The following is a 72089-nucleotide window of genomic DNA, read 5'->3' as shown; positions in this document are numbered from 1 at the left end:
GAGCAGCCAGGTCTGTTCTGAGGTGCATGGCCATCTGACTTTGTTCCTGCCCTGAAGCAAAGACCTCTTGGTCATACTTGCTCAAAAACTTCATATCTGGGAGCTGTTTGGGGAGGGAGGTACATCTGAAAGGAGCCTCTACAGAAACTTAAATAAGCTATTTGCAGGGCACTGCCAAAGCAGATGGCCAAGGCACACACAGCAAAGATTGCAGAGATACTGGAAGAGGAAAAAGACAAGTTGCTGGGAGAACAGTTGTGCTCTGGTAAGGAAGAAGAAAGGGGCAGAAGAGCCCAGAAGAAATTCCAATGGACTGCTAAAACTGGGGGAGGTGCTGTCAGGTGGTGAAAACCAAACCAGAGGACTATGATCTGGAAAGAAACAAGTCAGTCTGGAGAGGACTGCATGAAACAGTTTCTGGGTACTGAGGTTCAAACTCTCTGGCCCAATGGCTGAGGGCAGACCAGGTCTGTGGGGGTGACTTTAATCACAAGTCCCCCCAGTTGCCATGGATGAGGGTGAATATGACAGAGATATGACGTGATCTGCTTGGGGAGGAGGGGTGGCCATTTTCCCTGCTGGGAAAAGGCCATGGGCTGGTAGCCAGTTTCTCAGGGGGAAAAGGCCAGCAGTGGCCAGTTTCTCTGAGGAGAAAAAGGCCCTGAGCCCCCGTGTTCCAGGGCTTTTATTGGGTTGTAATACATGGGAATACAGGATGGCATGGATCAAACAGTAGTTAATATTTCAAAGAAATCTGAGGGCTTCGGAGTCTGTCAGGAACAGAGTTTTAGGGTTTCCTGCTCGAACCCTTAACATATGAATGAAAGCACTTAGCAGAGGAAATTTCACAGGTTTATCAGGAAGTCTTTGTGGTGCCAGATTTTTCCCCAGGACACGCTCTAGCAAGGCAAGGAGCTACACCTCTCCCCAACAGGTATTCAGGCTTAAGGGGATTAGAGCCAGGAAGCATTTCTCATAGCTCGAGAACATGGGGACTCGAGCTATGTCAAAGCTGGGGGGGGTCAAGAGTTCATTGCTCTTTCTTTGTTGCAGCCCCCCAAGTCCTTCCATGAAGGCCTCCCAAGTGATCTAGTCTGGCTTAGGTTGCCCCCTGCTGTGAGGGGTCTTACCCGTCATTGACTTCCAACCAAGCTTTGGGGGCAGGGAGAGGAAACTGAGGCAGCATTTGCTACCAGAGACAAGCTTTGTCTCCTGCGGCTGGCATTCCAGAGGTCATCCCTCGCCCTTAGTCACAAGGAGTAAGGATACAATTCCTAAAACTAGGCAGAGCGGTCTACAACACAGGTCTCTGTGTAAGCAGAGCAGACCACACTGTGGGTTCCTGACATAGATACTGACCAAGAAGAAAGTAATGGCTCCCTCAAAGTCAAGGTGAAGGAATCAGACTAAACCTTGTAAAAAGGTTCTCATCTTTTTAGCCCAAATTGGCAGCCTAATTGCTCTGCATAAAAGTCACACTCTTTTTTCAATTAGTTTAGTTCCATTATTATTTTGTATTTGTTTCAGGTATATATATAGCGGTTAGACCATCTCAGACTTTACATAGTGTTCCCCCTGACATTTGTGTATCCACCTGGCACAACACATAGTTACTGCAATACTATTAACTATATTGCCTATTCTGTACTTTCCATCCTTGAAAGTCACAGATTTGTATGTATGAAAATTTGCACTTCTGCCAAGATGGAGATGTAGGTGGAAAAACTGTGCCTTCTCCCACAACCAAGTTTAAAGACAACAAAGTTTTAGCAAACAAAAATTCAGCCAAAACACAGAATATTGAACTATATGGAAGTCCGAAAACAACGAACCATTCAGCCAGACCGGTAAGAGGGGCAGAGCCAGCAATGGACCAGGGTCGGGCAGGAAAGATCCCTCGACCCAGGTGCACAGGCAGCTGTGGCGCGGATCCCAGGTGTGGGGTAGCAACATGTGGACCCAGTGAGGGCGTAAGGCAGCAGGCTGACCACAGTCACACATTTGCCCACAGGTAAACCAGTGAAGGAGTCAGCAGTGAGACAGACCGCGCAGGCCCCAGCAGCGGAAGCAGCAGAGGGGACCACCATTGCCCTTCTTTGACCCTGCCCCCACATACAGCATCACAATCCAGCGACTGAGTTGCCCCACCCTGGTGAACACCTAAGGCTCTGCCCCTCATACATAACAGGCATGAACAGTCCAAAATATGGCTCAAGAACTCAAAGCCCCAGAGCCGATAACTCTAAGTGACCAAGAAATAGCCAACCTCTCAGATGCACAGTTCAAAATACTGGTGATCAGGATGCTCACAGAACTGGTTGATTTTAGTCACAAATTAGATGAAAAAATGAAGGCTAAACTAACTGAAATCAAGAAAAATGCACAGGGAACCAATAGTGATGAAAAGAAAGCTGGGACTCAAATCAATGGAGTGGACCAGAAGGAAGAAAGAAACAACCAAACAGAAAACAATGAAGAAACAAGAATTCAAAACAATGAGGAGAGGCTTAGGAACTGCCAAGACACCTTTAAATGTTCCAACATCCTAATTACAGGGGTACCAAAAGGGGAAGAGGAAGAGCAACAGGTGGAAAACTTATTTGAACAAATAATAAAGGAGAACTTCCACAATCTGGCAAAGGAAATAGACTTCCAGGAAGTCCAGAAAGCTCAGAGTGTCCCAAAGAAGTTGGACTCAAGGAGGAACACACCAAGGCACATCATAATTACATTACCCAAGATTAAAATAAAGGAGAAAATCCTACAAGCAGCAAGAGATAAGGGGACAGTCACCTACAAAGGACTTCCCATCAGACTGTCAGTGGATTTCTCAAAAGAGACCTTACAGGCAAGACAGGGATGGAAAGAAGTATTCCAAGTCATGAAATCCAAAGACCTACAACCAAGATTGCTCTATCCAGCAAAGCTTTCATTTAGAATGGAAGGACAGATAAAGAACTTCTCAGATAAGATCAAATTCAAGGAGTTAATCATCACCAAGCCCTTATTATATGAGATGTTAAAGGGACTTATATAAGAAAAAGAAGATAAAAAATAGGAACAGTGAAAGGACAGCCAAGTCACAGTTATTAACAACCACACCTAAAACAAAAGCAAACTAAGAGGACAGCTAGATCTGGAGTGGAACCATAGAAATGAAGATCACAAGGAAGGTTAGCAACAGGGGAGTGGGAGGAGGAGAAGGGGGAGAAGGTACAGAAAATAAGTAGCATAGATGGTAGGTAGAAAATAGAAAGGGGGAAGGGCAAGAATAATAGGGGAAATGTAGAAGCTAAAGAACTTATGACACATGGTCATTAACTAAAGGGGGGAATGGTGGGAAAGGGGGTGTGCAGGGTGGAGGGGAATGAAGGGGGGAATAGAACAAGTGTAATAGCATAATCAATAAAATATATGTAAAAATAATAATTAAAAAAAGAATCCCCCCCTCCAAAAATAGGTCAATTTGTTTTATTCTTAGAAATCCCCTTTGGTGAGGATATAGTAACAGGCTTCTATAAAATGCCTGTCATAAGGAGTCAGGCCTTGATGTCCTGGAGTTTTCCAAGCACTGAGTATACATTAACATGAGGGTGACATGCAGTTAAGCTTTGAGGATGGATCAAGGACAGACTAGAACAGATATTACAGACTTCCCAAGTCACTAAGTTGTTCACTAAACTTGTATTTCAGAAAGATCTTTAGAGTGTTTGCTTACACCTCTGAAATTTGTACCAATGGTGTGTTCCAACTGTCTACTTTAGCTAAGTGAATTAAAAGATGTCAAGTATAAACTATATCCAGGTGAATTTTATGGTTACATAATTCATGCAAAATCTATAATGTGATAGACTTTATAAAACAAATGTCTCATTTTCTTCTACAAAAAATCACAATGGAAAAAGGGAAGGGGAAACTATAAACTAAAAGAAATTGAAGATACATGTCAACCAACTGCAATATGTGAAACTTGTTAGGATACTGATTTGAAGAAATCTACTGTTTTCTTTTTTAATGAGACAATAGGAAAAACTATAACATTTATAGGATATTTGCTGAAAATGAGGAATTGTTTTAGGTGCTATCACAGCTAAAAGTGTTTAGGGTATTATGGCAAGGAAGGAAGAGGAAGGAGGGAGGGAAGGATAGAGGAAGGAAGGGCAAGAGGGAGGAAGTTAGGGAGGGAGAAAGGATTTGGTTGGCCTTTCTTCCAGTTCCTGGGAGGTTATCTCTAAACCCCTGAAATTCCCCAAGTGATGGGTGTCTTTATTATTCATTGTGGGCTTTTAAGACCACATTCTATAGCTTCTACTAACAAGATGACTCAGGATAAATGCTGGCCAAGCCAGAAAAACCAACCACTTAATTAGGGGGGTGGGGCTATGAGCCACATGGTATCAGCTTGACTTCAGGGAGCAAAGAGGGGGTTGGAGATTGAGTTCAACCCCATGGGTAATGATTCAATCAACTGATCCTTCTTAATAAAACCCTGGTAAAAATTCTGGGCACTAAAGCTCAGGTGAGTTTCCTGGGTTGGTAATACTCTGTGCATATGTTACCAGAGTATTAATGCTGGAATGGTAACACATTCCTGTGGATATGGAATTGCCCAAGAATATGGAAGGACACATCCTAGTCTTCAAAAATACATATGAAGAATTTACAGATGAACTACTATGTGTTGGATTTGCTGAAAAATAATCTAGACAGTGGGGAGAAAAAAGTTGAGACATAGGTGAAACAAAATTGGCCACATGGAATTACAAAAGCTGGGTGCTGGGAATGTAAAGATTCATGAAACTATTTTCTCTGTTTCTGTATATGTTTTAAATTTTCCAAAGTGAAAATAAAATGGTGCTCCATGTGGAAAAAATATGAATCCTTACTTTATACCATGTAGTAGGCAAAATTCTAAGATGGTTCCCAAGAGTATAAGCCCATGGTAAATATACACTTTCTCCTAGTCATTCAAATTAAGGACTAATGTAGATGTGTCATAAAGTTTTACAGATTTAATTAAGAACCCAAATCATCTGACCTTAAAATAGCCAGATTATCCTGGGTGGGCCTGACAAAATCAGGGAGTCCTTAAAAGGATGGGACTCTTCCCGATTTACTATCAGATAACTTTGAAGAATGAGAGAAATTCCACACAAGAGTCTTTCTTGCTTGCTTTGAAGACGGGGTGGAGGGACCATGTGGCAATGAATGTGGATGGCCTGTAGGAACTGAGAGAAGTCTCTGGCTAACAGCCATCAAGGAAATGGAGACTTCAGTCCTACAGCTACAAGGAACTAAATTCGGCCACAATCATGTTAGCTTGGAAGAGGGCTCCGAGTTCCAGATGAGCACCCAGTTAACAACTAGATTTCAACTTTGTGAGAGCTTCAGCAGAGAACTCACCTATGTTGTGACAGATTTCTGATCTACAGAACTGTGAGCTGATGAATTTGTGCTGTTATAAGCCTCGACACTTGTGGTAATTTGTTATACAGCAATATAGGAGTATATATACAATAAACAAAAACAAATTACAGTTGTGTAAAATAAAGCTTTGTACACTTTTGAACAAATTTAGAAAAATATGTTCATGGCCATGGTACAGGGAAGGATTTGTTAACATACTAAAGATCAATAAATTCAACTATACTAAAATTATATTCTTCTGAATGCACCAAAAGGTAAAATAAAATTACTGGACTAGAAGATGCTATTTACAAGACATAAAATTACCAAAAAATATTTTTAAGAAGCTCCTACTACAATGCAATCAGGGAAAAAAACAAGCCAACAAAATATGAATTGGTAATTGACAGAAGAGGAAGTTTGAAGGCCAACAGATATATATATAAAGATCTCCAATATGACTATTTATCAGAGAAATACAAAATGAAACAGTAATGAAATGCAATTTTACCTCCACTGGAGCAGCAAAAATTAAAAATTCAGATAAGGGCATTTTCTTGCTTATGTGAATTTCTTATGTGCATGTATTAAAAATTTGGAAAAAAATAAAAAGTTAAGTTGAAATCCAGTTGATATTGAGTTTTCGCAAGGACATAGGGTGACCGAAATTCTTGTGTCCTATTGATAGGAGTATAAATTGATACAGGAACTTAAGAGAGCAATTTGATAATATTTACTGAAGTTGAAGATGTATATATCCCTTGACCCAGCAATTCTATGTATGGTATGGGAATATATTATACAGAAAATCCCATATATAGGTTCAGGGAAACACCCACAAGTATCATTGCAACATAATTTGTAACACTAAAAAAAATGCAGACTACCTAAATGCCCATTCACAGGAGTGAAGTTTTTGCTTTTTCAATCCTCAATTTGCTTCTTTAATCTTTTTTTAACTTATTGATTATGCTATTACAGTTGTCCCATTTCCCCCTCCTCATTCCCCTCCACCCTGCACACCTCCTCTCACCCACATTCCCCCTCTTAAGTTCATGTCCAAATGTCATAAGTTCTTTGACTTCATTTCCCATATATTCTTACTCTCCCCCTGTGTATTTTCTACCTACTATCTATGCTACTTATTCTCTGTACCCTTTCCTCCTCTCTCCTCATCCCACTCCCCTGTTGCTAACCATCCATGTGATCTCCACTTCTGTGGTTCTGTTTCTGTTCTAATTGTTTGCTTAGATTGCTTTTGTTTTAGGTGTGGTTGTTAGTGAGTTTGCTGCCTTTTTACTATTCATGTTTTTTATCTTCTGTTTCTTAGATAAGTCCCTTTAACGTTTCATATAAGGGCTTGATGATGGTGAACTCCTTCAACTTGACCTTATCTGAGAGGCACTTTATCTGCCTTTCCATTCTAAGTGAAAGCTTTGCTGAATAGAGAAATCTTGGATGTAGGTAAGAACCTACATGACTTTCATGACTTGGAATACTTCTTTCCATCCCCTTCTTGCCTGTAGGCTCTTTTGAGAAATCAGCTGACAGTCTGCCGGGAACTCCTTTGTAGGTAACTCTCTCATTTTGTCTCGCTCCTTTTAAGATTCTCTCCTTATCTTTAATCTTGGGTAATGTAATTATGATGTGCCTGGGTGTGTTCCTCCTTGGGTCCACCTTCTTTGGGACTCTCTGAGCTTCCTGGACTTCCTGAAAGTCTATTTCCTTTGCCAGATTGGGGAAGTTCTCCTTTATTTGCTCAAATAACTTTTCCACTTCTTGCCCTTCCTCTTCCCCTTCTAGTACCCCCATAATTTGGATGTTGGAATGTTTAGAGATGTCCTGGAGGTTCCTAAGCCTCTCCTCATTTTTTTTGAATTCTTGTTTCTTCATTCTTTTCTGATGGGATGTTTCTTTCTTCCTTCTGGTGCACTCCATTGATTTGAGTCCCTTTCCTTCCCATCACTATTGGTTCCTTGTGCATTTTTCTTCATTTCACTTAATGTAGCCTTCATTTTTTCATCTAATTTGTGGCTACAATCAGCCAGTTCTGTGAGCATCCTGATCACCAGTGCTTTGAACTGTGCATCTGATGGGTTGGCTATCTCTTTGTCACTTAAAAGTATTGGCTCTGGGGCTTTGATGTGTTCTCCTATTTGAGCCATTTTTTTGTGGGTGGTCTGGTCGCACATGTTATGTAGTGAGGGATGGAGGCTTAGCTGTTCACCAGGGCGAGGCAATCCAGTAGCTGGCTTGTGACACTGTATCTGGGGTCAGGGTCAGACGGAGAACAATGGCGCTTGCTCAGCTCATATCAGCCACTTCTCCCCCCTTGCCACAAGCACATTGGGCCCTTCTGGTGCTGATTCCCATGTGGGTGGGCTTGTGTACATTTTAGGACACTGTGGGTCTCTCCAGTGAACTCTCCTGTGAGGCCAGGAGTCTCTCACAGCACCTCAGCCCCCAGAAGTGTTTTCAATCAGTGCTTTTAGGCTTTATTTCCTGGCACTGGGTTGTGTGGTCTGTCTCACTCCCCATTTTTGCCTGGCTTATCTGCGTGCTCAAATGTGTGACTGCAGTCAGCCAGCTACCTTGCACACCTCACTGGGTTGGCTCATTGCCTCTTGGCACCCAGGGTCTGCCAACCACCACCTGCATACTCGGAACCACCAGCCACTGCTTTTTCCTGCCTGACCCCTCTCCACCAGCCATCAACTCCACCCCTCTTACTGGTTTGGATGAATGGTTGTTGGACTTCCATACAGTTCAATTTTCTGTCAGTTCTGATTGTTTTTTTTTTTTTGTTTCTAAATTTTCGTTGTCCTTAATTTTGGTTGTGCAAGGAGGCACAGTGTGTCTACCTATGCCTCCATCTTGGCTGGAAGTCTGCTTCTTTAATCTTGACTGCCAATTCATCTGCTAATCTGCAAGAGAACCACCCCAACTGAAAATTAATTGCTTAGTTCACTGGCTCTAACAGTTACCCATAACTCTTTCAATTGTTGTCATCCATAGAAAAATGTTTTCACTGACTATGATCTTCAAAAAAGACTTCTGAGCCACCAAGGATCGAAAGTGTCCAATATATCTGGAAATGCACTTCTTACTCAAGGAGGAAATGGCTTTCTAAACTGAGCTGGAAATTGCTGAGCTGAAAGAGAATATGGATAATCCAAGAGAGGGAAATGAAAGCTTCTAAGCTACTGAAAAGGGAATATGCTTTTGAAAAGTACCTACTCCCCAATCCACGTGAGAGTTAATTGTATTTAATTATGCTGAGCATAAGCAAAGCTTAGTGTCTAAAAGTCAATCTGTGGATTCCTCCACATACAATAGGAACCACGTTCTGCTATTTAGAGCACATCCAGCTTGTTAAATCACCTGCAAACTTTCCATCTTCATTTTAGTTTTATTTCTACCTTCTTATCTCAGACAGCAAATGTCAGAATAAGATACAGGCTAGTAACAGCATTAGATACCCTTGAGAAATACCTATATATAGATTTAACAAAAGAAACAAAATGGAGAAAGGTTTTTTACTCTTTTATCTGTCTGTGACAAGTGTTGACTTTTTTTACATTCCATAAAATGTTTACATTTAAAGCATTTTTATATCCATTCTAGCCCCAATTTCTATTTCTTTAATTACATTGGATATTTATCAGGGAGTCCACAAGAAGCAGGTACACAGTGTATTATTTATGATTGTATTTCTTGGATACTATCTAACACCTTCCATTGCAATAACTGACTAAACAGAACTAGCCAAGATACATTTTTCCATTTTTGCTGATAAATAGTTACAATGGAGTGACATTTTAAAATTCAAATGATATATGTTCCTAAAATATTCCAATCATAGCGTATGTATGAGATGCTACAAAATACATGTGAGTTTGATTAAGTTTTATGAATAATCATATCACATAATTACCCAGATTTATCACTTTAAATTAAATGAAAATACTTTGTGGCAGAAGGTTTGTATGAATATGAAAGTGTTGATTTTTATTCTTATTTGCTCACTTTGAACCATGTCACACTGTAACTTGCAAAGCCACTTATCCTTTGTGCTAATTATTCAAAAGTGAATTCAAAGTACTTTTCCATTTACCTACATGTACAAAATAAAAAACTTAATATTTTAAGTCAAAGTGCTAAGCAGAGGCTCTAGATTTCTTCAATTCTAATCCTAATGATTCTTAACCTGATGACTATTTTATCAGGCCAACGAAGGCTCTACTGTTTAAAGCAATCACTGAGCTTGAGGCAGTAGAGTGTCTCATTATAAAACTGATGAAAGATTAAAATAATAAATAGGGCCTTATATTTGTTTGTTTGGGCTGCTATCATAGAATACCATAGAGTAGATGGCTTATAAACAACAAACATTTATTTATCACAATTCTGGAGACTGGGAAGTCCATGATTGAGACACCAGTAGATGTGATGTCTGGTGAGAGCTCGATTCCTGATTCATAGGTGTCCATCTTCTCTCTGCATCTTCACATAGTGGAAAGGCCTAGGGAGTTCTATGGGGTCTCTTTTATAAGGGCACTAATCCCACTTATGAGGGCTGTGCCCTGGTGACTGAATCACCTCCCAAAGGCCCACATCCTACTACCATCACATTATGGGATTAAGTTTCAATGTATAAATTTTAGGGGGACATAAACGTTCAGTTTAGAGCAACCCTTTCCATGTTACTCAGAGAGAAATGGGCAATACCATACCCTAAGAACTCAGTACAAGAATAGGTAAGGCTGCCCATGGTGGCCACCCTTTCTGGGCCATAGTCCTGCTCAAATGAGTATGAGCTCTCCTTTCCCTATCATGTGGCCAAGATGTTGGCTGTCCCCTCCCTTCTGGTAGCCTCTACATGGGGTTCATATTAATTTCTGTTCTCCTAAGATAATTCTGTTGGGCCAAGGCCTTCAGAAGCAATGTGGATTTTCTGAGGTAGATGTAGAAAGGAACTATAACATGCCTGGCAGAGCAAGTTCAATACCTCTTGCTAGTTTTCTCTTCCATGCCCCACTTGCTCATCTTACCACAAGAATGCCTCTTCTTGACCTCCCTCAGTAGGGCTCTTCCCCCTCCCTTCTTCTGCTTCTCCCACCTTCTGCTCTAGTTTTTTGACGGGTCCTTAGTATCTCAGCTAATTCTTATATAAAGCACTCTAGCTCTCTCACAAGTCCATACTTGTCTCCCATCACCTTCTCAGCAATCTAAGGGCCCTCCATTTCTGGGACCCACCCTCCTTAGAGTCTAGTGAAGAATTACAATTAACAACCACAAAAAAGGTTTTCTGTTCTCTCACATCTATTTATCTCTTTTGACTGCTTCCGAGGATTCATAGGTAATACATGTAAAAAAATGTTTAACCATAGAGTAGTATATATTATTTCCCAGTGATTATTTATTCTAACACCTCCCTTCATTTTTCAGGTAATACAACTGAAGACAGAAAAAGGTTAAATACTTGCCAAAATGGATAGTGGTAAAGACTGACTTTAAACCTAGTATCTAGCCCACTATCCTATTATTCCTTCCATTAATCTGAACAACCTCACATAATCTGTGTATTTCTGGAGGTTATTTTCCCATGCTCCATTAATTTGGGATTAAATGTGACCTTTCTCTTGGAACTTTCTACCACATTCACACACATACATGCAATCATTCACACAAATCCCATGCTTGAGAAAATGGAAGGGAAGGCACTATTCACTATTTTACTATTTCACTTAATCCACAGATATTTATGAGCATCTACTAGCTTCCAGGTGCTATTCTAAACTCTGAGGATACAACCCTGGCTGGTGTGGCTCAGTGCCAGCCTATGGACCAAAAGGTCACTGGTTTGACTCCTTGTTGGGGCACATGCCTCGGTTGCAGGTTTGGTCCCTGGTCAGGTAAAATAATTTTTGTAGAGAGTTTAGTTAGCACTATACTTACCTGCCATAACTAGAAAAGGACAACTGTTGCTAGAGGAATATTTATTTAGCCTTTGCATTAATGTGAACATTTAATATTCAACCTATAAATGTACATCAATTAAATTCTTCATGGACTGTGCAATTGAGTAAAACCAAACTGTATCTCACATGAAACACTATGTGTATGATTGAATTTTTATAAATCTAATTGTAATACAAACCAAGAGTTAGCAAGATTTATAAAGGGCCAATATAGCAAATGTCAGGCTTTCCAGGCCATATGGTCTCTCTGGCAAGTCTTGAGCTCTGCTATTGCTGCACAGGGGCAGCCATAGAAAACATGTAAAGACATGGGTGGTATGGCTGTGTTCCATATTTTACAAAACCAGACAGCAGAACAGAGGACAAACCATGTGAAGACGCAGGTGGCAGACAGCCAACTACAAGCCAAGAAAGGTCTCAGAGGGAACCAAACCTGCTGACACTTGATCTTGGTCTTCTAGCCTCTAGAACTAAGAGAAAATGCATATTTGTTGTTTGTTCCCCTGTCCCCCACTTTTATTAATCGATTAAATTTAGGATATTGGATTTGCTTTAAACAAGGTAAAATCATACCAAATGTCATCTCAACTGGAAGGAATCTTGAAGCAGTGACTTTGCTTAGTTTCCTAATATGAGATAAACCTGTGTGAATTGCCTCAGATGAGAATTTGATGATCCACTAAGAGCTACAAGAAAGATAAATCCATAATTGCCTTAATAGTCCATGCTCTCTTCAAAATAGTTTTCCTTTATACAAAACCCCAATCTCTTTCTGCTACTTAATCCCATTTCTTCTTAACTGATCTTGTATAGAGAAAATGAACATTCAGCTTATCACTTTCTTCAATGTCACCCATCTCCACATGGTAATTCATAGTGTGCCAGAGATAATCAAACATCACTTGGCTGTGAGTAGCATGGGCAGTTCCTTAAAGCCAGAAGCATTTTCCTAAAGGCAGTGAAATCCTAGCATAGCATTTGTAATCTCTTATGCTCCTTTTATAGAGCCTTTATTTTCATACTCCACCCTCCCTGCAACACTCGAACCAGGTGCAGTATTAGAGGGGAGAAGATTAAATAGCCATTGGACTGGTTAAAATATGGTTTTCAAATGTCCATTGTTTATTCATTTAACATATTTGGTTTCTTCGACAATACTCATGTGGGGAGCGCTGAGAATACAGTTGACCTCTAAGAACAAGGAAAATCCACATGGAAAATCCTCTTCCATGAAGAGGCCACCTGCAGGAGAAATCTGACAGGTTTGTTATAGATGGGACTGTAACTTGGCAGACATGGTTTTACTGTGAAGTTTCAGGGCCCCTCACTGCATGAGCACCTTCTAAAGCCCCAGGGAAGAGTCTTAGCTATGTGCTCAGACAGGCATTTCTGTTAACACTTGAAAACATTAGTGTCTTAGTTTGGGCTGGGTGGACTGGGTAGCTTAAACAACAAACATCTATTTCTTACAGTTCCTAGAGGCTGGGAGGTCCAAGATCAAGGTACAGGCATATCCAGTGTCTGGTGAGGACCCACTTCCTGGTTGCAGATGGCTTTCTTCTTGTATCCTCAGACGGTGGAAAGCAAAGAGAGAGAGCTCTCAAGTCTTTTCATAAAGGCACAAATCCCATAATGATGGTTCCATCTTGATGACCTAATCACCTCCCAAAGTCTCCATGTCCTAATACCATCACATTGAGGGCTAGGATTTCAATACATGAAGCAGTGGGGGGAGACACAAGCACTCAATGCCTGGTAGTCATATAGTATAATTTCAATCAGCAAAGACCACTATCTCTTCCCAATCCAACATACTCTTCATCATACTTTCCCTCCTGTAGGGTGGTGGTGGAGTGACTGTAGACATTCTTAATAAATATTTACTTCAAATTGGATTTGCTTCTAAATAAATATTCACATTTAAATGTAATTTTTTCATAGATTGTATTTATTTATTTTTAGAGAGAGGGGAAAGGAGAGAGAAAGAGAGAGAGAGAAACATCAATGTTCGAGAGAAACATCAATTGGTTACCTCTCACGTGCCCCCAAACGGGAACCTGGTCCACAACCAAGGCATGTGCCTTGACTGGGAATCAAACCAGTGACCGCTTGGTCTGCAGGAGATGCTTAACCAACTGATCCACACTGGTTGGAGGTAAATCTAATTTTAGATATTTTTCTTAATGAGAGCCCTCACCTATTCCCATATGCATGCACGTGCGCACACACACACACAGATCTTTCTTTATGTCCTGGTTATGATTTCAGAAAAGAATGTGGTTGTAATACATTAGATGAAAACTAAATCAGTTGAATAGCACCCTTTTGAAGGAATGTGACCCCCAAAAGGGAATAGTTCAGTGCCAGACTAGAAAAGGAAACCCAGAAGTGAGCCATGCTTATCCAACACTGGCTGAGTACCACATACAGCCAAGATGAACAGCCATTGAACTTATTCACCACATCTCTTCTTATGCCATCCTTACCACTTACTTTCATCTCCTCAAATTCCCTTAATGAGAAGACAGTTATTCTGGCTAAAAGACATGAGTCTTCTGGCAGTTGAAACAGAATACTCCCTAGGCTGAAAAAATTAATAAATTGTCATTCTGACTCTTTTAAGCATAGGCCAGCCACTCACAATATAATTGATGCTGCAGCCACAGACAAAGCTCAGGTTCTGTGTCTGCAAGGCTGAAACCAACCTGGGTGACCTGGTTGGGACAGCCAGCTAAGAACTTCCAAGGGCCAATCCTTTATCTTGATGTTGCCAACTAAACTACAGTACTTTAGAGAAAAGGTGACTTTAGACAAAAGGTGATCTCCAGGGAACTAGATGTATCCTAAACTACTTGTGAATTAGAGTATCACAACCATGCTACCTCCAGGCAGATTTTCCAAAACAAAAAGAGATTAATTAGTTCCCAAGACATATTCATACTTATTTGAGAAAAGAGAATCTCAAACTTTGTACAGTAAAATAAATTTTCTACTCAGTTATCATTGAAGCAAAATCTTCTCTGCTGTGGTTCTAAAGACTTTTCCTTTCCAATGATCTACCCCTTACACCTACAACCCTCTCTTCTTATCATAGCTACTAAGTACCAGGCACTGAATATTTACCTTTGTAGTTCTCCCAACTGCCTTGCTAAGTTAGCATTACTGCTTACACTGATGAGAAAGCTGTCTCATAGAGGTTTAGTAACTTGTCCATAATTATAAAGCCATTAGGTGATAGAGCCAAAATTAGAATGATGCTTTACAAAGCACTCTGCCTCTCTCGAAAGTGCCAGCATTTTCCAGAATAGCTAGAATCCAGAGAAAATAGTGGGGTTTAAGTCCTACCATTAATATCTTTAAAAAAATTAAGAGTGGGGACTTCCACCAAGATGGAGGCGTAGGTAGAAACACTGTGCCTTCTCCCACAACCAAGTTTGAATACAACAAAGGTTTGGAGAACAAAGACACAGCCAAAGAACAAAAAATTGAACTATACGGAAGTCCAACAACAACGAACCGTTCTACCGGACGGGTAAGAGGGGTGGAGCCAGCAGCGGAGAAGGGCTGGGGAGGAAAGAACCCCCGACCCCAGATGCCCAGGCATCCAGGGTAGTGCCGGCGGACCCAGTGAGGGCTTGGGACTGCGGGAGTGAGAAGTGAGACGGACCAAGCAGCCCCCAGCAATGAACCCAGCAGCAGCTGACCACGGTCGCACATTCATGAGCAGGGGGACGAATCGCTCAGCCCACTGCCGGCAAGTGGGCTGAATTGAGCGGCGCATTCACACACAGTGGGAGAATCGTGCGGCCCGAGGTGGCAGCGGGAGGAAGCAAAGGGTGCTTGCCATTGCCTTCCTTTGGGCCCGCCCCCACATACAGCATCACAACCCAGCAACTGGGTTGCCCAGCCCCGGTGAACACCTAGGGCTCTGCTCCTCATACTTAACAGGCACAAACAATACAAAATATGCCTCAGGAAGAACTCAAAGCCCCAGAGCCGATAACTCTAAGTGACCAGGAAATAGTGAAACTCTCAGATGCACAATTCAAGACACTGTTTATCAGGATGCTCACAGAACTGGTTGATTATAGTCACAAATTAGAGGAACATATGAAGGCTAAACTAATTGAAACGAAGGGAAATGCACAGGAAACCAATAGTGATGGAAAGGAAACTGGGACTCAAATCAAGGGGGTGGACCAGAAGTAAGAAAGAAACAACCAAACAGAAAAAAGTAGTTATGAGAATTCAAAAAAATGAAGAGAAGCTTAGGAACCTCCAAAACATCTTTAAGTGTTCCAACATCCTAATTATAGGGGTACCAGAAGGGGAAGGGGAAGAGCGACAAGTAGAAAACTTATTTGCACAAATAATATAGGAGAACTTCCCCAATCTGGCAAAGGAAATAGACTTCCAGGAAGTCCAGGAAGCTCAGAGAGTCCCAAAGTAGGTGGACCCAAGGAGGAACACACCAAGGCACATCATAATTACATTAGCCAAGACCAAAATGAAGGAGAGAATCCTAGAAGCAGCAAGAGATAAGGGGACAGTCACCTACAAAGGAGTTCCCATCAGACTGTCAGCGGATTTCTCAAAAGAGACCTTACAGGCAAGAAGGAGCTGGAAGGAAGTATTCCAAGTCATGAAATCCAAAGACCTACATCCAAGACTGCTCTATCCAGCAAAGCTTTCATTTAGAATGGAAGGGCAGATGAAGTGCTTCTCAGATAAGATCAAATTCAAGGAGTTCATCATCACCAAGCCCTTATTATATGAAATGTTAAAGGGACTTATCTCAGAAAAAGAAGATAAAAATATGAACAGTGAAAGGACAGCAAACTCACAGTTACTAACAACCACACCTAAAACAAAAGCAAACCAAGAGGACAGCTAGATCGGGAGTGGAACCACAGAAAGGAAGAACACTTGGAGGGTTAGCAACAGGGGAGTGGGAGGAGCAGAAGGGGAGAGAAGAAACAAAAAATAAGTAGCATAGACAGTAGGTAAAAAATAGATAGGGGGAAGGGCAAGAATAGTAGGGGAAATATAGAATCTAACGAACTTGAGACACGTGGGCATAAACTAAAGGGGGGGAGGGGAGGGGGTGTGCAGGGTGGAGGGGAATGAAGGGAGGAATAGAACAACTGTAATGGTATAATCAATAAAATATATATTTAAAAAATTAAGAGTGAGGGACTTCCGCCAAGATGGAGGCATAGGTGGAAACACTGTGCCTTCTCCCACAACCAAGTTTGAATACAACAAAGGTTTGGAGAAACAAAGACACAACCAAAGGACAGAAAATTGAATTATACGGAAGTCCGACTACATCTAACCGTTCAACAGAGACGGTAAGAGGAGCAGAGCCAGCAGCGAGCAGGGTCGGGCAGGACAGGGCCCCCGACCCAGGCGCGCAGGCAGACGGGAACCAGTTGGGGTGCGGGGCAGACCTCGGGCGCATATTCGCGCACAGTGAGACAGACCACGCAGGCCCCAGGGGGTGAGGGCTGATGGCGGTGGCACACTCGAGTGCAGTGGGACGAAACGCGTGGGCCCGGTGACGGCAGCAACTGCGGCACTGGTGTGGGCCGTGGCGGCAGGCGGCGGACAAGACGCCATAGTCCCTCTTTGACCCCGCCCCCACATACAGCGTCACAACCCAGCGACTTAGTTGCCCTGCAAGACCAGTGAGAGCCATTGTCCCTCTTTGACCCCGCCCCCACCTACAACGTCACAACCCAGCGACTGAGTTGCCCTGTTCTAGTGAACACTTTAGGGCTCTGATCCTGCTATGGAACAGGCACGAACAACCCAAAAGATGGCACAAGAAAAACTCAAAGTCCCAGAGCCAATAACTCTAAGCGACCGAGAAATTGCCAGCCTCTCAGAAGCACAATTCAGGACACTATTTATCAGGATGCTCACAGAACTGGTTGATTATAGTCACAAATTAGAGGAACAAAGTTACAAATTAGAGGAACGTGTGAGGGCTGGACTGATTGAAATGAAGGGAGATGCACAGGAAACCAATAGTGATGGAAAGGAAACGGGGACACAAATCAATGGAATGGACCAGAAGGAAGAACAAAACATCCCACCAGAAAGGAATGAAGAAATGAGAATTCAAAAAAATGAGGAGAGGCTTAGGAACCTCCAGGACATCTTTAAACGTTCCAACATCCGAATTATAGGGGTACCAGAAGGGGGAAAGAAACAGCCACGAGTGGAAAACGTATTTGAACAAATAATAAAGGAGAACTTCCCCAGTCTGGCAAAGGAAATAGACTTCCAGGAAATCCAGGAAGCTCAGAGAGTCCCAAAGAAGTTGGACCCAAGAAGGAACACACCAAGGCACATCATAATTACATTAGCCAAGACTAAAATGAAGGAGAGAATCCTAGAAGCAGCAAGGGATAAGGGGACAGTCACCTACAAAGGAGTACCCATCAGACTGTCAGCGGATTTCTCAAAAGAGACCTTACAGGCAAGAAGGGGCTGGAAAGAAATATTCCAAGTCATGAAATCCAAAGACCTACAGCCAAGATTGCTTTATCCAGCAAAACTTTCATTTAGAATGGAAGGACAGATATTGTGCTTCTCAGATAAGGTCAAATTTGAGGAGTTCATCATCACTAAGCCCTTATTATATGAAATGCTAAAGGGACTTATATAAGAAAAAGAAGATGAAAAAGATGAACAGTGAAAGGACAGCAAACACACAGTTATTAACAACCAACCACACCTAAAACAAAAGCAAACCAAGAAGACAGCTAGATCAGGAGTGGAACCATAGAAATGAAGAACACATGGAGGGTTAGAAACAGGGGGGTGGGAGGGGGAAAAGGGGGGAGAAGGCACAGAAAATAGCATAGATGGTAGGCAGAAAATAGATAGGGGGGAGGGCGAGAATAGTGGGGGAAATATAGAATCCAAAGAACTTGAGACACGTGGTTATAAACTAAGGGGGGGAGAATGGTGGGGGAGGGAGGGTGTGGGTGGAGGGGATTGAAGGGGGGGAATAGAACAACTGTAATGGTATAATCAATAAAATATATTAAAAAAAAATTAAGAGTGAATTTATAATAGGTGTTAGACACCCAGGAATTCACCTGTGACTTGCTTGGCAAAGGAACAAAGGCATTTGTAGAAATTTTTACTTTAAAAATATATATACTTGCTCTGACTGGTGTAGCTTGGTGGGTTGGGCATCATCCTGCAAACTGAAAGGTCACCAGTTTCATTCCCAGTCAGGGCAAACGCCTGGGTTGCAGGCCAGGATCCGATCAGGGGTGTGAGAAAGGAAACCCATTGATGTTTCTCTCAAACATCAATGTTTCTCTTCCTCTCTTTCTCTTCCTTTCCCCCTCTCTAAAAATAAATCTGGCAACAAACACACAACTATCAACTATTTTTTATAAATAAAAACAAAAAGAAACACAAACTAAGCAAACAACCAGAACAGGGACAGAATCATAGGTATGGGGGTCATTTGGAGAGTTATGAGCTGGGAGGGGGAAGGGGAAGAATGGGGTTAGGGATCAAGAAGCATAACTGGTAGGAACAAAATAGACAAAAGGATGTTAAGAATAGTATAGGAAAGGTAGAAGCCAAAGAACTTACACTCACGACCCATGGACATGAACTAAGGTGGGGGATTGCTTGAGGGAAGGGGAGTACTGGGTGGAGGAGGGTAAGGGCAAAGGGAAAAAACTGGGGCAAATGTAACAGCATAATCAATAAAATATACTGAAAAAATAAAATTAAAAATAAATGTCATTCTTACTTAAAATTTTACTACTTAAAATTTTACTTACCTTAACTTCAAAGCTTCATAGGAGGTAGTTTTTTAGATAGAACATTCTTGGCTTCTCTGGATTACCATGGAACTTCTGAGATGCTGACAATAACCTCTACCTTGATTGGTTTCACAGGTGTATAACTTATATAAAAATTCATTGAGTTATATACTTAGGACTTGTGCCCTTTACAGTTTGTATATTATATCTTGGGAAGGGAGGGTACGGAGAGGTAGAAGGAAGTAAAGGGGGATAAATGGTGATGGAAGGAGATTTGACTTGGGGTGGTAAACACACAATACAGCATACAGATGATGTATTATAGAATTTGGCACCTGAAACCTATATAAATTAGCCAATGCCACCCCAATAAATTCAATTAAAAATAAAGTTTTTAAATATAAAAAATATAAAGTAAAATAAACATGGTCCAGGACTGTGTATACAGAAAGTTTCAATTTGCATGAGAAGGAACAGGGAGACTCTCTAAGTACATGTCTGAATAGGCATATAATGTGTTTGGAATAATGCACAAAAATCTGGGAACAGTGGTTTTGGGGGTACTGAAGGAGGACCTAGAATGGATGGAGACTAATTTGCATTGTATATCATCCTGCATCTGGTGAGTTTTTACCATATGAATAGTTTATCTATCTTAACAATAAGTACATAAATAATGTCAAAGGGGAAGAAACCCACAAAGTTCCCAGTGTACCAAAATCAGTCTGGTAAGTCAGTCTGCATTTGTGGTGCTTGGATGGAGTGCAATCATAAGGTAGGCATTTTTAAACACAAATGAGGACTCCTCTTCAGGGTAGTTGTTATGACACTCAGCTAATGATGAGGGACGAGGGTAAGACTGGTGGGTACGTGGAAAAGGAACTTCTAACTTGTTCAGAGGCAAACATGCATTGATAATTACCATGAATGAGTAATTATTGCTGAGTATGATTTTTCATTTTCATTTTTGTCTTTCAACACTTTTCTTTCCTTCTATTTTTATTCTCCTTGAGTATGTGCAAGTCATACAAAGTAAAGATGAGAAATTCAGAGCAAATTCTGTTCAGATGACCAACATTGAAATGCCATTGGGGTTAAGGAAACAACGACATACATAAAACTAGAAAAAAAAGATCAATTTGTATGACTCACTTAGATTCCCATTCCTGTATGACTTGTCCCTTTCATATCTAACTCCTGAGATGTCTTATTCATTTCTTAGAAGGTATTTCTGTGTGGCAGTTGTCATCTTGAAAATGTTGAGTTCTTTGTCCCTTATTTGCACATTTGAGACCACTTTACAAGAAAATGCATAATTATGTTAGATCTAAATGTGAAAACTTATGAACAGAAGAAATTAAATGGTAAGTGCATGATACCTTAGTAAAATAATTTCACAAGCCGAACAAGGATAGTTAGAAAAAGAAAAACCTCTCAGCCTGGAGATAAATCCTTCCTATTGACGTGCCAACAGCAACCAAGGCTCAACTAGAACAGAAGGGTGTACACAGCTCACACAGGGAAGAAACCGTGGCCCCACAGTACTTCTACTACATAAGGCCATTCTATCAAGACCAGGAGTCATAGCAGCTCTACCTAATTCACAGAAGCAAACCCTAGTCAGCAGTCAAAAGGAGATGAACATATATCAAATGAAAGAAAAGAACAAAACTCTAGAAGAACTAAACAAAATGGAGACAAGTAATCTACCAAATTCAGAGTTCAAAGCACTGGTCATAAGGATGCTCAATGAACTCAGGGGAAAAGTAGCTGAACCTAGTGAGAACTTCAACAACCTAAGAAAAGGCACGGAAACCATAAAGAAGAACCAATCAGAAATGAAGGATACATAATTAACTGAAATGAAGAATAATTTACAGGGAATCAACAACAGAGTAGATGAAACAGAGGATCAAATCAGTAATTTGGAAGATAAGGAAGCAAAAAACACCCAATCACAGCAGCAAAAAGAAAAAAGAATCCCTCCCAAATGAAGATTAGTTTCAAGGCGCATCACCAGTCTTTGTTAAAAATAAAGGCCTTCATTTAAAAAGATGAATACTTTAAATTCCCAATGTTGGCTGTAATAAGTTACTGTACTTCCAATAAAGAATTATGTTCCTTTCCTCAATTTGATTGCAAATGTGAGGCTGTATTTCAGCTCCACAGCATTCATGAGTTTAACGTTTTAAAAACAGGTTACATCAAAATTCAGTTATGTGTGAATTTAAGAATACTTTCTTTTGGAATATTGATGCTTACATGTTTAAAATTAAATTTTATGTGGACTTACAAAAAACAGGTTATACATTCACTTTTGATTTTTGATGTTCAAAAATCAAAAAAAGTGTGAATATTGAGAAAGCTCACTTTCAGTATAAGTCCTTTAACTCCATTTCCTCCTCCACCACATATAACCACATTTATCTATTTCGAATCTTTTCCTTTTCCTAAATATATCCAAACCAATATGAATGTATTTCATATATCCCCACTCCTTTCTTTCAGAAAAGATAGCATTCACTGCTGTTTACTTTGTTTTTCTTATTTAATAATAAAGCCTATTGATTTGTTATTTCAGTACATAAAGCATTTTTGCAGCTAAACAGTATTCCACTGTGTGAATATATCATAATTTATTTAATTAATCACTGGTTAATGGACACTTGGGTTGTTTGCAAATTTCTGGTATTATAAATAATGCTATAACAACCTTAAAGATATGTCAAGAAAACTCAGTAGTGATTATCTTATCTCTGGGAAATAATATTATGGATTTGTTTTCATTGTACTTTTCTCCATTTTAAAATTTACAATTAGTTCTCCCTTATCCGTGCTTTTGCTTTCCACAGCTTCAGTTACCCACAGTCAACAACAGTCTGAAAATATTAAATAAAAATTCCAGAAATAAACAATTCATAATTTTTAAATGACACACTGTTCTAAGTAGTGTGATGTAATCTGGCATGGTCCTTCTCTGTCCTGCCTCCAATGTGACTCATTCCTTTGTCCAGAATTTCCAAGCTATAGACTATCCCTGCCTGGTACTTACTTTGTAGCCATCTCTAACTGACTGTTACCAGATTAACTGCTAGTTATCACAGTGCTTAATGTTCAAAAGTAGTGATGCTGGCAATTCAGATATGCCAAAAAGTGTTAAAGTGCCTCCTTAAGTGAAAAAGTATGTATGTACATGAAAAAAACATAGTATATGTATAGATTGATACTATCTGCAGTTTCAGGCATCCACTTGTATCTGCAGTTTCAGGCATCCATTTGGGGTCTTGTAACATATACCCTATGGATAAGAGGAGATATGTATGACTTTTATAAGGAAAAAAAACAAATTTTATTATTTTTATAGGACATACTTTAAAGTATTTAACTCATTTTGCAAATAATCATTTATAGTTAGAATTCTTACAGATGCTGAAAGCTGGCAATCTATTGAAAAACTTGATGTGTAGAGTAAATTTAAAGCAGTAGATCCAAGCTAAAAAGATATTCAAGATGGCAATAGAGGCAAACACAGCTCACCTCCTCACACAACCACATCAAAATTACAATTCAACTATAGAACAACCATCAGTCAGAACCATCAGAAATTTAGCTGAATGGAAGTCCTACAACTACAGAATTAAAGAACAAACTATATCTAGAAAAGACAGGAGCAGAAACATGGAATAGGCTGGTCCCACATCCATGTGTGGTAGATGAAAACTAGGAGGGATATCTCAGAAGCGAGGGGTCCCAGCCCCTCATCAGATCCCCCAGTGCAGGGTTCTGATAAGCCCCCATAACTTCTGGATGTAAAAACCACTGGGGATTGAAGCTGTGGAAAACAGAAACAGCTAGTCTCAGAAAGTTCCTATTAAAGGGCCCACACACAAACTTGCACAGACTCACTGCCTCTAAGCTTCGATGTGGGGGCAGCAGATTGAAAGGTATCACAGACACATATGGAGGAAATGAACTGTCAAGCACCAAGGTGAGAGCTGGAGGACAGCTTTCTCCCAGACAGAAGTGTCAGCAGAGGCCACTGTTGCTTTTCTTGCCTATCTCCCCACACAGTCACAGAGCCAGGAGGCAAGTGTCATATCTGAGACTCCATCAACCTGGCTCACACTACTTGCACACCCTGGTGATTGCCTGAGGCCCTGCCCCACCCAATTTATGGGCCCACCCCAGCTGTTTCCAGTGGCTTTTCCATATGAATGGCTTGTCTTGGCCTATGCCTCAAATTCTCCTAAATTCTCTCAAACGAGCAACATCTGGCTTCAGCAAGCCTCAAAAGTCTGTTTCCCCTAGCCTGGCAGCAAGCCTTGGTTTACAGCTTAGCCTCACCTGGGTACCTCCAAACCCAGCAAAAGTAGCGGCCATTTGCAGATCACTTTGTAGCTTATGCTGTGTGACCCCAGACAGAACATAGGCAGTGGCTGACCTTGGACATGCCAACAGCAATTAAGGTTCAACTATAACAGGAGAGTATACACAGCCCACACAGTGGATGCAGCTCAAGTACCTAGCTTGGGTAATAAAGAAGGCTGTGCCACTGGATCCTACAGGACACCTACTACATTACACCACTCTGCCAAGCCTGGGAGATGTAGCAGCTCAGCCCAATACATAGAAACAAACACAGGGAGGCTGACAAAATGAGGAGACAGAGAAACATGGCCCAAATGTAAGAACAAAACTCCAGAAAAGGAACTAAACAACATGGCCCAATAAGCAACTAGATGCAGAGTTCAAAACAGTGATCATAAGGATGCTCAAGGAACTTAGTGAGGACCTTGGCAGCATAAAAAAGATCCACTCAGAAATGAAGGATACACTAATTGGAATAAAGAACAATTTACAAGGAAATAAGAGTAGAGTGGATGAAGTTGAGAATCAAATCAGCAATTTGGAAGATAAGGAAGCAAAAAACCACTGATTAGAACAGCAGAAAGAAAAAAACAATTTAAAAAATGAGGATAGTGTACAGAACCTGTGGGACAATTTCAAGTGTACCAACATTCACATTGTAGGGGTGCCAGAAGAAGAGAATGAGCAAAAATTGGAAATCTATCTGAAAAAATAATGAAAGAAAACTTCCCTAATTTGATGAAGGAAATAAACATGCAAGTCCAAAAAATACAGAAAGTCCGAAGCAAGATGGACACAAATAGGTCCATGCCAAGACACATCATAATTAAATGCCAAAAATGAAAGACAAAGAGAGATCTTAAAAGCAGCAACAGAAAAGCAGTTAGTTACCTACAAGGGAGCTCCCATAAGACCGTCAGCTGATTTCTCGAAAGAAACTTTGCAGGCTAGAAGGGATCAGTGAGAAATACTCAAAGTGATGAAAAGCAAGGACCTACAATCAAGATTATTGTACCCAGCAAAGCTATAATTTACAATAAAAGGACAGATGAAAAGATTCCCATTCAAGAAAAAGCTAAAGGAGTTCATCACCACCAAACCAATATTATATGAAATGGTAAAGGGTTTTCTTTAAGAAGGAGATCAAAATTATGAATGATAAAATGGCATTACCTACCTATCAAAAATTGATTCTAACAAACAAAATAGCCCCGGCTGGTGTGGCTCGCTGGATTGAGTCTTTCCTGCAAAGCAAGGGGTCACTGGTTCGATTCCCAGTAAGGGTGCATGCCTGGGTTGTAGGCCAGGTCCCCAGTTAGTGGCGCACAAAAGGCAGCCACACATTGATGCTTCTCTCCCTCTCTTTTCCTCTCCCTTCCCCTCTAAAAAATAATAAATAAGATCTTTTCAAAATAAAAATAAACATATAAACAGAAGAGAAACAGAATCATAGATATAGAGAACATCTTTATGCTTGCCAAATGGGAAAGGGGCCAGGGAAATGGGTGAAAAAGGTAAAGAGGTTAAGAAATATAAACTGGTAGTTACAGAATAGTCAAGAAAATATAAAATACAGTACAGGGAATACAGTAGCCAATGAACATATATGCATGACACATGGACATGGACAATAGTCTGGGGGGGCCTGGGTGGAAGGGAACAAAGGGGGTAAAATTGGAACAACTGTAACAGCATAATCAAAAGACATGACTAAACAAAATAAAATAGCCCTGGCTGGTGTAGCTCAGTGGATTGAGCGCCAGCCTATGAACCAGAGGATTGAGGTTCGATTCCCAGTCACAGCACATGCCTGGATTGCGGGCCAGTTCCCAGCAAGGGACCCACGAGAGGCAACCATAGATTGATATTTCTCTCCCTCTCTCCTTCACTTCCCCTCTAAAGATAAATAAATAAAATCTTAAAATAAAATAAAACAGTGGATCCAGTCACTTAAAACTAACTTTATGAGAATTCATTCAGTCTCAAACAGCACACTCCCACCCCTATAATTTTCCATCCAAAAACAAAAAAATAAATATCACCAGTAAGCACAATGAGCAGTCACTATCTACAATGAAGCACAAAGGAAAAACTTCAAAATGATTTGCAAGTTATCTCATGCTACTTGATATTTTGTGGTGCTTATTAATTCCCCTAATTTTAGTGTACTTGTTCCTTGCCCATGACACAAAACCATCCTTAAACTAGTTAATACTCCCCATCCCCTGCCCCAAACCAGTATATTTAAGAAGAGGTGGCTCATTTCTCTTTTTAAAAATTATTAATATTTAGATATTTACTAAACAAAGCAAAAGCATTCCTGAGGACAAATTAAACCAAGGCACACATGTTACTCCATAACAGGCCTTGACATTGCTAAGCCATTTTCTTTCTTCTGTTTTTAACTATTACTTTATAACTAGCTTTTTAAAAAAGATTTTATTTATTTATCTTTAGGGAGGAAGGGAAGGAGAGAGGGAGAGAAATATCAGTGTATGGTTGCCTCTCATGAGCCCCCTGCTGGGAACTGGCCTGCAACCCAGGCATGTGCCCTGACTGGGAATCGAACCGCAATCGTCTGTTCCCAGGTCCACGCTCAATCCACTGAGCTGTGCCAGCCAACGCTATAACCAGCTTTTTAAGTTATAGTTTATAGTTTATGCTATTACAGTTTATATTGGGGTGATAAAAAGATTTTGGGAATAGACAGTGGTGATAGGTACACAATATTGTGAATGTTTTTAATGCCTGTGAATCATACAATTACAAATAGGTAAAATGATAAATATTATGTTATATATATCTTACCACAACAAAAAATCTATTTTAAAAAGGAGCAAAGAAAAAAATAGATCAGGACTTCTGGTCCAATGGGAAAGACTGAACACACATGTAACCATCTCACAACACCCAAATTCCAGTGATATAACAGAAATTATATTTTAAAAGCATACATAAAAATGCTAGGAATAAACTTAACAACAAAGATTCAAAACTTGTAAGAGGAAAATGACAAAACTCCTTTAAAAGGCCAAAAGTAGACTTGAAACAATGGAAAGGCATACTATATAGCACGGGATAGGCAGACCTAACAGAATCAATTAATTCTAAGTTGGTACCATATTTTTCGGATTATAATATGTACTTTTTAACCACATTTTTTGCTTCAAAATTTTTTCCCTATTTTCCTCCTCTAAAACCTAGGTGCATCTGGGGTCCAGTATACCCACTGCCAAGCTATAGTGTTAGCTGCTGATGGCTGACAGTTTACCATTCTCCTGAGAGCTGCTGTCAGCAGGACTGTGCCTTCCCAGCTGGGAGGTTGCCTACCCCACCCCTAAGGGCGGACTGCAGTCAATACCTGATAATAGGGATATAAAAAGCCAATTCCCTTGCCACAATGGAGGACAACTCAGTCGTGACAACATGACTTTTGCTGCTGTAACAAATCATCACAAACATACTGGCTTATGACAACACAAATTTAGTATCTCACAGGTATAGAGGTAAGAAGTTCAACACGGGTCTCACTGTGCTAAAATCAAGGTATTGGCAAAGCTGTGTTCCTTTTAGGCAACAACAGGGGAAAAGCAGTTTTCTTGCCTTTTACAACTCAAGGGGCAACCAGGATTCCTTTGTTCATGACCTCTTCCTCCATCTTCAAAGCCACAACATAGCATCTGTCTGATCATTCTTCCACAGTCACACCTCTTTCTCTTTTCTTATGCCTCCTTCTTCCTTTTTTAAGGGCTCGTGATTCTGAACTCACCAGGCTACTCTACTTAAGATTGGTTAATTGGTGACTTTAATTCCATCGCAACTTTCACTCTTCTTTGCAATATAACCTAATATATTCATAGGTTCAGGGGATTAGGATATGACCATCTTCGGGGAGCCATTATTCTGCCAGCTAGAGTGCCCTTCATACTCCAGAGGTATTTGCAGGATCAAGCTAAAGCTAGATTCCAGGTGAACCCACATAAAGGGGCCTACAGAAAGTTGTGCCCTTCGACAATCAACAAGATTTGTTATAATAATATGTAAAACTTTATACGAACTTAACAAATTGTTCCTACAAGGTTGTAAAAAGGAAAGTGTTATAGAACTAAATCCATATCTATCAATACAATAGGAAATCCAAGTCAGGTCATTTATCAAATGACTTTCTTAGACTTCTTAGAAAGTCTAAGAAACATGGTTGTAGTTAATACCAACAGAAACAAGCAATATAGTTGACACTCCTCTGGAGGAAAGCCACTAAGTTGAAGAGAGGTGTAGAACTGTTCTTTTACTAGAGGCCTTATTTTAGTCAAACACTGTATGACTTCTTGAACTATGAGCATTACTCTGACAAAAACAACTTAAAAATAAATTCAGTAAATGAAGCAGAAAACTTCAAAAGAAAAAGGCCCCTAAAATGGCAATAATGTATTAATTTTTTAATTCCTATTCCTGGTTCTAAAAAAATAACCTTCACTAACTATAAATTAACATGTACTCACTGTAAAGACTTTAGACAACATAAAAATGTTGAAAATACATGAAAATCCTTATATACCAACCTCTCAGAGATAGTCTCTATGAACTTCTGTATGCATACTTATACTCACCTGTACAATTTTTTAAAATATTTCAGCTATGTTTGGTTGACAGATTTTTTTTTAAGATTTTATTTATTTATCTTTAGAGGGGAAGGCGAGAGGGAGAGAAACATCAACGTATGGTTGCCTTTTGTGCGTCCCCTGCTGGGAGTTGGCCTGCAGGGAACCGGCCTGCAACCCAGGCATGTGCCCTGACTGGGAATCGAACCGAGATCCTCTGGTTCGCAGGCCCGCGCTCAATCCACTGAGCTACACCAGCCAGGGCTTCACCTGTACAATTTTTCAAAAGTGGGATCACACTGCTCATAAACTGATTTTATCACTAACATGTGGATCTTTCTAGATCAATTTATATAGTTCTACATTGCTCTTAATAATTGTATAGAATTCTATCATTTGAATGTGTCATTAAAAGTAAATAGCAATTTACCCTGACTAGTGTGGCTCAGTGGATTGAGTGCCAACCTGTGAACCAAAAGGTCACAAGTTGAATTCCCAGTCAGGGCACATGCCTGGGTTGCAGGTCAGGTCCCCAGTAGGGGGCATGTGCGAGGAAGCCAATAGATGTATCTCTCACACACTAATGTTTCTCTCCCTCTTTCTCCCTCCCTTTCCTTTTCTCTAAAAGTAAATAAATAAAATCTTTAAAAACAAAAGTAATAGTAGTACTCATTTCAGCAGCACATATACTGGGATTGGAGCAATACAGAGATTAGCATGACCCCTGCACAAGGATGACATGCAAATTCATGAAGCATTCCATATTTTCAAAGTAATAGTAATTTAACACAAATCAGAAGGCCAGAGGTATCAGGTGAAAAGTATACTTATTTTCTTCAGCTTTAGTTACAGGGAATTAGCTGATATAAGGACAGAAAAAGTATAATATTTAAAGTAATAATGGAATCTACTAGAAAAACTACAAATATATTAGCAATTAAAAAAGGGAGAAAACATTGAATATGCACAAAATTCCTTACCTTTCAGAGCAGACATTCAATATACAGTGTCCAAACTTGCACAATAAATGTAATATAAGCATAAATATATTAAATATATATAAAAAGAACTATTAATAGTAGTTGTCTCATAAAAGGGGACAGGAGTGTGCATTTATATCTTACCATCATCAAATATGTACCTATTATAAAAACATACTACTAAAAATGTAACTGAAAATAGGTAATTATAAAATAGTATAAAACTATGACTTAATTTTTATGCAAAATGCACATAAGATTATACACACACAGGTAGAAAAGACTCCAAAGGCTATGTACCAAAACATGAACAGTAATTATAAGTACATCTATTGTAAACATTCTATATATTCTTTATACTGATATATTTTTCTATAATAAATATATTTCATTCATATTATATTTAAAATAAAAAACATTAAAAATCATCTCTTCTTGTGAGGGAGGTTGGAAAGGGATATAAGAATAAAAAATAGAAATCAGTCAAAATGTTCTTATAATATCTGCCCAAGCCTAGACCACAAAATACCTATATTCCATATATTTTTTTATTGTTCAAGTACAGTTATCTCCATTTTCACCCCACCATGCCCCCCACACCCCATCTGTGTCTCCCACCCTTGAACCCACCCCCTTGGGCTTTGTCCATGTGTCCTTTACACATGTTCCTTGATGGCTCTTTCCCTATTTTCCCCCTTTATTCCCTCCCCTCTCCTTTCTTGTTACTGTCAGTTTGTTCTTTATTTCAATGACTCTGGTTGTATTTTGCTTGCTTGTTTGTTTTGTTGATTGGGTTCCACTTACAGGTGAGATGATGGTATTTGTTTTACCACCTGGCTTATTTCACTTAGCATAATGCTCTCCAGTTTCATCTGTGCTGTCGCAAAGGACAGGAGCTCCTTTCCTTCTGCTGCATAGTACTAAGTGTTGGAGAGGTTGTGGAAAAAAGGGAACCCTAGTGCACTGTTGGTGGGCATGCAGACTGGTACAGCCACTGTGGAAAACAGTATGGAATTTCCTCAGAATACTAAAAATGAAACTACCTTTTGACCTGCCAATTCCACTGCTGGGATTATACCCTAAGAATCCTGAAACACCAATCCAAAAGAACCTATGCACAATTTACAATAGTCAAGTGCTGGAAGCAAGCTAAGTGCCCATCAGTAAATGAGTGGATCAAAAAACTGTGGTAATTACACCATATACTCAAGTTCTAATAAATCTTGCAAACAGCCTTTATGTCCTCAAACACAAAACTCTCCATTTTAGACAAAGGCAGGTTATAGGTTTTCCATTCTAACCAAGCCCCATCAAGTCCTTTCTGATAGAGCCTCTGAATCACTGGACTGCTACACAGAGGTTTCCTATTAGTTGACACCAACTCTATCTAACACAGCAATATGCTTTCCACATGCTCCTTCACTTATTTACATTAGCTGAATACCTACTGTGAGCAAAGCATTACACAGCATGCGTCACAACTTAGAGATTGATAAACACATTCATCTGCCTCAAGTAGGGAAATGGTGCAGACATGAGGCAGAAAAAAGGGCACTAACAGAGATAAGAGAGTATGGAGAGAACTAACATTTCTGCATTTCATAAAAATATTTTTAAACAAATCAACACATACTTGGAAATGTGTGTAAAAAGTATCATCCTTTTCAGTTTTCATTCATGTTTGGACTCTGAAAGTACTTTTCCCTCCTACTCATTTGCTACTAAAGCATATGCCAATAATATAGGTTTTCCTATATTATTATACAACTTTTCATATAGAAATATTTTAGGGCAAACATTTTTGTGACCCCTCCTTTCCTACTATATCATACACAAAATAGACACTATAAGTATTACCAAAATGAACACACTGAATCAGCTATTAGAACTCCCCCACAGTAGTCTACCCCACTGTTATCAGATGAAAGCATGACGCAGATGAGGTGCAGAGAAGTGTGGCCAAGATTCTGCCTAATGTAGAATACAGTATGGGGCAAAAGTAGGTTTACACTTGTTCATATGGAAAATGACACAATACCTAATAAATAATAATACAAAAAACCTCTGTTCTGCATACTCATAACTGTAAACCTAATTTGCTTTACTCTATATTGTACCCTTTTAATTCCATAAGCAATGAAAAACTTGACAAAGCATAAACAGAGGAAAGTTCTGAAAAGAAAAAAACAAGTATTTCTAAGCAACATCACTTCACATTAAGAAAGTCTGAGTTTTATTTAGCATTGTATCTGAGGCACTAATGAGAGTAAAGAACACAAAAATCAATCTCACATTCAATTTCAAGGAATCTTGTGATAATGAAAGCACACAGATTGTACTCAATTTCGAAAGTATTGAATGCGTTATTTTTACAATACACAAAATATGCTGTGGAGGACTTGCTACCAAAAGGAAATAGACTAAATATCTGCAGTCTTTCCAATCCGAAGACTCTAACACATGTTGTTTTGATGTTTTTCCCAATTCCAATCTAGAACTCTATGGACAAAACAATACAGAAAGCTTTTCTGGGCAAAAGAGCCTCAGAGGGAGTGTGATGTCAGCCCTGAGAATCAAGTCAAATGGTCTAGTGTTCAACCAACATGATGCCACCAAAACTTTGAAAGCCTTAACGCTTATATCTCAGCCTAGATCAAGGAGACAATTCTCTTTAAGTTACAATTTCTAATTATATTAGAAAATCATGGTTCTTCACAGTAAATTCATACTGTACTAGTAAGTATTTTAAGGTAATTTTTACCACTTTATGAAGAGGCCAAAATAATAATTAGAACTTTTAGAATCAAGAAAGGAGGTTCACTCAGTTAATAAAATAAAGCCGTGAACCAAATAAATGTACCCTCAAAATAATTATTTCTGTAAAGCTGCCAGGATAAATAAAAAATAATAAGTTTACAACAAGATATATTGTTATAACTACAGATATCAAAGAAAGAAATAAAGCTTTAAACATGTAATATTTCCTTAGAACACCCTACCCTAAAATTGTTTACTACAGTTATTATATAAGCAAAGTAAGAAACGCAGGGAAAAAAAACAACATAAAAATTGGTATTAAATCTGTTTAACATCTTTAATAATTGTACTATTTCTAAATCCTTCTACAAAAGAGCATTATAGTTCTTTAGTTTATTGCCAACATATCTTTAAAAAATAAGTCAGCCCTAATGTTGCAGCTATAATACAGTTTTGTTTATTGGCTCTATACTATAAAGCACAATGAAGAACATCTGATTTAAATAAATGGAAGCCATGTTCTGCTCAGGAATACTACTGTACATATACCATGTAGGTTGTTTTACAGCAGATACTAATTTGCCAACCTTCAGATGACAAAATGCTAAGTTGTGAATTTCATGTTGTTTAGCTAGTTGTTTCTTGTCACCTTAGACAGCCTGGTGGCATGTAATGTTGAGAGGCTGCCTTGTCACCACCACTGCTTTTCTCACAGGTCACTCTGTTGTGGTAGAACACTCATATCCTTAAGATGCAAGGCCTAGCAAAAAGCCTCCCACAAATCCGCTGGATATCACAATGTTCTGTTTGATAAATTCTGTTGCCTAAAACATAAAGTTTAAACAAACATACTCTTAATTATGGTACAAAATGGATGAATCTCAAAACCATTATGCTAAATGAAACAAAGACAAACTAGGACAAATGTATGATTCCACTTACCTGACTAGTCAAATTCACTGAGACAAACTAGAACAGACATTATCAAGGGCTGGGAAAGGGGTTAATTGTGGGAAGTACTGCTTAGTGGTTAGAGTCTGTTTGGGATGATGAAAAAGTTCTTGAAATGGACATGGTGGCACAAAACCATGAATGTACTTAATGCCAGAGACTTGTGCATTTAAAAACAGTTAAAATGATCCACTTTATGTTATGTATATTTTACCACAATAAGAAAAACAAATAAAGATGCAAATTTTCAAAAAATTCTCTTAATTACTGAATCCAGAGCTAAAGTAGTATTTTGAGATGTTTTCCTCAATTCAATTATACTCAGCAAAAATTCTTGTGCACCTACTAGGGCAGGTCCTAACCACCACACAAGATACTACCAGGGCTGTTCATTACAAACTGAAGGAGCTTATAGCCACCAGCCAGGCCTAGTAAGCTTCTTGGCTACTGAGATAATAGGTAAATTTCACAGATACTGAGTGCCTACTCTGTGCCAAACCCTGTTCTAGGTTTCCAAGCTATAGCTGAGCAATAATCTCACATGTAAAAAGAAATCTACCTACAGAGGAGGCATGAATGGTCCATTCATCAAGTTATTAACATAGATTATTTAATAAACTCCCACAGCATGCAGAATGATGTTTATTAACAATCCACTTAGTAAGAAAAAAAATGTACAGAATAAAAAAATACTACCTTGATAAAATATATATTTAACCCAAATAAAATCATGAAGCAATCAGACAAAGCCAAACTGTAGAATATTCTGCCTAGATGCTTCAAAAATGTCAGTGTCACGAAAGACTGAAAAAAAAAAACCCTCAGATGAAGAGACTGTTCAAACGTAAAGGAGACTTCATACACATGACTACCAAATGGAATACATAATTTTTAAGAAAAAAGTATAAAAGACAGTTTGTGGAAAATTTTTAATATAGACTGCATATTAGGAAATACTACTGTATTATTAAATTTGGAGAGAATAATAAGGGTAACTGCAGTTGTATAGAATATCCATACCCTTAGGAGATCATGTGCTAAAGTCTTTAAGAGTGAAAAGTCATGATGTCTTAAATAATTAGGCAAAAATAAAAAGTATAAATCTCTCTCTCTCCCCCTCTCACACACATACACACAGAGAGAGAGAGATAAAGTAAATGTTGCAAAACAATTTGGTGAATAGATGAAGGATATATGGCTAATCACTGTATTTGTCTTTTAATTTTTCAACTAGTTTGAAAATTTTTCAAAATAAAAACTTAGGGGAAGTAAAAGGATAGAACAAAAACAAGGAAAAGGGAGCATTCAATTCTAAAACAAGTACAAGAAGAAAATAAACAAAATATCCAGAAAAACACTAATAAAACTAATATATTAATAAAATGTACATTTTCAAACTATTTCACCTCAAGAAAAACTTAGGCAATTTTACTTTTTGTATATCCAGTCTACACATGTACACATTTGTAAAAGCAGTGTAAAATTCTGGAAAAATGTTATCAACTTTTACATGTACATTAAAATAGGTGGGAGATGGGCAGAGGAAACTATGTTAACTACTAAAAAAAATAACAGTTGAGTTAAATGGTAGCTTGATCCCAAATTTTACTTAACACTCTACACATAACAAAAAACACCAACTTTTTAAAAAACAAGATAATCCCTAGTTACATTTTCTACCAATCAAGACCCATTAAAAATTAAAAGGGAGGCAAAAATGTACATTGTTTTACCTCTTCAATTATGTTGTTGATTTCAGGTGCTGCCTTATTTGCTCGTTTCTTAATCTGTCTTTTCGCTTTGTTTACACCTTTTTCAACTTTCTTCCAGTCAATCTGCACATAGCCACTGTGACTAGCAATCTACAAAAGTGTGATAAAAATGGTTAATTCTAAAATAACCAGGTTGCTAATGAATCTATTATCCAGGAATATATGAACATTCAGATTTCAAGAAATGTATGAAACTTAGAGGTAAGAAACCATAATTTATTCATTAATTTATTCATTTAACAGATACTGAGTGCCTGCTCTGTGCCAAGCACTTTTCTAGGCACCCAAGCTACAGCTAAGAACAAGAGAGATATAAGTCTTCACCACCAGAGTGCTTCAGGTCTATTGCACAAAATAGATATTAAATACGCACAATTACCTAGAAACGATGAACACTATGTTAAGAAAAGTACAGTATATGATGGGAAAGGATTCCAAAAATTATATTTAACTATACTATAGATCTATCATACCTTTTGGAATGTGGGTATTAGCGAATAAAGACAGACTATTAAAATTATACAGCTAATAAAAAAGCAACTTTCAATTAAATAGATGTTTAATTATAAAGGATAAAACCAATCAGTTATTAGGTCACTAAAGAAATCTAAAGTAGATTGAGGGGACTTCCAGCCAAGATGGAGGTGTAAGTGCAAACACTTTAACTCCTCACACAACCAAATTTTAGGACAACAAAGATTTAGAAACAAAACACAACCAGAACAGACAGAAAACTGAACTGTACCGAAGTCTGACAACAACGAACCATTCATACAGACCGTAAGAGGGGAGGAGTTGGTGGCCAGTGCAGAGGGGTTCCAGCAGGAAGAGGCAGTGGTTAGCAGACCTGGGTACGGGCGAGCAAACCCAGGGAGGGGTGCAAGGCAGCTGGCTGACCAGGGACACACATTCACACGCACATAAACCAGGCAAAAAACGGGCAGTGAGACAAACTTAGAAGGCCCCAGTGCTGGAAAATAAAGCCTAAAAGCACCAATTGAAAAAACTTTCTGGGGTTAAGGTGCCAGGAGAGGCTCCCAGCCTCACAGTAGAGTTCGCTGGAGAGACCCATAGGGTCCTAAAATGTGCACAAGCCCACCTACCCAGGGAAACAGTACCAGAAGGATCTAATTTGCTTGTGGGAAGTGGCAGAGGGGATCAAAATCCGAGAGATCAAAACAAATGCCATTGCTCCCTCTCTGACCCTGCCCCCAGTCACAACCCAGCTGTGTTGCCCCGCCCTGGTGAACACACCTCAGGCTCCACCCCTCATACCTAAAGGGCACAACCAGACCCAAAAATTATGGCTCAATCAGAAGAACAACTCAAAGCCCTAGAGCCAATACTTCTAAGCAACCATGAGATAGCCAACCTATCAGATGCATAGTTCAAAACACTGGTCATCAGGATGCTTGCAGAACTGGTTGATTTTAGTCACAAATTAGATGAAAAAATGAAGGCTAAACTAAGTGAAATCAAGAAAAATGCACAGGGAACCAATAGTGATGAAAAGAAAGCTGGGACTCAAATCAATGGAGTGGACCAGAAGGAAGAAAGAAACAACCAAACAGAAAAGAATGAAGAAACAAGAATTCAAAATAATGAGGAGAGGCTTAGGAACCACCAAGACACCTTTAAACGTTCCAACATCCTAATTACAGGGGTACCAAAGAGGGAAGAGGAAGACCAACAAGAGGAAAACTTATTTGAACAAATAATAAAGGAGAACTTCCCCAACCTGGCAAATGAAATAGACTTCCATGAAGTCCAGGAAGCTTAGAGTCCCAAAGAACGTGGACTCAAGGAGGGACACACCAAAGCACATCATCATTACATTAGCCAAGATTAAAATGAAGAACATTCTGGAAGCAACAAGAGATAAGGGGACAGACACCTACAAAGGAGTGCCCATCAGACTGTCAGCGGCTTTCTCAAAAGAGACCTTCCAGGCAAGAAGGGGCTGGAAAGAAGTATTCCAAGTCATGAAATCCAAAGACCTACAGCCAAGATTGCTCTACCCAGCAAAGCTTTCATTTAGAATGGAAGGGCAGGTAAAGTGCTTCCCAGATAAGGTCAAGTTCAAGGAGCTCATCATCACCAAGCCCTTATTAGATGAAATGTTACAGGGACTTATCTAAGAAAAAGAAGATAAAAATATGAACAGTGAAAGGACAGCAAACTCACAGTTATTAACAACCACACCTAAAACAAAAGCAAACTAAGAGGACAGCTAGATCAGGAGCGGAACCATAGAAATGGAGATCAGATGGAGGGTTTAGCAACAGGGGAGTGGGAGGAGGAGAAGGGGGGAGAAGGTACAGAGAATAAGAAGCATAGACGGTGAGGAGAAAATAGGGCGAGGGCAAGAGTAGTGTCGGAAATGTAGAAGCTAAAGAACTTATGACACATGGACATGAACTAAAGGGGGAAATGTGGGTGAGAGAGGGTGTGCAGGGTGGAGAGGAATAAAGGGGGGAATGGGACAACTGTAATGGCATAATCAACAAAATATTTTTTTAAAAAAGAAATCTAAAGTGGCCTGATAGAGGCTTCTCACTAAATCTGACTCCACTTAAATTAAGAATTCTTTCTGGTAAATGCTTTTTAAAGTGGAATACAAAAAAAAAATGCTCTACAGAAGCTTTACACCATAAATCCTTTTAATAAAACTATAGCTAAATGTCTATTAACCACACGCACACACACACACACAAAAACCTCTCATATGGAGCTACTGAGACTCTGGAAAATCTCAACAAGTCTAATAGTGTGTAAGCCAGTACAGTAAGTTAGTCCCTCCAAATAAGAAAATCAAAATATATCTGATTTTATGTAAACAGGTTGGTAATCTCAGGTTCAATCTTCACTCTGAATGACTACACAGAAGAATTTACTTATCTGTATTTCTTCCTGTATTTATTCACCTTCTATTACTCACTTCAAACTCCAACTTTACCAAAACAGTGCTCATCAAATCAAATGGCAAGTGAAAGCTTTTCCTGGCAGTAGTTGACATGGCGATCTGGATGGAGGTGATGATGAACCTTTGGGACTATCCCACAAGGGGAAACTCTAAACCCTGGTTAAAATACAAGGGCTCTAGAACTAACAAAAGCAAGCAGATTCTGAAGGGGAATTAAAACTTGTAGGAAGGGTAACTAACAAGGTGAGTTACCCATTTTTCTGGCTTTATCCTGACAGTTGCAGGGTGGTTAACACTTCAAAAGAAAATATGCCATCTTTCCAGCCTGAACAACCAGAGGACAGAGCCCAGAACAATAACAGCTGCCGAAGAGGAGAGAGCTAGAGAAGGGGAGTCCCAAATTCTGTATAAACTTTACCCAAGTCCTGAACCACACATCCAAGGAGCAAAAGTGACCATTCTGCTTGCAGGAGTGTCAAACTCATTTCACTGGGGGCCACACATCAGCCTCACGGTTACCTTCAAAGGGCCGAAATAATTTTAGGGTTGTATAAATGGAGTAACTACTCCATAACAGGTAAGGAGTTGAAAGTACATTTGGCCCTTTGAAGGCAATGGCAAGGCTGATGTGGCCCCCAGTGAAAATGAGCTTGACACCCCTGGCTTAAGGCTAAAAGAAATAAACTGGGACTTGAGCTGCTATCTGCAACAGGTAGCAATTTGAGTGTAACCAAGTTAACTACATGCTAAAATCAAATCAACACACCTCAGAGGCATAAAATAGAATTCAGAGTCTCCACAACATAACATTCCTAATGCCCAGGATAAAATCCAAAGTTATTTGGTATATGATAAAACAGAAAAATGTGGCCTAGTCTCAAAAGCAAATCAACAGATACCAACACTGAGTTGACCCAGACAGGAAATTACCAGGACTTTAAAGCAGCTATCATAACTATGCTCAATGAGGTAAAGGAAACTATGCTTATAATCAAAGGAAAAAACTCTCACCAGAGATAAAGAAAATATAAAAAGAATCAAATGGAAAAACCAGAAGTGGAAAATACAATATCTAAAATAAATTTACTGGGTAGACTTAATGGCAGAAGGTAGATTACAGGAAAGAGTCAGTGAACTTGAAGCTACATCACTAGAAATAATACATTCTAAATAAATGGATCAAAAAAATAAATGAACAAAGCCTCAGAAAGTTATTGAAAACCCCAACATGCACATAATCACAGTCATGTTCAGAAGGAGAGAAACAGGACCACGGGCCAAAATGGAGGCATAGGTAGACACACTGTCTCCTCACACAATCAGAAGAAGAACAACAACAATTTAAAAACAAAAAACCACCAGAACTGACAGAAAATTGAACTGTATGGAAGTCCAACAACCAAGGAGTTAAAGACACATTCATCCATACCAGTAGGAGGGGCAGAGATGGGCAGCAGGGGGGAGGGGACCTGCGGCAAGGCGGCACCTGGCAGACCCAGTGAGGCTGTGGGCTGTGGAGTAGGGCACGCAAGGTTGCAGCTGGCCAGCGAGGCAACAAATTGCAGACTGGGTGGCCCTACATTTGCACATAGATAAACCAGGAGAAACAACTGGGGAGCTGGAGGGACTGTGCAACCCAGGGCCCTAGCATGGGGAAATAAAGCCTCAAATCACTGATTGAAAACACCTGTGAGGGTTGAAGCAGCGGAAAAAACTCCCAGCCTCACAGGAGACTTCATTGGAGAGACCCACAGAGTCCTAGAATATACACAAACCCACCCACACAGGAATCAGCACCAGAAGGGCCCAATTTGCTTGTGGGAAGCAGGGGGAGTAACTGAAATTCAGCAGAGAACGGAGTAAGCACCACTATACCCTCTCAGACCCCTTCCCCACAATACAGCACAAGGCAGCAATGTGGGTTACCCTGCCCAGGTGAATATCTAAGGCTCCACCCCTCACTATGTGACAGGTGTGTCAAGACAAAAAAAAAATGGCCCAAACAAAAGAACAGATCAAAGCTCCAGAAAAAATACAACTAAGCAACGAAGAGATAGCCAACCTATCAGATGCACAGTTAAAAACACTGGTAACCAGGATGCTTACAGAATTGCTTGAATTGGGTCAAAAATTAGATGAAAAAATGAAGGCTACACTAAGTGAAATAAAGGAAAATGTATAGGAAATCAATAGTGATGGGAAGGAAACTGGGACTCAAATTAATGGTGTGGACCAGAACAAAGAAAGAAACATCCAACCAGAAAAGAATGAAGAAACAAGAATTCCGAAAAATGAGGAGAGGCTTAGGAACCTCCAGGACATCTTTAAACGTTCCAACATCCGAATTATAGGGGTACCAGAAGGAGGAAAGAAACAGCCACGAGTGGAAAACATATTTGAACAAATAATAAAGGAGAACTTCCCCAGTCTGGCAAAGGAAATAGACTTCCAGGAAATCCAGGAAGCTCAGAGAGTCCCGAAGAACTTGGACCCAAGGAAGCACACACCAAGGCACATCATAATTACATTCGCCAAGATTAAAATGAAGAGAATCCTAGAAGCAGCAAGAGATAAGGGGGACAGTCACTTACAAAGGAGTGCCCATCAGACTGTCAGCGGATTTCTCAAAAGAGACTTTCCAGGCAAGAAGGGGCTGGAAAGAAGTATTCCAAGTCATGAAATCCAAAGACCTACATCCAAGATTGCTCTATCCAGCAAAGCTTTCATTTAGAATGGAAGGGCAGAAAAAGCGCTTCTCAGATCAGGTCAAGTTCAAGGAGTTTATCATCACCAAGCCCTTATTATATGAAATGTTAACATGATTTATCTAAGAAAAAGAAGATAAAAAGTATGAACTGTAAAATGACAGGAAACTCACAATTATTAACAACCACATCTAAAACAAAAATGAAAGCAAAAAACTAGAACAGGAACAGAATCACAGAAATGGAGATCACATGGAGGGTTATCAACAAGGGAATGGGAGGGGTACAGAGGTACAGAGAATAAGTAGCATAGATGTTATGTAGAAAATAGATGGGGGAGGGTAAGAATAGTATAGAAAATGTGGAAGCCAAAGAACGTACATGTATGACCTATGGACATGAACTAAAGGGAAGGAATGTGGATGGGAGGGGGTGTGCATGGTGGAGGGGAGTGAAGGGGGGAGAATGGGACAACTATAATAGCATAATCAATGAAATATATTTTTAAAAAAGTAAACAGGAGGGAACAAATTATTTTTTAAAATAATGGCCAAAACCTTCCCAACATGGTTAAAGACATACATTTACAGATTCAAGAAGCTCTATGAACTCCACGTGATGATCTGACACAATAATGAAACAATACTTAGATGAGGTGTGGAGTGGGGGAAGCATGCAAGTGTAGAGATTGGGAGGTGGGACACACAGAGAAGTTAAATAAATGATAACTAAATTCTTATATTCCATAATGGGGAGCCAATAGGTAATATCCCAAACTGAAAGATCAAAAACAATTGTCATAAAGGACACATGGACAAAGTCAAAGTGGGATAGGATTGAGGGTGGGAGGTGGGGGTGGCTGGCGTTTGGGGAGTGGTGGTGGGGAAAATGGAGGCAACTGTACTTGAACATCAATTAAAAAAGGGACAAAATATCCAATAAAGTTGTTTAGGGAAAAAAGGGTAAATACTTTAAGAGTGAGCTAAGAGTTCAAAGTAGTTGCCTCACGGGGAGGGAAAATGGAAGGGTAGTGAGGAGGGCAGGCTACTACTCCAATCTGTAACAAGTCTTGTATGTGTATATGACCTTTTGAATCATGCGCATGTACAACTCTGAATAAATTGAAATGATTTACAAACCACTATCTATTTTAACATGGCAATGTGATAATACCTACCAAAAAACTTTTGAGTTACTAGAAAAGCTTTAAGTGCTAAGTAAACTAACATTTATATTTAAATATAAGTAAAGGTAACAAAAATATGGAAGTGGGCCTAAAGAATAAGAGGCAATTAGCCTAAAAGCCATTTATTACTCTTAATTCCTCCTTGTTACTTCTACTAAGTTTTCCATGTAAGTCCTATTTGTGGTAAAAATTGCTTTGATGTAGGCAAGTTCCATGTTCTTCTTCTAAGTGACTTCAGAGAATATGTGGACTAGGCCTGGAGAAGTAGAAGGTGGCAATGTGGACTTGAGTGGTTCATACCAAGTGGACTGAAATGGACTTCTGAAAAACTGATACACAAAGTGAATTGCAATGTGTAATTCCCTCTACTCTGTGAACATTTCAGGAAGCTCTGCTCAAGCCAGTAAACAGAAAAATGACTTTCCACTAGATAGAAATGACAACTGAGTTTTGGAATAGCTATAAAATTAGATCTCTTAATTCTTAATTTACATCAAAATCAAAATCAGCTTAAATAAAAGTATCTTCTGGCATATTCACTCAAAGTAAATTTAGATATTCACATTTTTTTACCTCTTACCACAAGTAAAAAGCAATTATTTCTAATAATGTCACCAAGAGGAAGCAAAATAATTTTTTAAAAGCTATGTAGTAAACAACTCAAAATCTGTACTTAACACATACAGATCCAATCCCTTTGTACTTCAGGCAACAACACTGGTTATTACATGACCAATGGCTTAGGTACTGAAGTAAGATTTTGGCTGCTGTGACCATCAATCATTTTTAAAATCTAGTATGACTAACAGTTCTCTGTACCTTTAAAATTGCTACTAACATTCATTTCCAGAGATTTTCACTTTTAGGATTTACTATATTTGATTTTCAGGGAATGGTATTTTTGAAAAACTATATGCCAAACAGACATGAACTCTAGATAATATCCTCATAAACATCCACTAATGGCAAGGCATTTTTGAATCTTAGGGGAACATGAACAAACTAAAATTTCAAATCTACCTCCCTCAAAAATAAGATTATGAATTTCTTAAACCCAGTTTTCCACTCTCTCTATATTATTATATTCCCTAGTTTAAAAAATAGATATTGCTAACAGTAATTTCCTCTGTAACGGAAAACTGATGGCTAGGAAATGGGAAGGAAGGAGACCTTTTAAAAATTGCATACTGTGTGAATTTTAATTATACCAAGTCTGTCCAGAAAGTATCCATCTATGCACTATGAAAAATAGACATTTATTTAAGAAGATACAAGAAACATTGCACATAGGACAATGACACCTCAGTCCCCTTCAAAATAGGCACCTTGGGACCTCACACAGTTCTCCCAATCACCAGCAGCTGCCCCATATTTTCCTGAATCTCATCGAGGGTCTGAAATCTCTTTCCTTTCAAAGGTGATTTTAGTTTTAGAAAAAGCCAGAAGTCACAGGGCACCAACTCTGAGCTGTAACAGGGTTGAGTCACCTGGGTGATTTGATGTTTCTGAAAAAAAAACTCTGCATGAGACGTGATGCATGATAGGGGCACACTGTCATGATGAGGCTGCCAATCACCAGTTGCCCATAGCTGCGGCCTTCTGAATCATCCAGATAGTTTCCACTGGAGGAATGTTCAAGCTTAACACAAAATGTGATGTAGATTCATTGCTCTACTTGCTCAGTTATTTTGAAGGTGGCAGCCACACAGTACACATGCTCACTCAATGGCATCTACCGCCCCTACTGACTAGTACAGTGAAGTTGTCATTGTTCACATGTGCACATTCCAGTCCATTCTCCTTGGCTGCCAGGTCACATAGATGTTGCGAAAACTGTTCTGTTATATTAACAATGGCTGGACTTTTCCCAGACAGACCTCTTATGTTTAAAATGGTCAGGATGAGTAGATTTATATTATTGATGAAATGTTTATTTTATTATGGAAATGGTTTAAGGGAAACTGGGTAAGTAATAAAAGAAATGAGGCACCATGAATTTTAATAGTTGTCATTTTAAAAATTGGGATCATACTGTATTTAAAAGACTTAGAAGTATGGGAATTGTTGTCTTTCGTGACAGATGCCAGCTTTCCATACTCATTTTAGTTTTTCCATAAACTGGGTACCTGAAAGAAAAATTCCATCTTCTATTAAAATGGATAGGAGTGAAATGGCCAAACCTGACTTTCTCAGTTCCTAAGCAGAGGCAAGTAAATAAAGCTCTGACATACCTGAAGGAGAAGAAAGCCACCACCTACTGCAGTCGCTGCAAGTTTTCCAACTTTCTGAAACAAAAATCCTGCACACCTTTAATGAAATAACAAAAAATGAGATTAATGATGTATTAAACTCTCTCCCTCTTCTACTTTTCACTGCTTTCCTAGTAAAACTTAATGTCTTTCCATTTCTTTTTATCACGCCCCTTACCTACTCAGAAACCCTCAATGTTTCTGTTCAGTTATATAAGCTAGTCAAAAAAGGCACAATCTAAATTGTCTGAGATATGCTTCAGGAATGGAGAGGAGGGGATTTTGTAGGAAAAAAAGATTGGCTACTGAAACTGAAGGCTGAGCATTCAGAGGTTCACTATACTCTTCCTTCTCTATTTGTAAAGATGAAATTCTGCATTAATAAAAGTGACTTGTTTTGTTTTTTAGTAGTCAAGATGTTCTACATACCCAGCTGACCCTCACTCCATCTAAAACTTCTGCTCCAACCCAATTAGTTTCCAAATAGGTCATCACCACTGCTCAAGCTATTAATCTCCCTTCTTCTAGGGGTTTCCACCTACCTCTGCCTATCTAAAGCATTTCTGCCCTTTTAAGGTCCAGTTGGAGTTCCACCTTCATGACTCCACTTCAGCCCACATTTCTGATGGCTTCCTTACTTATATCTATCTATCTACCTCTATATTCAATCTGTTTCATTTCATCTATCCATCAAGAATGTCAACCCATACACCTTCTATGATTTTCTCCTTCAGTGAGCTCATATTCTCTTTAGTATTCTAGGTCCATAGTGTGCAAAAGAATCTCAGATTGCTAATTCTAGTTTTATTTTATTTATTTATCTTTAGAGGGGAAGGAGAGAGGGAGAGAAACATCAATGGATGGTTGCCTTTCGTGTGTCCCCTGCTGGGAGTTGGCCTGCAGGGAACTGGCCTGCAACCCAGGCATGTGCTCTGACTGGGAATCGAACCGCGATCCTCTGGTTCGCAGGCCCGCGCTCAATCCACTGAGCTACAACCAGCCAGGGCCTTAATTCTAGTTTTCTGTACAGGGTTAAATAATGACCCCTCAAAATCTATGTCCTTCCCAGAACCTCAGAAGGTGACCTTATTTGGAAGGTTACTGCAGATGAAATTAGTTGTGATGAGGTCATACTGGAGCAGGGAGGGCCCTAAACCTAACATGACTTAAGCCACTATGTCACAGAGACACACAGAGGGAAGATGGCCATGTACTGAGAGTGGCAGAGACTGGAGTAAGTCTATAAACCAAGGGATGCCAGAGATTGCTGGCAACCACCAAAAGCTAGGTGAGAAGCATCAAACAGATTCTGACTCTGAGCCTCCAAGAAGAAACCAACCTTTCCAATACCTTTCAGATTTCTACCCTCCAGATCTGTAAGAGAACTTCTCTTTTCAAAAGCCACCTAGTTGTGCTACTTTGCTAAAACAGCCCTAGGAAACTAATATGCTCTCATAAATGAAAAATTTACATTTCCAACTGTATCATGAGCTTCTCTGTCACCCAGAACCACATACAGACATAACGTTTTATTATACTTCACTTTATCTGTGCTTCACAGATGTTGCACTTTTTATAAATTTAAGGCAAGGCCCTCTACAAGCAAAAATATTATGACTCTCTTTATTGTGGTGATCTGGAACCAAACCTGCAATATCTCTGAAGTATGCCTATACTGAAAAAATCCCAAAGCAAACATCATCTTTCCAACCAAACCAACTGTTGCCAAGGTCCCAATCTGTTAGTGGTAGCACCATTCTCTAGGTTCGCCACCTCATGTTCATCCCAGACCCTGCCTTCTTCATTACCTTCGAAGTCCAATTGATTGCCTCAAAACATTATTTGACTATCTTCTTTCCACTCTCAAAGCATCATTATCTTGTTTCCAGACCATGCTAAGTAATCTTCCAGACTTTCTAAATCTTCACTCCTCCCATCTATCCTAGCGACCACCCATCCAGACATTAGTTTGAATTTCTTATTATGATAAAAAAGTATAGTTACTTGTACTTCAATATAATCTCAGCCTCCAGTCATATCCTGAATTGGTCTGAATTGTTAACTAGCTAGGTTATGCCTATTAACCATTCTTCCTTAATGTACATCACAATAGTACATCTATTTTATACCTTAAAAAAATTTGCAAAAATTTACCACTGAATCTAAAGTCATTGCAGCAAACCACATGTGTAGTATTAGTCCTATTACACAGTTCTGGATCAACACCTGGCTTTTACCCAAGCGTATGTATTACTATACAAACCACGTCCCTCAGTAGGGAAGTCAGCAGCAAAGGCTCAGAAAAGGGAAAGGAGGATGCTGGCCCCTTCTAGGTCTCGACAATATCCCAGGAAGCACGCTCTACAAGCATGTGCATCCTTTGCCTGATGGCATGAAGCACTAAAATGAACCTACTAATTTCCCCCGCTCTATCTCTAGGCTTTCCAAACAAATTTCTACCAATTATGGAGCTTCTCAAGAGTTTAACCTATGGGTGGAAAATGGGGACAACTGTAATTGAACAACAATAAAAAAAATTTTTTTAAAGAGCTTAACCTACAAGGAAAAAAATACACAATGATTTAATTCTATTGCTCAATTATTTTTTTAGTTTTTCTTCAGATGGGGCTTTAAACCCTAACTTATTATTAACCAATCATCCATGCCACAAAACTATGACCAAACTGTATTTTTAGGCATAAGACCAAACCCTGAATTATGGGGTCCAAGTTACAACCAGCCTGCAGAGAATCATCTGAATAACTAGAGCCCTGACAACGCATCTCTTCTAATTACAGTTTTTTTTCATAAGCAGTATGAATAAGTACATATCATGAATAAATACTGTACCTAAGCATCACAGAACCTACACAATGAGTGTGACTACCATAAAATGATATTCCTAAAAAGATGTTATTTATTTATTTTTAGAGAGAGGAGAACAGAGGAAGAAACAAAGGGAGAAAAACATCAATGTGCAAGAGAAGCATCGATTGGTTCTCTCTCGCATGCCCCTAACAGGGGATTGGCCTCCAACCCAGGCATGCACCCTGACTGGGAATCCACCCAGCAATCTTTCAGTCTGAAGGCCAGTGCTCAATCCACAGAGCCACATCAGCCAGGCTATCATAAAATAACATTTACAAAAAGGCATAGGAGTACAACATTGTTCCAAGGTACATGTAAATACAAATTCAAAAAATAATTTTACTTATCAAATTTAAATATTTAAATTAATGTAAGATGAATTTAACTTAGAATCTACAAAAAAATGATTATTCACAAGTTAAGCACCCACACTAACTTCAACAATTCTCTGTGGTCATGAACATTTTCAAAATAAAGGGCCAAACTTGTTTCTAACCCTTGCTATTTGGCTAATCTTTAATTCTAGTAACAGGATTAGATCTATAGCAGCAACTATGTAATCATGTGGTAGGAAATGTTAACTGGTTAAGGTTAATGCTTATTAACCGCTTAATAGACTCCACAATATTTTTAGAATAAACAATCAGCCCTTTAACTCCAACAAAGAATGTTCCACAACTCTTCAAAGAAGTATAATCCAAACTAGCCCACAAAAATCAACAGAATAATCTGTATCATAACCGATCACTTTTACTGAGAATTTTACACTGCTCTGCACAGGTCACCATCCTGGAGACCAGTTCTACTGTGGGAATTCTTTTTTCCAGTTATTAGCACTCAACATGTAAAAATCATTTATGTGTAGTTAACTCATCTATTTCTCCCTCTTTACTATCATCAAATCAGATCTATTGTATCTGCTGAATTTGAGAAGGGGGAAAATATATAAAGAATCAAAGGAAGGATGAGGAGGGAACAGTAGAACAGTGATGGGCACAGGGGAATATCATCAAAACCCAACAGTAATGATTACACTAATCATCGGGATTTACAACGTAAAGCCACTAAGTGAGCACTGTAAGTATAGCACACGGGAAAGGGCAGCATTCAGGCTCCCAATAAAATGTAATGAAAAAGATGTTCTCACCAGCCAGTCACCCCACCCATTACAATCTGGGTGGCTACTGAGTATTTTTCTACCATAGGTCCAGAACTGTGGCCAAAAACACGATTCCACCAGTGGTGTCTTCTTGCATACTCAGTTAAATCCAACACTTCGTAAGAGTCATCATCACTTTCATACTCTTCAAAATACAAAATAGGAAAAATAAATTTAGAGTCAACCAAAAATTAGAATGCCCTATACAATTTTTATCTGTTACAACTCACGGTTTTTGGGGGGACTACAGTTTAAACCACAAAGATGGAAACTAACAGTCTGTTACCTCGAAATCCCTGAGACTCAGGGCCTCAACAGTAAAGAGCCTAGCATCTCATTTCCAAAGACCCAGAACCGGCCTGGGGACCCAAGCCAGAACCAGATCAGAGTTGCACAGCAGCTGAGGGGTCGCCCACTGCGCCCCGACCCGGGCCCCGAAATCTCAGTAAGATCAGATCAGAGTTACGTACACAGCAGTGGGGATGTCCGCAACCCCCAAATCTCAAAGGGTCAGGTCAAAGTTACATAACAGTGAGGAGTCACCTCCTCAAATCTCAGTAGGGTTAGCTCAGTTTCACAGCATAAAGGGTCACCCCAAAATCTCAGTAGGGTTAGGGCCAGAGCAAGGTCCACTTTCTTCAGCGGGAGAAAGAGGGAGTCCTCCTCTGACAGAAATGTTCAGGGGCCCGGCAAGAAGAAATTGCTTCTGAGTCAAGACTGAAAAACACGTTTGAAGATGGAAATGAAAGGCCGCAGGTGGGATGTTTTGGGGGTGGGGGTCGCTCTTCGCCTGCGTTCCGCCAGAAGGGGAGGGAGAGTCCAGTTCGGACAAGAGTCCTGTTCAAAGCTGCTGCCTCAAGAAAAAATGAGGGGGAGCCCCAGGAGCCCTGGGACAGAGAAAGGAAGAGGCGCCCCGGAACAAGGTCGAGAATTGTGAGCCGCGTATCAAATACTACTTCGGGCCCTAGCCGCTCACCTTGGGGAGGGGGGTTCCGGGTCGCCATGATACCGCCGGCGGCCTGTATTGAAGGTGGTCGCCGACCACCCTCCTCTCCCCACTACTTTAAGAGCCGCTCTAGGCCCAGATGGAAGTCTGTGATCTCTTTTTTCTTCCTCCTTCTCCTCCTCCAAGCGCGTTATCCTGTCCCCACCCCCTCCTCTCAGCGCAGGGCCTTTAGCGCAATGCTGGGGGTTGGGGAACAGGAGGTAGGCTAACAGCCCCGCTAGGGCCTGTGGGAGTTGTAGTCCGTTACCCTTGCAACCCTGGCTTCCACCCCAAACACCGTAGGATTTCCATACCTAATTGTAATTTTTGTTTTAAATAGCCTCATGGCTGAAGGGAAGGGGTTCGTCACTTGGTGGTATAAAGCAAAAACCAGCTTGGCATTTTGAACAGTGTAGCAGAATTCAAGCCCTTAAGAAAAAGGGTTTTCAAAAAGAAATAAGAGCAACCCTGTTTCAAACCATACTGTTCTAAGAAGGCAAGGGCTCACCAACGAGTGGAAAATTTTTCTAACGCTCTACTGCTGAAAATTGGAACCTTTTTATCCCCTCTCTCTCCACACGTTTCCTACCAGTAACCCAAGGGAGGTAGAGAAATGCCTGAGAACTGACCTGACACGAGCTATTCCAGAGGACATACATTTTTAGCATCGTTTTATTATTTAAAGCTGACAAAGGAAGGAGATCTAATTCTAGACCTAGAGACCCCATGGGCTTCTGTAGAATGAAAAACCGTGTTCATCACCAAGTAGATAACACATGTTCACATAAACCAGCCTTCAAATTTGTTTTGAATTTGCTTTGCACCTGCATTCATTGTACAATTAAAAAAGACCTCTCAGTATTCATTTTAATGGAAAAACTAATTCTTGTATAGGTTGCATTACTTAAAATATTGACTTACATGATCATGCTTGGCTTTTCAAATCCCGGTGCTTTAAATACAAGGGTTAATTCTCTGAAGTTTCTTGGCTCGTGGACCCTGAAATGCAATTCTCAGACTGGCTGGAGATGCTAGTGTTCAAAGATAATTACTCTGTGTAAGACTCACTTTTCAAAACCAAACAACTTTAAGGGAAATTAGTCCAGGTGTTCTCATTGAAAGATTTTCCCAAAAGTTACAGATTGGAGTTTCTACACTTCTTCCTCTCCATTGCCCATACACTCCTAATGAGATGCTAACAAATAGAGAAATAGCAAATGATGGACCACTGAAAGAAAAGAAAGGAGAAAAACAAGACAAAGGAAAATTGCAAACTGAAAGAATGGCCCTGGACACAACTACCTGCCGTGACTCAGTTTTATTAAGAAGTTTTAATGTCAGACCATCCCATGTGGTTACTTTAGGTCTCTGAGTTTATAAGGCCACCATGCAGGTCTCCCCTGAGCTTATTGGCTTTAATATGTGGCCCCTTTTACATCCACATTTCTTACCCACTAGTGAAAAAGCTGTCATTATGTTGGCTCAATGACAAATGGTTTATTGTGTAAATTGTATACACAGACTTTAATAGATGCTATAATCTTCCTGATGGATTTAAGCGGGTGATTTTTTTATTCCCATTTTAAATATTGTGTTTTTCTCCAGTCAGCACTAATAACCATTTTCATCATGAACACATTTATCATCCAACTATACTAAAATGTAATTTGGGTAGTCCCCAACTTTTCAGTGGGTAGTATTCCAAAGTTTGAGTAATTTATTTGAAATAGAAAACATTTTCTATTCAATCCATAATGAAGCCATAATAAAACTATTCCTTCCTTATCTTCACCTTTCTTCATTGTCTTTGGAAATCTCATTTGTTAAAAACAATTTAGTCAGAATGGAGAAAAACAAAAGAAAACAAAAACATCAAATAGAAGAGCATTTTACACTCCTTGAGCAATCTAATCTCCCCCATTAGCTCCAACTGTCACTCCCACTAGATATCTGCTTTTGAATAACACACTATCTATGAAGCTACCTAAACCAGTAACAAATTCAGTCAGTTCTCCTTTTCCCTTTCTCCTCTCCCACAGTTAAGCAACCACTTATCCTGTGCTTTCACAAGGTGGTGACAACCATTCTGTCCTTGATTCTGTCCAAGGCCATCCTTTGGACCATTGTAATGGCCTCTTAATCGGCTTCTTCCTGCATTTTATTGCCTCTTCCAATCTGTCCTCAATCTAATCTCTTCTGTCATTAAGTCTTCTAAAACCTAAATCTGACTATAGTTGATCCCTGAACAACACAGGTCCAAATTGCACAGGCCCACTTATAAATGGATTTTTTTCAATAAATATTGTAAATCTGCCTGGCTGGTATGGCTCAGTGATTGAGCACCAGAAGCAAAGGATCATTGTTTCCATTCCCAGTCAGGACACATGCCTGGGTTGCAGGCCTGGTCCCCAGTAGTGGGCGCACAAGAGGCAGCCACACGTTGATGTTTCTTCCTCTCTTTTTCCCTTCCTTCCCCTCTCTCTAAAAATAAATAAACAAAATCTTTTTTTAAGCATTGTAAATCTGTTTTCTCGTCTTTATGATTTTCTTACTAACATTTGTTTTCTAGCTTACATTTGTTGAAGAAAAAACCACAGACCCCAAATGGCATCATTTGTGCTAAAAGCCCATGTTCTAATTGTAGTTTCAACCTCTCCCAGAAACGTGATCTTCATCAACCAGTCTGTAAATTTTTGGTCAAGAATTACTAAAGTAATCTGTCCCTCGGGCCCTCTCTAGTCCCACCCTCCTAGGCAATCTGCATGATAAAAACCTTTCTCATTCTCTTCTCCCAAGCAAAAGATGTTCCCCTGCAAAAAAATAACAATCCTTTCTTTTCTTTTTTGTTAATAGGTCCCTTTGCCCCACGTGAGTTCCTATAAAAAATACATTTGTACAGCTCCTCAGAGAGCACTTCTAGTTGCTAGATGTGATGCTGCCAGGTTCCTAAAACACTGAACAAAGCTAATTAAATCTCCAAATTTATTAGGTTGAACTTTGTTTCTTAACACTCTATTGTAAGAACGCATCATATAATACCTACACAAAACACGTGTTAATTAACTTTTCACTGATAAGGGAGGTCAGCCTTGGGCTGGCTGGTAGTGTATGGGGTTCTTTGCTTCATGCAGAAAAGATTTCACAACATGAGTCCAGGATTTTGAGCATATGTTTATTAAAGCTGGGTACAGTGGAAAAAAGGAAGGGCTTAGGGTAGAAGCAACAGGAGACACCTAAGGCAGTGTTCTGCTTTGAGCTCTCTAGGAACTCAATAGGAAAGAAGTGAGCCATAGTGCAGCTGCTGTGAGTTTTCTTAAACTTCAGAGAAAAGGGAGCCTTGGAGAGTTTCAGGGATTAGCCTGGGATGAACTGCCATTGCCTGTTGCTCCCCTCCCTGATTGCAAGTCTACTGGGGACTCTTAGAGTTTAGGAGAGAAAAGTAAAGATGCATGCCTGAAACAGAAGAAAGGCATGGGCATGCTCTAGAGAGGCCAAACTGGGTCTTTGTCTTGAGGGTTCTTATCTGTTTTCTAAAGGTGGGAATTAGAGGGGTAGGTCATACAGGATGATCGCAAGAGGATATTCATCAGCTTTATGCTGATGAACCAAAATAAGATTTATTCATCAGTCCTGGAGTGTGGTTGTTACAAATGGCACTAACTGTATTTCTGTTATCTATCTTCCTGAGTAGGGAGATTTAAACTATTTACTCTCTGATTCGGGAGAAAAAATGTAAGCCATTTATCATTAAGTGTCCTTGTTACAGAGCAGACCCAAGGGGGTGGTGTATGATATACTATTACCAAAAGGACCCCCATTTTTTCTGGGGGTCCCCCACCTACTAAATTAGCCTTGCCCACCTCCAGGGGAAAGACATCTCTCAATGCCAGAGACTGGTGAAAAAGAAAGAAATTATTTATTTAAAAGCTATACAGACTTAGAGTAATGACTTAATGTCTTCATTAAAATACTAAAGCCCTTTAGGATACCTACAGATGCACACAGTCCTTCCTTCTCCCTCTGCCCAGTCGGGGTGCCGTATCTCAGGAAAAGAAGTAGAAGTCCATGATTCAGGCTCCTGTCACGATCAGCTGTGTTGCTGCCATGATCTCCAGTTAATCCAAAACCATGTGGCACCTTCTCATGGCCCACCAGCAAGAGTCCTTTCACCCCTTTTCTTCCAGGCAAAGTCTCTCCTGCTTCCTAAGCCAAGTGGCAAAAGAGAGCACCCCAAAACCACGTGGTTCTCCCCTGGGTTGGCTTGATGCCGCATGTGGGTTAAAATCCCAGAGCCAGTCTTCCTCTGAAGCCCCATTTCCGACTCCTCCCACAATCGGTTACACCTGCCAGCACTCCCATATTCTTCCAGGTTTTCTGGGCTGCCATAGTGAGTGTGGGCAGGTGTGGCCCCATAGCATGGAGTCAGTCGTCTCCAAGCTCTCACACGCAGGTGCTATAACCCAGGAGGAGCTGCCTCCCAGTTGCATCTTGGATGTAAGTCACTTCCATCCCCCTGGCTTAAAGCATGGCCACAACTATTTAACATATCCATGCAACCAGTTAAAGGTTATAGATATGTGAAATGACCATGCCGGAGGTTAGCTGCAAAGCTGTTGCTATACAACACAGCTCTCAGTGGCTCTGTTCTGTGTGTCCCATCCCCCAGCTCAGACTTGTGGGGGTGAGGACATCCTATATACATATTTCTAATATTTCCTGAACACCTTGAGTTCTGCACCCCATTACAAATTCCTATTTGGGCCCCACCCGTTGGCTGCACCCTGTTACATCCTTGGTTAGGGAAGATAGGATTTTGTGATATACTAGATGGCTGTTAAACTGCTTGGCCGTTTAAATATCTGTCTCAGTTTCTCTATTTCACTTGCCCTGGCTTACTAACATGTCTGTGACTATCTATCTTATCAGTAGGACTTCTGAAAGTAGTCAACTTTTCAGGGGGTCATATACCCAGATTTTCGACTGCATAGGGTTCAGCATGTTACCGAGCAGTAATGGGGTTTTATTGCCCAGTACCCATGGGCAAACTCCAGAGGCAAATGTTTGATAAAAAAGGAAAGAGGTCATTTATTCAAAAGCTACACAATTTTGGAAGACTGGCAGGCTTCTGCCTCAGAGCCCCTTCCCTCTAGAACACCCAAAGAAACACCACACCATCCTTTGCCACATCAGTTTAAGGCTGTGCCTGGATTCTTCCCCCAATTAAAATACCATTCTTACACTGAAAATAATGTCTAACAACAAGGGAATGATTGAGTTAACATGCATGGTGTAATATCACGTATGTTTAATATTTAATAGTGTTAAACCCCACAATAAAATATTATCTATAAATAAAAAATATCATTCTTTCAGAACCTTCAGGTGGCCCCTGAGTCAGCCTCTAAGCGACTCCACTTCTTTCCCCATCACTGTCTAGTCTCGGGCTCCATTCTGGAGTCTGCCCCTGTCACTGAAACTGGAAAAGACACCAGAGTTCAGGCTGCTTGTCACTACCAAACCCAATAAAAAGAGACAGGGATTGAATCTTTATGGGCACTTTATTCAGATGGCCGGCGATCTGAGAAGACGGCAGGTTCATACCCCAACAGATCATCTTGTCTTTTCTTTCCAGGCCAAGGGTTTTTTTTTTTAATATTTTATTTATTTATCTTTAGAGGGAAAGGGAAGGAGAGAAGGAGAGAAATATCAATGTATGGTTGCCTCTCGTGAGTCCCCTGCTGGGAACTGGCCTGCAACCCAGGCATGTGCCCTGACTGGGAATTGAACTGCAATCGTGTGGTTCGCAGGCCCACGCTCAATCCACTGAGCTACACCAGCTGGGGCCAGGCCAAGGTTTTTATAGCAGGGAATAAACAAGGTGTGGTGAGAGGTTTTGAAATTCAGGGAAAAGTTAATTAGATTAAAAAAAACTTCAGCATTCTCACCCTGGGCAGTGGTCTTCAGCTGTGCCCCAGGCAGTGGTCTTTAGCACACCATTTGAGCATTCCAACAGGGAGAAAACTTGTGCAAAATGTATTTTCAAAATGGCATTGTTTTACCCTAATCCCAACCAGTGGAGCCCACTCACCTCACGTGTGCACAACTTAAAATGCTCTAAGTGAGGCTTCAAATGGCTGAGAAAATCAATTGCTGACGAGCAAAGCGTGATAAAGTTGATATTGCATACACTAGATTTTTGGAGTGTAAACAGGCACAAATTCATTAGAGTGCTTTGTTTTCTTCTGTTTTTCATAATGAAAGGGAATAGAAACAATAGGGGAAAATGGAAAGGGTCCAACATGAAAAGAAAAAACAGGAAAGTACTTAAATGAAAGAAATTACATACCACCCTGCCTGGTGTGGCTCAGTGGATTGAGTGCTGGCGTGTGAACCAAAGGGTACTGGTTTGATTCCCTGTTTGGTTGCAAACCAGGTCCCCAGGTGGGTGCGTGTGAGATGCAACCACATTTTGTTGTTTCTGTACCTTACTTCTCCTCTCTCTAAAAATAAATAAATAATGTTTTAAACGATTTTATTTACTTATTTATTTTTAGAGAGAGGGAAAGGGAAGGAGAAGGAGAGTTAGAGAAACACCAATGTGTAGTTGCCTCTCATGTGGCCCGCACTGGGGACCTGACCTGCAACCCAGGCATGTGTCCTAACTGGGAATCAAACTGGTGACCCTTTGGTTCGCAGCCCGTGCTCAATCCACTGAGCTACACCAGCCAGGGCAAATAAAATCTTTTTTAAAATTACATACCAAATTGTATTTACAGTTTTATTGCAACCGATTTATTCAATTTCTGCTAAAAAAATGCATAAAGACTTGGTAAACTGGAATGGATTACACTGCAAACTTGATTCTGGCCCTTTAGCATTTATCTCCACGTTGGACTGAACTAAATGGTTTATAAGATAGTGGTGTTAGCAGAAAAATGGCACCAGGATATTACTGGACCTCAGTTCAGCAATCTTAGTACTTGAGTTCTGGCTAAGAAAGAATTCAGAGCTAAGATTCCAATACAAGCAAATGTTTATTTAGAAAGTCACAGATGTAGAAGTAAGTTGTGGAAAAAGTGAGCCAACTGGACTGTGTGGGCTCAGGAAACAACTTACAGAGGGAAAAGGGACCTTAGAGCTTAAGAGAAAGAAATGCAAAGGTAATGCACCTGAGGGAAGGAGAAGGAGAAAATGTGTGGGCATGCTCTAGAGAGAGTGTGCCTAGGAAGAGGATGGGAAAGGCATGGGCATTCAAGAGGGAGAAGGGAGAATTGGAGGGTGAGTGGGAGGGGGGAAGGGAAAGGGGAGAAGGGAGAAGAATGAGGGAGCTGGGTCATCTGGTCCCATCCTGAGGGTTTTTAATCTCCTCTCTAAAGGTGAGGATGTAAGGGGAGGTCTCCCAAGAGAATCTCAGGGTAATATTCATCAGCTTTCCAAGTGTGTCCTTTTAGGGTCATGGTCTCTACTGACAAGTAAGCACCAGAGCATGGGGTCATTATTCATCTCAGCTGGTCCTGGTGTCAGCCATGGCAGCACCCTGCCTGGCTTTGCTTCTTTTCTGGGCCTGGAGCTAAAACACAACTTATAACCAAATGCACATCTGGCTGCCTGCTGCTACAAAACCCAATACTTGAGAGGCAGGTGCTGATGTAAAGGAAAGTGGTTTATTTGTAGATTCTGACCATCTGGAATATGGGGGACTCACATCTCAAAGCCCACCTCCCCCTCTCAGTGCAGGAAGGAATTTTTATAAGGAGGGAGGAGGGAACAGAACAAAAAGCTCAAGGGAGGGGTCGAAACGTTCTCTGCGTGCAGATGAGCACAGTCCATTCTGATAAGGCAAATAATGGTCCACTGTATATCATCCTGATTTAGTCATTCTGGATTCACAACATCTCAGCTTCACATCATCCTGGATCCATAATTGAAGGTCAGTAAATCTCCTGGAGCTGACATGCTTGAAGGTCAGGGTCTCTATCTTTCGAAGCTAGTTGCTAGGATTCTTATACAAACATGCTGTGCATCTACAAGCTACGTGTTAGTCAGAGTCTGCATTTATGGAAACAATGTCAAAATAATGGTGGGGTGGGTTACAATTTCCTGTTACAATTTTCAGCCATTACAGACTGAGACCTAGAGCTATCTCTATTTTGACCAAAACTCTCTCTGTGGTCAACAGACCCAAGGCTTTGTTCCTAAGATTATTTGATGCAAGTCTGAACCTCATGCTGGGGGAGGAAAGGTCATCCTGGGAGTGAAGTCTCAGCCTAGTTTTGCCCATTGCTAGGCACCCAGTGCTTTCTGCCATAGTTAGCTTCTGTAACTGGCCTATTGTTCCTACTCCTCTCATGACTAACTGCTTATTACAGTGGTAAAAGAATCTGAGGTGGAAAAATAAGCAAAGATAGCCACAAAAACTCTAAAAAGAAAGATCAATGAGAGAGTGCTGGCCCTACCACACATAAAAATATGGTTTTTAAAATGTTACTTATTAGAACAGTGTAATACTGGTGCTACAGAAAAATGAAGCGACCAGACACCGAGGGGTTCAGGAGCACGATCTTTATTATGTACACGGGCTCAGAGGAGAGTGACCTCCAAATTCTGAGCCCCGAACAGTGGCAAGAGTCTTACTTTTATACTCCTGTCTTTTTTTCTAGGCTACGTGGCAAAAGCAGGTTACAGAAGCATATGCGGAAGTTATATCTATTTCCTTATTCGGGGATATCTGAGGTGCTGGATCTCTCTTGTGGCTGCGTGGCAGAAGCAAGTTACAGAAGCAGATGCGGAAGTTAGATCACTCTGTGGCATTCTTAGGCTAGTGGGAGGGGGCTTTTTCCCTATCACTGGTGCATGAAAAGACAAAGGGACCAGCCCAGAAAGTCAAAAATAAAAACAATATATATCAGAATTGAGTGTATGCTAAAGGTAGAATCTCAAATCAGGTGAATATGGACACTACTTTACCCACCAAAGCCCTCAATCAAGATAGAAGGCCAAATAAAGAGCTTCCAAGACAAAACAAGTGTAAAAGAATATGCCTCGACCAAACCAGCTCTACAAGAAATACTAAAAGGACTGCTTTAAGGAAAGGAAGGAAAAGAGAGAGACAGAGAGGTACTGTGGTACAAAAATGGCAATGAATAAGTACCTATCAATAATAACCTTAAATGAAAATGGATTAAATGTTCCAATCAAAAGACATAGAATAGCTGAATGGATAAGAAAGCATGACCCACACATATGCTGCCTACAGGAGACCCACCTCAGGACAAAAGACCATCACAGACTAAAAGTGAAAGGCTGGAAACAAATTTTCCAAGCAAATGGTCAAGAAAAAAAAGCCGGGGTAACAACTCTAATATCAGACAAAATAGACTTCAAAAATAGGGCCATAAAGAGAGACCCAGAAGGTCACTTCATAATACTCAAGGGAAGAATCCACCAAGAAGACATTGACATCATAAATATATATGCACCCAACATAGGAGCACCCAAATATATAAGAAAAACCCTAGAAGACTTCAAGAAAGATATTGAGAGCAACACAATTATAGTAGGGGATTTTAACACCCCACTGTCAAAAATGGACAGATCTTCCAAACAAAATATCAACAAAGATATAGCTGCACTAAACAACACCCTAGATGAAATGGACTTGACTGATATACATAGAGCCCTTCATCCCAAAGAAGTTAAATACACATTCTTTTCAAATGCACATGGAACATTTTCAAAGATAGACCACATGATAGGACATAAAACAAGTCTCAACAAATTCAAGAAAATCGATATCATACCAAGCGTTTTCTCTGATCACAAGGGACTGAAATTATAAACCAACCCCACAGGAAAAAACCCAAAACACCCCAAATCATGGAGACTGAATGGTATGCTATAAAACAATTAATGGGGCAAGATAGAAATTAGGGAAGAAATAAGAAAGTTTCTGGAAACAAATGAAAATGAACTCACAACAACCCAAAACTTATGGGACACGGCGAAGGCAGTCGTGAGAGGGAAGTTCATAGCAATACAGGCTTACCTAAAGAACATAGAAACATTTCAAACAAACAAGCTATCCCGATGCCTGCAAGAACTTGAAGAACAAGAACAAAGACAGCCCAGAGCAAGTACAAGGAAGGAAATAACCAAGATCAGAGCAGAATTAAATGACATAGAGACTAAAAGCACAATTCTAAGGATCAATGAATCCAAAAGTTGGTTTTTTGAAAAGATAAACAAAATAGACAATCCTTTATGTAGGCTCATTAAGAAAAGAAGAGAGAGGACACAAATAAACACAATCAGAAATGAAAGAGGAGAGATTACAACTGATACCACAGAAATAGGAGGGATTGTAAGGAATTACTATGAAGAACTGTATGCCAATAAATTTGAAAACCTAAGTGAAATGGACAAATTTCTAGAAAAATATAATCTTCCAAAACTCAATGAAGAATAAGTAGAAAGCCTGAATAGACAAATAACAGCAAATGTAACTGAAGCAGTAATCAAAAAAATCCCATCACACAAAAGCCCTGGAGCAGATGGTTTCACAGGAGAATTCTACAAAGCTTTTAAGGAAGAGCTAACCCCTATTCTTCACAGACTATTCCAAAAAATCAAAAAGGAGGGAAAACTCCCAAACTCTTTTTATGAAGCCAGCATCATCCTAATTCCAAAACCAGACAGAGACACAACAAAGAAAGAAAACTTTAGGCCAATATTGCTGATGAACATAGATACTAAAATCCTCAACAAAATATTGGCAAATCGCATCCAACAATAAATCAAAAAGATCATACACCACGATCAAGTGGGATTCATCCCAGGGATGCAAGGATGGTTCAATATTCGTAAATCAGTAAATGTAATACACCACATAAAAAAAAAGCAAAGACCAAAACCACATGATCATATCAATAGATGCAGAAAAAGCTTTTGATAAGGTACAACACCCATTTATGATAAAGGTACTCAGAAAAATGGGAATAGAGGGAGCATTCCGCAATATAATAAAGGCCATATATGAAAAACCTACAGCCAACATCATACTCAATGAGCAAAAACTATAAGCTTTTCCACTAAGATCAGGAACAAGAAAATGTTGTGCACTTTAACCACTTCTATTCAATATAGTATTGGAAGTTTTAGCCTCAGCAATTAGGCAAGAAAAGGAAATAAAAGGCATTCTAGTTGGAAAGGAGGAAACAAAACTGTCAGTGTTTGCAGATGACATGATAGTGTACATGGAAAATCCTATAGCCTCTACCAAAAAACTGCTGGAACTAATAAATGAATTTGGCAACACAGCGGGTTACAAAGTCAATATCCAGAAATCAAAGTCATTTTTGTGTACTAACAATGAATCAGCAGAAGGAGAAATCAAGAAAAAAATCCCATTCGATGTAGCAAAAACAAAAATAAAATATCTGGGAATAAACCTAACCAAGGAGGTAAAAGACCTGTATGCAGAAAACTACACAACACTGAAGAAAGAAATCAAGGAGGACACTAACAAATGGAAACATATACCGTGTTCATGGATTGGAAGAATTAACATCATCAAAATGTCCATACTACCCAAAGCAATTTACAGATTCAATGCAATACCTATTAAATTACCAATGGCATATTTCACAGACATAGAACAAACAATTCAAAAATTTATATGGAACCATAAAAGACTCTGAATAGCAGCTGCAATGTTAAGAAAGAAGAACAAAGTAGGAGGGATCACAATACCTGACATCAAACTGTATTACAAGGCCACTGTAATCAAAACAGCCTGGTACTGGGATCAAAACAGGCACATAGACCAATGGAACAGAATAGAGAACCGAGAAATAAACCCAATTCTCTACAATCAATTAATATTCCACAAAGGGGGCAGTAATATAAAATGGGGTAAAGATAGCCTCTTCAACAAATGGTGTTGGGAGAACTGGACAGCTACATGCAAAAAAGTGAAACTTGAGCACCAACTTACATCATACACCAAAATAAATTCAAGGTGGATAAAAGACTTAAATATAAGCCGTGACACCATTAAAGTCCTAGAGGAGAACATTGGTAGGAATATATCAGATATTTCACGCAGCAACATTTTTACTGATATATCCCCTATAGCAAGGAATATAAAGGAAAAATAAACAAATGGGATCTCATCAAAATTAAAAGCTTCTGCATGGCTAAGGAAAACAGTATCAAGACACAAAGAGAAGCAACAGCTTGGGAAAACATATTTGCCAATGATACCTCAGACAAAGGTTTAATCTTCAAAATTTACAAAGAACTCACACGACTTCACTCTAAGAAGACAACTAACCCAATTAAAAAATGGGGAAAGGATTTGAACAGACACTTCTGCAAGGAGGACATACAGAGGATCCAGAGACACATGAAGAGATGCTCAATATCACTTGCTATCAAAGAGATGCAAATTAAAACCACAATGAGATACCACTTTACACCGGTGAGAATGGCTATCATAAACAAAGCAATAAACAACAAATGTTGGAGAGGGTGTGGGGAAAAGGGGACTCTGGTCCACTGTTGGTGGGATTGCAGACTGGTACAACCATTATGGAAAACAGTATGGAATTTTCTCATAAAACTAAAATTGGACTTGCCTTTTGACCCAGCAATTCCACTGCTAGGATTGTATCCTAAGAACCCTAAAACACCAATCCCAAAGAACCTATGCACCCCAATGTTCATAGCAGCACAATTTATGATAGCCAAGAGATGGAAGCAACCTACGTGCCTGTCAGTAAATGAATGGATCAAAAAACTATGGTACATATACACAATGGAATTTTTTGCTGCAGAAAGAAAGAAGGAACTCCTACCTTTTGCTACATCATGGATGGAACTGGAAAGCATTATGCTGAGTGAAATAAGCCAGGTGTTGAAGGACAAATACCATATGATCTCACCTTTAACAGGAAGCTAAACAACAAAACAAACAAGCAAGCAAAATATAACCCAAGACACTGAAATAGAGAACAGGCTGACAGTGACCAGAGGGGAGAGGGGAGGGAATTTCAGGGGAAATAGGGGAGGGATTTAGAGGAACATATATAAAGGATAGATGGACAACAAATGAGAAGGGTGGAAATGGGAGGGAGGGGGAGCACGGGGGTGGGATGGGATGGGAGTAATAGACAGAAAATTGTACTTGAAAAATAATTAAATAAAAAAATTGGGAAAAAAAACAATTGAAGAAAACATGGGCAAATTTCTTTTTAACTTTGCAACAGAGATGGCCTTTTATGAATTACTCAAAAGATTAGTAACTTTGACTAATAAAAATTAAAATAAGCATAAAAATAACATAAACAAAGTCAAAAGACAAATTTCAAAATGAAAATAACACTTGCAATTCTTACTGAAAGTAAAGGACTAACCTCCCTAATATATAAAAGCTCCTTAAAAATATAAAAGGGATTAAGAAGTGCAAACTTCTAGCTATAGAATAGGTCATGGGGATATAAAGTACAGCATAGGGAAGAGAGTCAATAATATTCTAATAATTATGTATGGTATCAGATGACAACTAGACTTATTGGGGTGATCACTTCTTAAGGTACATAAGTGTCTAATCACTTTTGTACACCTGAAACTCATAGTATGGCAAGTATAATTGAAAAAAAATTTTAAGATAGATTAAAAAAGACGAACCACCCCAACAGCACTGCAAGACATTTGGTGATTTACAGAAAAAGAAATACAAATGGTCCTTACACATGAAAAAAACCATTCAATCTTAATAATTATAATAATCATAATTGGACATAGTAATTCTCACTTGACATATTAATGAAAATATGTAAGTATGACAACAGACTTGATATGTTCATGTGATACCTTACATGAATGAATGTACAAGGTTATCCACTATCTGGAATAGGAAAAAATTGAAAACAACCCAAGTGTCCATCATTAGAGGACTGTTTAGTAAAGCATGGTATACCCATACAACTGCAACTGAAATAAATAAATAGGAACAAAGAAGTTCTCAATGAACTGATTTGGAAATTTCCCTAGGGTATGTTGTTAACATTTAAAAAGCAACATGCAGCCCTGCCTGGTGTTACTCAGTGGATTGAGCGCTGGCCCATGAATCAAAAGTCACTGGTTCGATTCCCAGTCAGGACACATGCCTGGATTACAGGCCAAGTCCCCCATTCGGGGGCATGTAAGAAGCAACCACACGTTGATGTTTCTCTCCATCTCTTTCTCCCTCCCTTCTATTCTCTAAAAATAAATAAATAAATACTAAAAAGAAAGATACAAAACAATGTTTTTTAAAACAACTTTATTGAGATGTAATTTTACATACTATACAATTTATCCACTTAGAGAATACAATTCATTTGTTTTTAGTCTATTACAGTATGATTTTTTAAAAATTGTTACACACACACATATATATACATAAAGCTTGCCATTTTAACTATTTTAAGAGTACAATTCAGTGGCATCAATTGCATTCACAATGTTGGGCAACCATCACCACTAGGTATTTCCAAACTTTTTCACCACCTCAAACAGAAGCTGCAATCATCTCACAATAATTTCTCATTCTTCCTCTTCCCAGCCCATGATAAGCTGTATTCTACTTTCTGTCACTCTGAATTTGCCTATTCTAAATCTCATAAATGGGGTCATAAAATATTTGAACTTTTGTGTCTGACTTATTTTACTTTGCACAGTGTTTTCAAAATTGAGCCACATTGTAGTATGTATCAGAACTTTATTTCTTTGTGTAGCTGAATAATATTCCATTGGAGCCATACATTTTGTTCATCACATCATTTGATGGGCACTTGGGTTGTTTCCACCTTTTGGCTATTGTGAACAAGGAAGCAATGAACATTGACATATAAGACTCTGTTCAGTATGCTACCTTTTATGTAACAACCTTCAGTCAGCTATAAATATATATTTATATTTATATATATATATATATATATATTTATATAAATATAAATATATATATATTTCCTGGTAGCTTGTATTTGTATACAAAAACATTGTAACAATATGCAGGAAACTGTAGGAGAGAAAACAAATCACTTTGTTTTCCCTTCACCCTTGTAGGTTTATGGATAAATTCTCTTGTAATAAAAGACAGGTTAACAGGAGAAAAACAAACAACAGGTATACTTCCTGTAAATATCCAGGAAAACTGAGTAAAAGAACCCCCAATCCCCCAAGCCACCACCTTAAATGCCATCTTTAGCTAATGACAAAGGTATTGGACAGTGAGAAGGTCAGGTAGGGGAGGTTACCAAGAAAAGCACAGTAAACAAGGATAAGGTTGTAATGCAGATTTAAGCTGCTGCCTTCTTCATTGAGTCTTTTGTGAATAAGTTATCCCTCTCTTCCTGCGACAGAGAGTGAAATACACTTAAAATTGAAATTTCCTTTATAAAAGTAACCTTCCCTTACAAGAGTAAAGCATATACTGTTTTCAGAGATTCTCCTGCATCTACAGCCACTAAAAAATAATCAGCTCAAAATAATCTTTATGACAGGGGGAGTATTTTGGGTTTGTTACAGAGCAGAGGTCCAAGGGGGGGGGCAATATTTGGCCCACTCAGGGATGCCAAAAACTGTTACAGAACAACAGGGCCCCCACTAAGGATGCTACACTAATACTGTCCTTAACACCTACTGGGCTTGTCTGTCCACTGCCAGAGGAAAGACACCTCTGCATGCCAGAGATTTGTGAAAAGGAAATGAAAGGGTTATTTAAAGCTACACAGACTTAAAGTAGTGACCCAATGTCCCCATTAAAATATCAAAGTCCTTTAAGATAACCACAGATGCCCACAGCGCTCCCTTCTCACCCTGCCCTAATTCAGGAAACCGTAACTCAGGAAAAGAGCACATGTCTGTGTTACAGGCCGCTGGCACCATCCGATTGATCACTGTCCAGGCAGGATCTCTAATTATTCCAAAGCCATGTTGTAACAGGGCACAGCCAAGCGGCGGGGCGGGGTGGGGGGGTGGCAAAAAAAAAGGGATTTGGAATGGGGTCCAGAACTCAAGGTGTCCAGGAAATATTAGAAAGACATATAAGATGTTCTCACCTGTAACCAGCCCCCCCCACAGGTGTAAGTTGGGGGAGGGGACAAATGGAGCAGGGCCACTGAGAGCAGTTTTGCATATCAACAGTTTCGCAGCTCACCTCTGGCATGGTCATTTTACATATCTATAACCTTTAACTGGTTTCATAGATATGTTAAATAGCTGTGACCATGCTCTGAACCAGGGGGATGGAAGTGACTTCCACCCAAGATGTAACTAGGGGCAGGTCCCCTGAGTTACACAGTGCCTGTGTGAGAGCTTGGAGATGACTGGCTCCATGCCATGGGGCCACGCCTGCCCAGACTTGTGATGGCAGCCCAGTAAACTTGGAATAATACAGAAATGCTGGCAGGTGTAGCCAATTGTAGGAGGAGTCGGAAATGGGACTGCAAAGGAGGACTGGCTCTGGGATTTCAATGGAGATGCAGAAGCCATCGGAGAGAGCCACATGGTTTTGCCAGAGTGGGGTCCCCTGCAGCTGTGGGTGGAGAGAATCACCATGGGGCTTTAGCAGAGAATCATCACTCGGCTTTGCCAGAGTGGCGACCCTACCCTCTCTGCAGCTCTGGTGGAGAAAAGAACCATGTGGTTTTGGCCAGAGTGCAGACCCCTGCAGCTCTGGTAGAAGAGGACAACATGGCTTTGGGGTGCTCCCTTTGGTCACGTGGCCTGGGAAGCAGGAGAGACTTTGCCTGGAAAATGGATTAAAAGAACTCTTGCCAGTAGACTGTGAGAAGGTGCCACATGGCTTTGGAGTAATTAGAGATCCTGCCTGGACAGCAACCAACTGGATGTTGCCAGCAGCCTGAAACACAGATGTGTGCTTCTTTTCCTGAGTTACAGCAGCCCGAATTAGAGCAGGGGGAGAAGGAAGTGCTGTGGGCGTCTGTGGTTATCCTAAAGGACTTTGATATTTTAATGGGGACATTGGGTCACTAATTTAAGTCTGTGTATAGCTTTTAATAAACCTTTCCTTTCCTTTTCACAAATCTCTGGCACGGAGAGATGTCTTTCCTCTGGTGGCAGGTAGACGAGCCCAGTAGGTGGTCCAGATGGTATTAGTATGCCATCCTTGGTAGGGGGGGGCCTTGTTGTTCTATAAGTTTTTGGCATCCCTGGGTGGGCCAAATATTGCTCCCGCTTGAACCTCTGTTCTGTAACAATGTGGCACCCTCTCGTGACCTACTGGCAAGAGTTCTTTCACCCTTTATCCAGGCAAAGTCTCTCCTGTTTCCCAGGCCACGTGACCAAAGGGAGCACCCCAAAGCCATGTTGTCCTCTTCTACCAGAGCTGCAGGGGTCTGCACTCTGGCCAAAACCACATGGTTCTTCTCTCCACCAGAGCTGCAGAGAGGGTAGGGTCGCCACTCTGGCAAAGCCGAGTGATGATTCTCTGCTAAAGCCCCATGGCGATTCTCTCCACCCACAGCTGCAGGGGACCCCACTCTGGCAAAACCATGTGGCTCTCTCCGATGGCTTCTGCATCTCCATTGAAATCCCAGAGCCAGTCCTCCTTTGCAGTCCCATTTCCGACTCCTCCTACAATTGGCTACACCTGCCAGCATTTCTGTATTATTCCAAGTTTACTGAGCTGCCATCACGAGTCTGGGCAGGCGTGGCCCCATGGCATGGAGCCAGTCATCTCCAAGCTCTCACACAGGCACTGTAACTCAGGGGACCTGCCCCTAGTTACATCTTGGGTGGAAGTCACTTCCATCCCCCTGGTTCAGAGCATGGTCACAGCTATTTAACATATCTACGAAAGCAGTTAAAGGTTATAGATATGTAAAATGACCATGCCAGAGGTGAGCTGTGAAACTGTTGCTATGTAAAACAGCTCTCAATGGCCCTGCTCCATTTCTCCCTTCCCCCAAATTACACCTGTGGTGGGGGAGGAGTGAGGATATCTTAATATTTTCTGGACACCTTGAGTTCTAGACTCTGTTCCAAATCCCTTTTTGCCCCCGCCCCTCCACCTCTTGGTTACACCCTGGTATGAGTTGGCATATGCTTCTACCCTTTATTCCCACCTTGAAATTTCCCCAAGAAATTTCACACTCCAGAAGCTGAGTTAATAGATTGCTCCATATATCATGAACCAGTCTCTTAGTACTGAGAATAAGTCAGTTGTGTTTCATTTTAGGCAGTGGTAATGCAGGTGAGCTTCCAAAGTTAGGCCTGTATGAGCAAGTTATCAGATATTTAATAAGAGGCATTTCTACATGTGGACAAAAAAGGGGCCACATACTAAACCTGATGAGCTCAGGGGAGGCCTGCCTGATGAGCCTTACAAATTCAGAGACCAAAAGTAACCACTTAGGATGGTGTGAACCCCCAAATTCCTAACTAAAAGCAAGTCACGCATGGTTACATCCCAGGTCTCTATCTTCCTCAACAAAGGTCAATGTTTACCTTAAGTGGGCCTGTCTATTGTATTTTTTGCATTTAAGATAACATATCTTTCACATGTCAGAGTAATGTTTTGTGTTTTTTGAGACCCCTCCGGGTGCACCCATGGAAACCAGAACACAGAACCACTAATTATTATCTTGTTCCCTGAATATCATCTCTGTGTGCTATAAATATTCATTATTAATTGTCCTATACCTGATACAGGGTGCAGCCAAGGGGGGACCCAGAAAAGATTTGGAATAGTGTCCAGAACTCAAAGTGTACAGAAATATTGGAGGAAATATTAAGATGTCCTCACCCCCCCCCCCACCCAATGTGTCAGTTGGGGGAAGGGATGAATGGAGCAGGGCCATTGAGAGCTGTGTTGCATAGCAACAGTTTTGCAGCTAACCTCTGGAATGGTTATTTAACATATGTATAACCTTTAACTGGTTTCATAGATATGTTAAATAGCTGTGGCCAAGTTTTGGGCCAGGGAGAAGTGAGTGGCTGGGAACCAGGCTGGAATTGGGGAGCTGCTTCTCTGAGAGAGACAGAGTGCCTGCTTGAGAGCCATGTGGCTTTAGCAGAGTGGGGGCTAACCAGGCTGGAACTGGGGCTGCTTCTCTGAGACAGAGTGCCTGCGAGAGAGGCATGTGGCTTTAGCAGAGTGAGGACCCCCTCTTGGCCAGGTGAGGGGGAGAGCCACGCTGTTTTGGAAAGATGTAGACCCCTGTAGCCATTAGGAGGGAGAGCCGAGCGGTTTCAGCAGAGTGCAGACCCCCTCTTGGCCAGGTGAAAGGGAAGACCACGCAGCTTTGCCAGAATGGAGATCCCTGCGGCCAGGTGAAGAAGAAAGACGCGCCTTTGGTGGAGTGCGGTTTTGGTAGAAGAGGCCCAGCCTTTGGCGTGCTCCCTTTGGCTGAGTGGCCTGGAAACCAGGAGAGACTTTGACTAGGACTTGGTACAAAGAACTCTTGCCAGTGAAAGGTGCCACATGACTATGGATTAATTGGAGATCCTGCCTGGACAGCAGGCGACACAGCTCACGTGCCAGCGACCTGAAAAACGGACGTGTGCTCTTTTCCTGATTTACGGTACCCGGAGTTGGGACAGTGGGAGAAGGGAGCGCTGTGTGTGGGTGTGTGTGTAGGTGTATACCCTTAAAGACTTTAATATTTTAAGGAAGGCATTAGGCCTGAGTAGCATTAAATAAACATTTTGTTTCCTTTTCACAAATCTCTGGCATTGAGAGATGTCTTTCCAATTGGCGGTGGACAGAAGAGCCCTATAGATATTAGTGTATCGTCCTTGGGAGGGGCCCCTGTTTTCTGTTGCAGTTTTTGGCATCCCTCAGTGGGCAATTTTTTCCCCCCCCCCCCCCCCGGACCCTTTGTTCGGTAACAATAGTAAATTTTCAATGTATTTTAATGATGGGAGAAGTCAAGAGTTGGAAAACTTTAGTTTAAGTAATAGCTAATAAGCTTAGTAATCAATGAAAGTAAAATCTATTGTTTCAGGAACTGAAGGTATGACCCACCCTGACTCCAGAACACCATAAGCAGTTCTACCTTTGTGCCTCAGAAGGACTGCAAGGAATTCAAGATGGTATCTGAGCCACTGTGCTCCAGGCGAGACACCCATCACCCAAGACACAGCTTAAGACCACCATCCAGGGCAAGAATGCTGCAGTTTTTTTTAATCCAGTGAATTTTTCCCTGAATTCCAAACCTCTTACTTACACTTTGTCCTCCTTATAAAAAGGGCCATTTTTAAATAGAATTTAAGGTGGCTGTTAAAGTATGAATCTACTATCTTCTCAGATCACCAACCATCTGAATAAAGCACCCATAAAGATCCAATCCCTGTCTCTGCTTATTGGGTCTGGTAGGTGACAGGCAGCAGGAACACCGGCTTTTGTGATTTCATATTCTGGCGACTCCACGCTGGGACAGACTTTGGGATTCTCTGGTAAATCTGGGTATATTTGGAGGTGTATCCCATTGGCTGCCTGGACTGGTCCGGGACCCCTGGGGTGTGGATTTGGAGGCTCGCTAGCAGCTGCCAAGTGATTCCACTTGGGGCTTCTCTTCTCTGATTCTTGGCACCTCCTGTTGTCTTCACTTAATTGAATCACTGTGCTTTCTGGTTCAGGTTATAATCCTGGGTCAGGACTTGAATCATCAAGGATTAAGGTGCCTTCTGTTTTGTGTAATATTACAAAGCTCTGTCTGATAGAATGGGAAGAAAAGCCTCCTTTCCAGGAAACGGCCCTTTCAGACAAGTTTTGGCTGATTGGTCAACCTACGAGTATAAACCTATGACTAAAAAAAATGGTTTTTATTGTAATAATGTTTGGCTTATGTATTGTGTAATCAAGACTCAGGAGAGCACTGGCTGCTGAATGGGTCTTTAAATCACTGTATATAGTTATACTGCATTCAAAGTTGTTTTATCAAAGATAAGGGAAATGGGACAAAATGCCTTACCTAGAAACTTTTATAACTTTACATAATAAAAATGTAGAATTAAAATGAAATAAATTAATGGTCCAAAAACAGGGAATTTGCCTGTGAAAAATAGCAGAAGCTGAGAGCAGAAGGACCAAGAAGATCAGCATATTATGGCTGCTGTGAGCATGGTCAGGGTTCTCATGGCCCCTCTACTCCTGGGGAATCTTCCTCTTTTCCTGGCTGAGGGACTGGGGAAAGTGAGTCTGAACTGGCCTCACCCTCTAGAACCTGTCAGGGAACAAAATTCGGTAAAGGATGTGGCCCCAATGGGGCAGAGCAGTACTCTTTATGAAGACTTTCAGTGAAAGTAAGCCCAGAGGGCTAGCCTGCTGGATTTTATTGGGCACATACCCCATTTTCTACATTGAAAAAAATCTGAAATGGGAGGGAGGTGGGGAAGGCTGTGGGGGTGGGCTGGAATAGGAGTAAAAGGCAGAAAACTGTACTTGAACAACAATTAAAAATAAAAAGAACATACCATTTGGAAGGAAAAAAGTTCCAAACAACTAAAGGCAATATAAAATGGCGTACAGTGAACTTAGAAGACCCCACTGACATAGCAGGCTTATTTCTATTAAAACAGGACTCAGGTCAGAACATGTCATAATAAGTCTAAAAATTACAACTGGACTCCAAAAGCTAATAATTCAATATGTCAATTTTAAAAAGTGGTTGTTTGATAATTCAGAACCTATAATTTAAGAACATTCAAGATGGGATTCTAACCTAGGAAGGAAGATATAACAAGAAGAAGGAGGAGGAGGAGAAGAAAAGAAAAAGAATGTTAATAAAGCAGCCAACTTAAATTCACATAATAAATACCCCTATAATTCATTTAATAATAAGTATAAAAATAAGTCTTAAGAACTTTGGTAAGTCTTGTGTTTTTCCTGATTTTAAGGTAGTCAAGGCTCATTTTCAAAGCATTTAATTTTTATAAATATTTAGAAGAACCTGACTAAGTATTTTTATAATCAGCATATTTGTTTCTAAAGCTTTAACCTGAAAAATTTGTGTTTTAATGTATTAGTTGCATAAATAATGTCTAAGAGTTTAGAGTTGTATTGTCCAATGTGGCACCCACTAGCTACATGGAATACTTAAATTTAAGTAAATTAAAATTTAAATAAATCTGAAAGGACCATAATATATCTCTTTAAAATGGACAAAGTACACTCAGGCTTTTGAGTTTCTGAAGGCACACCTGGCTTTTGCACCAGCCTGGGGCTTCCAAACCTACTAAAGCTCTCTCATTTACATGTTCAGAAAAGGCAGGGCATTGCCCCAGGTGTCCTCACCCAAATGCTTAGTGACATTCCCCATCGCATACTCGGCTGAGAGATTAAATCACACTGCCCAGGGTGGCCAGCCTGCTTGAGAACTATGACAGCCACCTGTGGCGAGCTCTTACAGAAAACTGAAAAGGTTTCATTGGGACAGCTTATCACCATTTATGCACCCCACCAAGTGCTGAGCCTGCTGAAGCAAAAAAGAAAATTTGTGGTCACTGCTGTAAGAATGAGCAGGTACCAAGCCATTCTTCTCAACAATCCCAACGTGTCCCTCTAAGCTGTAAATTAAATCCTACCTCCCTCCTCCCAGAGCCCAACATGGCTGTGCTAATGCATGACTGTACTAAAATAATTAATAAAGTTTATTCTAGCAAAATTAATTTACAGGACCATCCTCTAGGAAAGACAGACAGACTTGACTGTCTATGCAGATGGAAGCAGTTATAAGGACAAAGGAAGCAGAAAGGCTGGGTATGCAGCTGGGACTCTTGCAGGAATAGTGGAGGCCAAGGCCTTGCCACCAGGAACCTCTGCTCAGAAAGCTGAACTGATTGCACTGACAAGAGCACTGGAATTGTCACACAGAAAAAAAGTGAATGTGTATATCGACTCAAGGTAAGCTTTCCTAATTTTGCAATCACATGGTTCCATCTAAAAGAAAATAGAACTGTAAACCTCCAATGAAAAGAAAAAGAGTAAGCATGTTATTGAACAGCAATTGGGGTCCAGCTGCCCACTGCCACCCTCTAGGTAAAATTCCAGAGGCAAAGGTTTGGTAATAAAGGAAAGGAGTCTTTATTCAGAAGCTTCACAATTTTAGAATAATATTTTTTCACATGCATTAGTCACTTAAGCCTATTCGATTAAGGCTAAACTCTTATCACCTTAGTTCTCCTATCATTCCCCTGTTAGTTTTTAATTATCTTATTTCTATAGGGTTAGCTTATACACTAAAACAACATAAGATACAAAAGCTACACAACCGGAAGAATGGCCGGCTTGTGCCTCAGCTTGACACCCAAAGAACAATAACCCTGCAACATTTTGCTAGACCTGCCCAATTATAGGCTGTACCCAGAGTTCCTTCCTATCCAAAATACCATCA

General features: G+C 40.1%; 1 protein-coding gene and 1 non-coding gene across 2 annotated transcripts; one reads left to right on the top strand and one right to left on the bottom strand.

Moving 5' to 3' along the window:
- Positions 1–28817: 28817 nt before the first annotated feature.
- Positions 28818–28921, top strand: LOC119000659 (U6 spliceosomal RNA). The gene has a single exon (XR_005069368.1). It is a non-coding gene; the product is annotated as a U6 spliceosomal RNA (small nuclear RNA).
- A 2421-nt stretch (positions 28922–31342) lies between these two features.
- On the bottom strand, positions 31343–48882 carry FUNDC1 (FUN14 domain containing 1). Its single transcript, XM_037065731.1, has 5 exons — positions 48679–48882; positions 47691–47847; positions 43658–43733; positions 34574–34702; positions 31343–32713 (listed from the first exon to the last, which is right to left on the bottom strand). Exons 1-5 carry the CDS (start codon positions 48704–48706, stop codon positions 32636–32638), a joined length of 468 nt encoding a protein of 155 aa, XP_036921626.1. The 5' UTR covers positions 48707–48882; the 3' UTR covers positions 31343–32635.
- Between the last annotated feature and the right edge of the window lie 23207 nt (positions 48883–72089).

The sequence above is a fragment of the Sturnira hondurensis genome, unplaced genomic scaffold, assembly GCF_014824575.4.
Source record: "Sturnira hondurensis isolate 20B ecotype Veracruz unplaced genomic scaffold, ASM1482457v3 Scaffold0016098, whole genome shotgun sequence".
Classification (NCBI taxonomy): domain Eukaryota; kingdom Metazoa; phylum Chordata; class Mammalia; order Chiroptera; family Phyllostomidae; genus Sturnira; species Sturnira hondurensis.
Note: the sequence above shows the minus strand (reverse complement) of the source record. Positions and strands in the feature narration are given on the sequence as shown.

Bases quoted from the DNA above. Each gene is read 5' to 3' on its own strand.
- FUNDC1 (XM_037065731.1), bottom strand. From the start codon at position 48,706: ATGGCGACCCGGAACCCCCCTCCCCAAG. The intron at 47,848-48,678 runs GTGAGCGGCTAG...TGTATTTTGAAG, and splicing joins CCGGAACCCCCCTCCCCAAG to AGTATGAAAGTGATGATGAC. The intron at 43,734-47,690 runs GTGAGAACATCT...ATTTCATTAAAG, and splicing joins ATGGGTGGGGTGACTGGCTG to GTGTGCAGGATTTTTGTTTC.